The sequence below is a fragment of the Chionomys nivalis genome, chromosome 8, assembly GCF_950005125.1.
Source record: "Chionomys nivalis chromosome 8, mChiNiv1.1, whole genome shotgun sequence".
In the NCBI taxonomy this organism is placed as follows: domain Eukaryota; kingdom Metazoa; phylum Chordata; class Mammalia; order Rodentia; family Cricetidae; genus Chionomys; species Chionomys nivalis.
In genome coordinates this window covers 93,076,405-93,148,088 of record NC_080093.1, presented here as the reverse complement: position 1 = coordinate 93,148,088, position 71,684 = coordinate 93,076,405, and the positions used below count along the sequence as shown (strand labels likewise).

General features: G+C 42.7%; 5 protein-coding genes and 1 pseudogene across 5 annotated transcripts in view; 1 reads left to right on the top strand and 5 right to left on the bottom strand.

Moving 5' to 3' along the window:
* LOC130880509 (tripartite motif-containing protein 30A-like) overlaps positions 1-4,559 on the bottom strand; it is a 13,660-nt gene extending 9,101 nt beyond the window's left edge. Inside the window, exons 1-3 of the mRNA XM_057779574.1 lie at positions 4,134-4,559; positions 1,778-1,873; positions 948-1,178 (exon numbers count right to left, since the gene is read on the bottom strand). Coding sequence (XP_057635557.1) covers positions 948-1,178; positions 1,778-1,873; positions 4,134-4,553 — 747 coding nt within the window. The 5' untranslated portion in view covers positions 4,554-4,559. The remainder of the gene's footprint in view (positions 1-947; positions 1,179-1,777; positions 1,874-4,133) is intronic.
* A 25,006-nt stretch (positions 4,560-29,565) lies between these two features.
* Positions 29,566-34,465, top strand: LOC130880009 (olfactory receptor 52H1-like). The gene is made up of 2 exons (XM_057778819.1): positions 29,566-30,470; positions 34,438-34,465. Exons 1-2 carry the CDS (start codon positions 29,566-29,568, stop codon positions 34,463-34,465), a joined length of 933 nt encoding a protein of 310 aa, XP_057634802.1.
* Positions 34,466-38,213: 3,748 nt separating this feature from the next.
* LOC130879967 (ubiquilin-3-like) lies at positions 38,214-39,773 on the bottom strand. The gene has a single exon (XM_057778780.1). The coding sequence runs from the start codon at positions 39,771-39,773 to the stop codon at positions 38,214-38,216; it is 1,560 nt and encodes a 519-aa protein (XP_057634763.1).
* Positions 39,774-48,858: 9,085 nt separating this feature from the next.
* Ubqln3 (ubiquilin 3) lies at positions 48,859-50,883 on the bottom strand. The gene has a single exon (XM_057779567.1). It carries the CDS (start codon positions 50,881-50,883, stop codon positions 48,859-48,861), a length of 2,025 nt encoding a protein of 674 aa, XP_057635550.1.
* Positions 50,884-57,926: 7,043 nt separating this feature from the next.
* Ubqlnl (ubiquilin like) lies at positions 57,927-59,627 on the bottom strand. Its single transcript, XM_057780024.1, has one exon. It carries the CDS (start codon positions 59,625-59,627, stop codon positions 57,927-57,929), a length of 1,701 nt encoding a protein of 566 aa, XP_057636007.1.
* An 8,699-nt stretch (positions 59,628-68,326) lies between these two features.
* Positions 68,327-71,684, bottom strand: part of LOC130879145 (olfactomedin-4-like) — a 6,010-nt pseudogene continuing 2,652 nt past the window's right edge.

Genomic DNA, 71,684 nt, shown 5'->3' with positions numbered 1-71,684 from the left:
GTTTAACCTTTATCAAAGCCCTGGGTTCTGATAAATCGCTGTGAAAACATGGCTGAGTAATTACCATATAATGTTGTGGTTTGTAGCAAAAAAATAATCTCACAAAAGTAATGATTAGAATTTAGGTTATGAGAGGCTGGAGGCAGAGAAAAGTGAGCAGATTCTTTAGTCAAGTGATACAATTTTAGGCTTGTAGAGTGTGGTGTCTGTAGTTGGTATCTATGTGAACTGACTTAGTTTAGTCATATATACATAATTCCATCTAATACAGGTGATGAATGAGTGTCCTAATAATAATTAAACCAATGCAATGGAAACCAGTAAACTAAAGGAGGATGATAACTTCCTAGAACTATCAAGGTCTATAAGATTGGCAATTGAGGTGAAAGAACCAAATTCCTACAGAGATATTCATCACCAGACTATGACTTTGGTTTAAAGTATTTAAAAATATGATAGAGATAAAATGCAATACAAACTTTGCACGTGTACAGATAGAGAAGACGCCTTTCATCTCAGCAACTCAAAGACAGAGGAGAGAAACTCTCTGAAATCTTGGGTGGCAACTCCCCTCCCAATGGCCACACCACTGAATCAGAGGCAGTGGGGGTGAAACTCTCCAAACTAATATCAAATTTATGTGAAGTGACAAATGACTGTTGAATATGCTTCACACATGCTCACATTGCAGTAGGGTAGTAACTATCTCGATGTAACAGATCTTCTCTACATGGTTCTGCTAACTGTACTTTATTTGATAAACTAAAACATGCAATTTCCCCTTGCTGTCCAGGCATGGAATGATTTCTCCAGCTTCTGAAACTGGTTTATGAAAGAGGTCAGGGAGAGCCATACTGTCCTCGGCAGGGAGATCACAGCAGCACAGAGGGAGAGAAATGGCTTCCAGGTCTCCTGACTCTCAGATGCTGGACCTCCTGCAGTCTTACCTGCAGCATCTCTATGGTTGAGCACTTCAACCCATTCTCCAGATCTGAGATGAGGTCACTCACTGACTCCCTCTGCTTCACCAGCTCATTTTCAGACTTTTCCAGTCTTTTGACAATGTCTTCCTCCTTTTGCATCAGCTTCTGCAGCTTATTCGTCTCCTCCGAATACAGGAATTCATGCATTTCTTTAAACTTCTTCTGGACCTTTTCTACATTCTTCTGTATTTTTTTCTTCAGGGATAAGAAAAGGGAGAGTTCTTAGACTGTCCTAATAGGACTGAGAGACAGAAATCCACTGTTCTAATGGGGAGTTCTCACAGGAACTGAGCTTGGGAAGGGAAGGCAGTCTTAGGGAAGCATCTGTCTCCTTTCTGTGTCTGTTCATGACATTCCAAAACAATGATCTTAGGTCACCTTTAACAAGGGCACCTGAGCCAAAGTGGGATGCCTTGGTATTGCTCAGTTTACACACAACTACTCCCAATACTCCTCATTCTACCTCTGAGAGAAGCTAACCCCAAGAATGGACCTGTGACTGCTCCCAAGCATCTTCCCAAAAGTCACAGTTCTATAAAGCACCACAGGAGAGAGTTTTAGGACTCGGTGCCATTCTCACCAGACCCCTATCCATGGTGTCAGCTCCTCACACAGTCAGGCTCAGGAGTGATGCACTCTCGGTGCAGCCCCAGCTCCAAGGGAACAGACAGAGAGGACTAATCAAGGCCTCTTGTCCCCATCAGCCTCCAGGGAATGAAGAGCCAGGGAACTTCTTGCCCAGGTCCCTCCCAGTCATCAAGCTAACTCCCTTAGGAGGTAGGGTCCCCACTTGCCTTCCAGAAAGTTCTCTCCTTTTGAAGGTCATCTTCCCACTGGTCACATCTTTCCTCATTAGCCATCTGCATCTCCAGGGCAGACTGGAGCATCACCTGAGGGAGAGGAATTGTAGCAGAGTCAAGGTGTGTGCTTAGTAGGACAGCTGTTCCTAGCCAAAAGCCAAGAAATCCTTCTGGAGAGACAGGAGGTCTAAGACTGTCCTCTCTTTAATATCTTGTGCCATGATTTATGCACATAAAGTATGTGATCTTCATCTTCAGCTCAATCCATTCTTGTATTTACACACACAGCCCCATACAGACAGACACAGAAATCTCTCTCAGTCAGTCATCCTACCAAGTACACACATCTTACTTTGATTCTGGCATCAGAAAACTGGCCTAATTTTGTTAGCTTTCCTGGTCTTTCACATAAATATACACATACACACATTCCCTGCAATTGACACCTATATATTCCTTTTCTTTTTTTTTTTTTTTTTTTTTTTTTTGAACCTACATCTTACTATGGAGCCCAGGTTGGCTTGGAAATTCTGTCTACACCTGTATAACCTCAAACTCATCAGTTGCCAGAGTCCTGGCATTGAAGCATGCCCCACCACACTGTCCATGTGTATTTTCTTTTGTCATTTTTTTCCTTTTTTTATTGTATTTTTTCTTATGTTGTCACAGGCTGCCCTATGTTGGGCTGCCATATGTTGTGAGCCACATTTTTTAGGTGACTTTTGCCGGGTTCCTAGCCATAATCAGTTCCTACGTTCCTGCGTTTGAGCATGAGGATTAGAAATGTTAGATAGAAGGAACAGACATAAGAAAGAACCACACAGACACAGGATAATAATAGGAGGGTAACTCAGCCTCCTGCATACTGAGTTAGGAGTTCTGAGTTCTCTGAGTTTCCCCCTGTTTAATTTTCCATACATATTTGTGCCCCATACAACACTGGGGAGAAGGCAAAAGACTGCTTTAACATGATAAAAATGACAACTAGAACAGTTGTTTGCATCAATACTTTGAGTAATCAAGTCATTAATTACAAGGAAAGCATTCTGTTGTTTAGGCAGTGAACCTACCCTATCCAAAGTATAATGAAGGCAGCCTCTCCCTAGGTCAATCCTCCTAACTCAAAGGGGAGCAGAAGCATGCTTGAATTCTCTGTCCTTTGGTCAGGGTGGAGAGCATCTCCCTATATGGGCCATCTTAATGTCCAAAACACCAAGTGACCACACCCTAGGTCAGGGTGTGTAGCCACAGCTGTCAACAACTTTGAATAAGCTCAAACTCTCTGACCTTCAGATGAGGTGAAATAGACTCACATTTTTGGGCCTCCACGTTTTTCTTCATTGAAAATAGATTTTTTTTATGCAATACATTGTGATTACAGATTCTCTGGCACCTAATCCTCCCACTTCCTCTCAACCTCCTCTCCCATTCAGATCCACACCCTTTATGTCTCCTGTTACAAAACAAAGAGGCATCTGTTTCTCTGCCTCTAGAGATTAACCTAAACATAGCAAAGGCTTTGCTGAAACATTTCACTTAAAGCCAGACTCAAGGCTTTACTTTACATATCAGTACAGCCCAAACTTATCATTATGAGAGAAAGAACCCTCAAATGTGGGTATAGTTCATTTTGTGTGGTCATCTGTCTCCTACTGGCATGGGACATTTCCTTAAGAATGGTTTATTTCCTCAGTGAGACTCCCTTGGAGAAAAGTAAGTTTACAAGTAGTTATCAACTGGAGATTGCTTCTGGGCTAGGGATGGGTCATGTGCCCACTTATTCCAGCTCTAGAATCCCATATGGTGCAGACCTTTGCAGGCTCTGTGCATGCTGCAACAGTCTCCATGAGTTTACATGTGTGCTCACAAACAATCAACAGAAAACAAAGTCCCTCTGTGCATCTCACAATGGAATTCTTTTCTCTCTTCCCAGATGTTTCAACGGCCACACTCACATTATCTTCACTGCTGCACATCATTCACTAACTAGCCCTGTGGTTGGAAGTCACTGGACTGGATTTTAGGTAGTATGAATGAATCTGACATAAACAACGTAAGAAGATAAATATTAAATGAATTAGTAGTTCTGCTCTTAGTGTTTCTTGGTCATCAACTCAACTTTACAGGGACAGTTTCAAATATATTTTTCTATCTTAGTGTTTGTAGTCCAGGCAGATTCTCATGCACGTAAGTTAGAATAAACCATCATGTCCTTTTAGGTAGGAAAGAATGGAATGATGTACCAACCCCAGAGTCTATGATGTCCAGGTAATTGACCTGACACACCAAGTGGAGATTTCCCATCTGTTACTGTCTCCTGCTCCGTGTCCCACACCCTTCCACTTCCTACCTTGTATTTAGTAGCCACCTGTTCAATGAGAACTGTTTGGTGACCACAGTACTCCGGAGATCTCTCACAAAGCCAGCAGATGGCCACCATGTCCTTCTCACAGAAGAGCTGGAGTTTCTCTCCATGTTGTGCACAGACATTCACCTTCTGCTCCTCCCCTGAGCTTGTCTTGAGCCCTGTTAGCCTCTCCACTATGTTGGCCACATGCCAACTAGGCCTCAGATTCCCAAACAGGTAACTATCTCGGCACACAGGGCAGATGCTCTCTCCTTCTTTGCCTTTGTTGGACTCATAGTTCAGAGTGATGCAAGCTCGGCAGAAGCTGTGACCACAATCTGCACTCACAGGCTCCACCATGAGGTCCAGACAGATAGGACAGGTCACCTCCTCCTTGACTATCCCCAGGACTGATGAGGCCATTGTTGCTGTGATGCTGAGTCTGCTGTTTGTAATCCTGACACTTCTGCTCAGGTACCTGAGTGACTGGGATGATGAGAAGGGGGACAAGTGAGAAAGGGAAAATCAGCACTGAACCATAAACAGATCAATGAATCCCCTCCATGATAAGGGAAAAGAGCAAAGGAGAGATATATGGAGAGAAGTTCAGAGACATGGCAAAGAAGCATGCTGTCATTCTTTCAAGTCCTCTGCTATAATTCATCCCAAATGACAAATTTTAGATGCAGGATTTTTATTCCCTTTTACTGAAGACCAGGAAAAATGTGGTTCCTTCCATCAGCCTCATGTAACCGACCTTCTGTCCTTCCCTTTCTTTCCCAGGACGATATCACATCTTCAGTGATATAAGCATCAAACTACTCACTTCTCCCCCACTGTACTTCCACCTTCAACAGCACCAGGCAGTGTGACCCTCTGATCCTCTGCTAACCAGTCTTTTACTAGAAGCCTGGTGCTGACCTGGAGTGTACACAGTCCCATCTCCTGATAACACATAAGCAATGATTTCTCTTATTGCCATTTAATAAATGACAACATTTGTGTTTGTAAACATGGTTAAGGCAAGCCCTGTACTAGATGTATAGTGATAGCCACTTACAAGGCTCATTTGTCTGTAATACATTGAAAGGGGATGAATAGCACCCCTTTAGTGTCTTCTTTCAGAGGTCTTTGCCCCACCCCATAGATTCAGTAAAGAAAAAAGGTGGCATCCAAGACAGAATTGATATCCAGGACATTGGATGTGTGGAATTATTTCTCCAAGCCCCGCAGATTCTGAGGAATGCTGTGTCTGTAAATGTTGAGAATTTATCCTGTGTGTTTTTCCTCAAATACAGTGGCTTCCCCTTAAGCAACTGTTGTCCTAATTAGCAACTGTAACTCAGCAGCTACCAACAGTTCAAAGGGCACAAGGGCACAGGCTGTAGAAATTCTGTTCCCTCACAGGCTCTCTCAAGGCCACTAAAGGTAAACTTCAACTAGATCTCTATCCTCTATCACCTCAGGATTCAAAGGTTGAAGTGAAATTCTGTTCATTCAGAGAGGCTGAATAATCAATAGCTAGTCCTTTCTCCTTGCTTGCTGCTCACAAAAGCAGTGTGTCCTTCTGCTCCACCCACACTTAAGAGTCCTTTCTTCAGGAGGTCCCTTCCTACCACTTCCTGTCAGCTAGTTGCTGACTCAACCTCTTGTCCTCAGGTTAATTTTATTCAATAAGACAAATGTAACATGTTTTTCCATTGTTAACAAAAGCAATAGGAAAAAGAAATCCAACTCACTTTAAAGTAGTATTTCCCAACATTCGTGTTCTAGAAATTTAACAAAGACATTCATCGAAGACTCCATATATGAAGGCCAGCTGGATGCTGAGTTCAAAATCGCATGAAAAATTATACTTCAAAGTAAACTAATTTTACCTGATAACATGTAATATTAGTTCAGTAGGCAAAGCCAATGGGCAACCCACAGCTCATCAGCAAATGAAAGATAAGAAAAACTCTTCCCATTCTTTGCATGAGACAATTTGAAAATGCACACCATTGTTTCAGGAATAAAAATTCTACAAATGTTTAAGTATAGGCATAAACTTCCTTATTTTAAAGCCATATTTAAAAAGTCTACTGCTAATCTCATAGCATATTTAGGACAATGGAAAGAAAGTCTTTTTTTTTAAGTTATGGCAGAAAAACATGGTGTTTATTGTTGTCATTTCTAGTAAACACAGCAGGACAGGAGACATATTAGCACCACAAGACTGGAACAGAAATAAACAGAAGGTGTTCAGAGTTGATTTTTTTTTTTTTTTTGGTTTTACAAAACAGGGTTCATTTCAGGAACTTACTTTGTACAGCAAGTTGGCCTTGAACTCATAGAGCTCCACCTCTCTCTGCCTCCTTAGTGTTTGAATTAGAGGCTTCTGCCACCACCACCCAGTCATGTTTGTTTTCCCGATGAAAGAAAAGACAGTGAGCTCAGTAAACATGCAAGATGTGATAGCCAGTAGAGAAAAGTCACAAAGGGTGAGGAACCCAAAGAGAAATTAAGAGCTGGGTCTCTAAACCTGGCTTCTTGGCAGGCGATGCCAGAGGATGGCAATCTCAAGGCTCTACAGCTCAGTAATGGTGCACTTGCAGCACAGTAAAAGGGCTGGAGGAATGGTTCAGTGATTGAGCACCACCTGTTGTCACACAGACCCCTGTGCTCCAGGTCCAGTGTAATAAATCTGACAGAGAGAGAGAGAGAGGAGAGAGAGACCTGCTTGCCTTTTCAGAAGAATAGCAGGATGAAAATGGGAAAGGGTGGAGCTTGTCTCTTAAAGGGACCTGCATATGGACTACATAACAACATAACAGCCATAGTACCCTGGGCTGGCCAAGGTACTGCCTGAGTGCGTCCTGCCAGGTGACTGGGGACAGCATAATACCTGAATCCTAACACGCAGACCTCACATGACTGCTCAATGCTACCTGTAACTCCAGTTCCAGTAGATCTTAACACTCTCTTCTTGCCTCTGACGGTGCTGCATCCAAATGCTACAGAGGTATACATACAGGCAAAACGCCCACAGATATAAAATGAAAATAAATGAGTCAATAAATTTAATAAAAGAAAGACAGAGAACAATTATATTTATGAAACCATTAAAACGAAGAAAAAATGAATGATTAGGAAAAATAATTGCTGCAAGATGAAGTTGCTCTTTGGTGTACAAGTAGATTCAATAATCTACCTTTTAATCCTATTTCTATATCCCCCCTTATTTCTTTTCAGAGTAGATTCAATAATTCTCTCCATATCCCTTAATCTCTATACCCCATTGATAATATCTTCCCTCTGCATCAATATTCCTGATGATTAGGAGAATGCTTAAAGGTAATATATCCAAAATGCAATCAAGTTTTGGATCCAAATAATTCACATGTGCATCCTATAATTTCTCTTTCACAAAAGTCAATTCTCTCTGTTTCAACTGATAATTTTCTTGGTCTGTTTTTAAATCCTTTTCATGTCTAAGGTTTTGAAGAAATTTCTCAGATAATTTTTTTGTTCCAATAGTGGGCCTTAGATGGGAAATATCTCCTGCAAATCTTTGTAAGTCATTAAGAGTCAGCAATCGATATCTCTAAATTTGCACCTTTTGGGGTCTAATTTTCTGTAGACCTATTCTATACCTTAAGTAATTAATAGACTCCTCTTTGTATTTTTCTCAGGAATAATTTATAACCCCCAGCCATGCAATTTTTTTTTACCTCTTCAAATACTCTTCTAAAATATCTACATTCCAGTTAACTAGTAAAATATCATCCATATAATGGTAAACTATAGATTGAGGAAATTGTTTAAGTATAATTTTGAATGACTGACATGCAAAATATTGGCACAAAGTAAGGCTGTTTATATACCCTGTGGTAAAACTTTCCATTGATATTTTTTTACCAGGCTGAGAATTTTTATAAGTAGAACCATGAAGGAAAATTTTTCTCTGTCTTTTTCTTGTGAAGGTATAATGAAGAAAAAAATCTTTTAAATCAATAACTATAAGATACCATTTTTTAGGTAATAGAGAAAGCAAATGAATGCCAGACTGTAGGGAGTCCATTGGCTGAATCACCTTATTAACAACCCTGAGATCTGTTACCATTCTCCATTTTCCAAATTTCTTTTTAATAGCAAATGTACCTTACCTACTCAACTTCCCAGCTGAAAAGTGTCTGAGCTCCTGTCTTCTCCTGCTTTATCTCTTCTTCTCTCAACCAAGCCATATCACTTCCTATCTGTCTGTACAAACCTCCAAACCTCTATGGTTAGCTAATGGCTAGGTTTGCCTTCTGATCTTCAGGCAAGCTCTATTTGAAAATAAGATATTATAAGTTTTCTTTCCTTTAGATCCAATTATATTAGGTCTCCCAACAGGTCTCGGACTTTGGATCTTCCTACATCAGCAATCTTTGTAGCTGGAATTAGTAGTACAGGCTGAATTTTATTTAGGCATGGCAGACATGAACCAAGGAAAAGGCAGACAAATGTAATCACTTTTAAGTAACATTAACAATTCTCTACAGACTTGAGGCTGTTTCACAGTACAAGTAAATGTATAAGAGGCTAAAGAAAGATTGGGACTTCTAATCACAGAGACAGAAGACAAGGAAACAAATTCATAGAATCGTGTGTAAATACACTATTACACAGAAGGTCTTAAATTCTGTTTTAAAACACCATTCTGATTTTACTTCTTCAGTGGGGGACAGGAGTGTCTGTCTTGCAACAGGGAATTCTCGGTGCAGCCCAAAATTAACCATTAAAAAGGATGAGAGTAAACTCCATCTAGAGTAATACCTGGACGTCTCTGAACCTTGAAATTGGTCCTCCTCAAAGCCAGGCTTCCTTCTGGCTCCTCATCCCTAGAGCACTCAGCAGGAAGCCAGCAGCCATCCTTCCCCTTTCCCTTCTCAGTTTCAAATTAAACTCACCAGAGCAAAGACAATGTTTCTTCTCAATTCTTCCAAACTCTGTCCTCTAAAATTGCTCTCACACCTTTAGACACCAACCAAGAGATCCTGAATCTGTAGAGAGGAGCGGATGGAGGTCAGAGTAAATGTCTTGAGGATTCATTCACTAAGTCTGATCTCTGGTAAGCCAGTAGAAAAATGATAGTTAAGACTTTGAGGGATGGATCTGAGAAAGAGAAACTATGAAACTATCAACCAATGGGGTGCCACCACACAGTAATGGTACTGTGACTGTGCTGCTTACTCTATACAACTAGAGTGAATCAGTACAGGTCAGCCCTGCCCACCAGGAACTTGGGACTTTTTCCAGTGCTCCAGGGACTTGTTATGTCACCGTTTCAAACTCGTGTCACAATCACCCTAAAAAATCCTAACCCTCAAAAATCTTATTCTAATGGGAAAGAAAGAATTCCCCTGGGATGCTCTTGCACCTGAGTTCCTGATTGCGTTTTACTTTGTGGGGGCAGGTGTGTCCCAAATAGAAGGAAATACTAGGTGAGGGACACAGAATTGCAATGTTCCTCTGGGATTGGACTTAGGCATTTACAGGATGAGAAAAGGAAGGAACATGCCATTCAGGGAAGCTGCCACACAGTCAGAAAAGATATCTCACCCAGCAGGGACAGGACCAGTAGTTTTCACATGCAGAGCCCAGGAGAAACACTTCATAATGCTTGCAGCAGTCAAACTAGCAAGCTGCTGAGGGCTCTCCAGCTGCCCAGGGGTGTCCCACAGATTATGTATTCTGTTGCTGACCAGATGAAGTTCTCTTCGCAGTGCTGATCTGATTGACTCATTGCCTCCCTTCCAGGAATCCCTCAAGAGAATATCTCAGGAGGTCTCTATTTGAGTTAGGATTTCTATTACAGACCTCTGATGTTGCCTCAGTGTCCCCTGATTTAGAAGCTGAAAATGTGTAGAGCTGGAAATGTGGTTGAGTTGGCACTGTGTGTGCCTAGCATCGGTGGAGCTCTGTGGCTGATCCTCAGTACTGTATAAAAGTAGTTGTGCTGGCATATGCAAGTAGTTTGCTCCGTTACCTTTTTACTGCTGTGCGTCTTAGTATCAATTTCTACTGCTGGGAAGATACACCATGACCACATGAACCCTTATAAATCAAAACATGTAATTATGGCAGAGTTACAGTCCAGAGTCTTAGTTCATTATCTTCCTGGCAAGAGGCCTGGCAGCACACAGATACTGTGGAAGCTCCTTCTTCTCCTTCAGCCACTGGGGCGTGGTCTCTCCTAAGATCAAAAGAGGACAACAGAAACCAAGGAACAAACCACTCAGCAAAGACAAGACCATATATCAGCACCTAGAATTGCAATTATCCCAGACCCAGATACCTGGACACCAGCATAGGAACACAGTCTATCTCCACTAGCTCCCAACAACCTTATTGCAGTAGGCCCTTAGAAATACAATATAGCTGAAGCACAAAGTCTTCAAATTGCTGTAATGAATATGATCAAGAACCTTGCTTGCACATGCACACTAAAGCATCTGTGTACATAAAATAAAAAATGAAATCAAGAGACAAAATTTTATAAAATACAGAAGCCTCCACTTACCAAACTAACAATTTCTGTAGGGTTTTAATGGCTTTTTGCAATTTATTTTATTTTTAGACTGTGTATGTCTTGGGGTTGCAGTCATTGGAACTGGAGTTACAGGCAGTTGTGAGCTGCCATGTGTGCACTGGGAATTGAGCCCTTGTTCTCTCAAAAAGCAGCCAGTGCTCTTAACTACTGAACCATTTCTCTAGCTCCTTGATTTCTTTTTAGTGAGCTAAATAATGCACCAAAACTTACCTGAGGGTCACATTTCCAGGAACAATTTTTTAGAGTATTTGTGGTATCTCTACTCTTTCCTATCATGTAAACTTTAACACAGACTGATGTGCACTGCAATACCTGGAGACTCTGCAGGGATGGCTCAGGGACTCCCTAACAGTGATGCCTGCGTAGGCTGGCCAATAGCTGGGAAGCTACTTCTTAGTTGTAGAGGAAGTGCTTTCAATGGTAGGCTATTGCACACAGTGTTAGCCATCATACAGTTTTTAATACATTGAGGCAGAATCCTTCTGTTCCTAGTTTCTTCAAGCCTCCCCTCCCCCGAAAAAGGAGCTAACAATTTTTGAAAGGCCTTTTCTATATCAGTGGAGGCTCACATTATTTCTGTTTTCTGTTTATTTATGTACTACATTACATTTATTGATTTGTGTATGTTGAGTCTCTGAAATGAAACCAATAGGATCACATTGTACAATACTCTTAATTTGATTTCTTTTTTAATTAATTTTTATTGACCTCTACATTTTTCTCTGCTCCCCTCCCTGTCTCTCCCTTCCTCTTCAACCCTCTCCCAAGGTCTGCATGCTCCCAATTTACTCAGGAGATCTCGTCTTTTTCTACTTTTCATGTAGATTATATCTATTTATGTCTCTCTTAGGGTCCTCATTGTTGTCTAGGTTCTCTGGGATTGTGATTTGTAGGCTGGTTTTCTTTGCTTTATGTTTCTGAAGTTATTTAGCTTTGTGAGAACAGAATAATCTAGAATTTTGAGGTTCTAATGTGATATTCAGAAAATGTAAGAATACCAGGAAAGTTGTTCATTGGTTGCTACAAAGAAAGTAAATTTGAAAGTATATTTGAGAATAAAATAAAAAATCATGGCTTTGAAAAAAATATAAATAGATAAAAACCACTTATGAGTGAATATATGTGATAATTAGCTTTCTGTGTCTGGGTTACCTCACTCAAAATGATGTTTTCTAGCTCCATTCATTTTCCTGCAAAATTCAAGATTTTTTTTTCTACTGTGTAGTACTTTGTTGTGTAAAGGTACCACGTTTTCCTTATCCATTCTTTGGTCGAGGGGCATATAGGTTGTTTCCAGGTTCTGGCTATGACAAACAATGCTGCTATGAATATAGCTGAGCACATGTCCTTGTGATATGATTGAGCATCCTTTATATATTCCCAAAAGTAGTATTACTGGGTCTTGAGGAAAGTTGTTTCCTAATTTTCTGAGAAATTGCCACACTGACATTCAAACAGACTGTACCAGCTTTCACTCCCACTGGCAATGCAAAAGTGTTTCCTTTACCCACAACTTCTCCAACATAAGCTGTCATCAGTGTTTTTGATCTTTGCCATTCTTACAGGTGTAAGATGGAATTTCAGAGTTGCTTTGATTTGCATTTCTCTCATGACAAAGGATGTTAAGCATTTCCTTAAGTGTCTTTCAGCCATTTTAGATTCCTATGTTGAGAATTCTCTGTTTAGGTCTGTACTCCATTTTTTTTATTGGATTATGTGTTCTTCTGATCACCAATTACTTGAGTTCTTTATATATTTTGGAGATAAGCCCTCTGTCTGATATGGAGTTACTGAAGATCTTTTCCCATTCTGTAGGCTGTCATTTTATCTTGTTGACTGTGTCCTTTGCTTTACAGAAGCTTTTCAATTTCAGGAAGTCCCATTTATTAATTGTTTCTCTCAGTGTCTATGCTGCTGGGTTTTATTTAGGAAGTGGTTTCCTGTGCCAGTGTGTTCAAGTGTACTTCCCACTTTCTCTTCTATAAGGTTCAGTGTGGCTGGCTTTATCTGAGGTCTTTGATCCATTTGGACTTGAGTTTTGTGCATGGTGATAGATATGGGTCTATTTTCATTCTTCTACATGTTGATATCCTGTTATGCCAGAACCACTTTTTAAATATGCTTTCTTTTTTCCACTTGTTATTTTTTGCTTCTTTGTCAAAAATCAGGTGTTCAAAAGTGTATGGATTAATATCCAGGTCTTCCTGTGTGTTCTTATGCCAACATCAGTCTGTTTTCAGTACTATAGGTCTGTAGCAGAGTTTGAAGTCAGAGACTTGATGCCTCTAGGAGTTCTTTTATTTTATGGGATTGTTTAGGCTATCCTGGGTTTTTTGCTTTTCCATATAAAGTTGAGTACCATTCTTTCAAGGTCTGTGAAGAATTTTGCTGGGATTTTGATGGGCATTGCATTGAATATGGAGATTGTTTTTGAAAAGATTACTATTGTTACTATGTTAATTCTACCTACCCAAGAGCATGGGAGATCTTTCCACTTTCTGGGGTCTTCTTCAATTTTTTTCTTCAAAGATTTAAAGATCTTGTCATACAAGTCTTCCACTTGTTTGGTTAGAATTACTCCGAGATATTTTATGCTATTTGTGGCTATTTTGAAGGGTGATTTTTCTCTGATTTCTTTCTCAGCTCTTTTATTATCTGTGTATAAGAGGGCTACTGATTTTTTTGAGGTAATCTTGTATCCTGCTATATTACTGAAAGTGATTATGAGTTGAAGAAGTTCCTTGGTAGAATTTTTGGGGTCACTTATGTAAACTATAATTTCAACAGCAAATTGTGAGAGTTTGACTTCTTCTTTTCCAATTTGTATCACCTTGATCTCCTTTTGTTGTCTTATTGCTCTGGCTATGACCTCAAGAACTTTATTGAATAGATATGGAGAGAGTGGACAACCCTTTCTTGTTCCTGATTTCAGTGGGATCACTGGGAGTTTCTCTCCATTTAGTTTGATGTTGTCTGTTGGCTTGCTGTATATTGCCTTTATTAAGTTTTGATATGTTCCTTATATCCTTGCTCTCTCCAAGACCTTTATCATGAAGGGATGTTGTATTTTGTCAAAAGCTTTTTCAGCATCTAATGAGATAATCATATGATTTTTATTTTTCAGTTTCTTTATATGGTGGGTTATGTTGACAGATTTTCGTATATTGAACCATCCCTGCATCTCTGGTATGAAGCAAGCGTGATCATGATGGATGATGGTTCTGATATGTTCTTGAATTCTATTTGCCAGTATTTTATTTAGTATTCTTGCATCAATGCTCGTGAGTGAGATTGGTCTGTAATTCTCTTTCTTAGTAATTTGTTTCAGGGTAATTGTAAACTCATAAACAGAGTTTGGCAATGTTCCTTCTGTTTCTATTGTGTGGAATAATTTGAGGAGTATTGGTATTATTTCTTCTTTGAAAATCTTGTAGCATTCTGAGCTGAAACCATCTGGTCCTGGATTTTTTTGGTTAGGAGACTTTTGATAACTGTTCCTATTTCTTCAGCAGTTATAGGTCTGTTTAATTTGCTTATCTGGCCTTGATTTAATTTTGGTAAGTGATATTTATCCAGAAAGTTGTCCATTTCCTTTAAGTTTTCCAATTTTGAGGAGTACAGGTTTTCAAAATACGACCTGTGATTTTCTGTATTTCCTCTGTGTCTGTTGTTATGTCCCCTTTTCATTTCTGATTTTGTGAATTTGGATATTCTCTCTCTGCCATTTGGTTAGTTTGTATAAAGGTTTGTCTATTTTGTTGATTTTCTCAAAGAACCAAGTCTTTTTCTCATTTATTCTTAGTACTGTTTTCTTTGTTTCTATTTTGCTGATTTCAGCTCTCAATTTGACTATTTCCTGCCGTCTACTTCTCTTTGGTGAGTTTCCTTCTTTTTGTTCTAAAGTTTTCAAACGTTCTGTTAATTCACTAGTGTGGGATTTTTCCAGCTTCTTTATGTAGGCATTTAGGGCTATGGAATTTCCTCTTAACACTGCTTTCATTGTGTCCTATATATTTGGGTATGTTGTATGGTCATTTTCATTGAATATTAGGAAGTCTTTAATTTCTCCCTTTATTTCTTCCTTGACCCGTTGATGATTCAGGTGAGCATTGTTTAATTTCCATGTGTTTGTGGGCTTTCTGGAGTTAGTATTGCTGTTGACTTCTAGTTTTAAACCATGGTGATCTGATAAGATACATGAGGTTACTCCAATTCTTTTGTGTTTGTTGAGGTTTGTTTTGTTATCGAGTATGTCGTCAATTTTTGAGAAGGTTCCATGAGGTCCTGAGAAGAAGGTATATTCTTTTCTGTTTGAATGGAATATTCTATAGATGTCTATTAAGTCCATTTGAGTCATAACATCTGTTAGTTCTCTTATTTCACTGTTTATTTTTTGTCTGACTGGCCAGTTCAGTGGTGAGAGTGGAGTGTTGACGTCTCCCACTATTAATGTGTGGGGTTTAATGTATGATTTAAGCTTTAGAAGTGTTTCTTTTACATATGAGGGTGCCCTCGTATTTGGGGCTTAGATGTTCAGCATTGAAATTTCCTCTTGATGGATTTTTCCTGTGACTAATATGAAATATCCTTCTTTGTCTCTTTTGATTGATTTTAGTTTGAAGTCTATTTTGTTAGATATTAGGATAGCTACACCTGCTTGTTTCTTATGTCCATTTGATTGAATATTTTTTTCCAACACTGAGATGATGTCTGTCTTTGAGGTGGAGGTGTATTTCTTGTATGCAGAGGAAGGATGGATTCTGTTTTTGTATACAATCTGTTAGCCTGTGACTTTTTATAGGTGAGTTGAGTCCATTTATATTAAGGGATATTAATGACCAGTGATTGCTATCCCTTGTTAATTTACTTGTCATTGTCAGTGATGTTAATTTGTGTGTTTTTCCCTTCTTTGGGATTTGCTGCTATAAGTCCATCAATTGTCTGTGTTTTTTTGATGTAGCCAACTTCCTTGGGTTTTCTTTCTAGTATTTTGTATGGGGCTGGATTTGTGGCTAAGTATTGGTTAAATCTGGTTTTGTCATGGAATATTTTTTTGTCCTTCTATGGTGATTGAAAGCTTTGCTGGGTATAGTGGTCTGGGCTGGCATCTGTGTTCTCTTAATGTCTACATAATGTTTGACCATGACCTTCTGGCTTTCATTGTCTCCAATGAAATGTCAGGTCTAATTCTGATAGGTCTGCCTTTATATGTTACTTGGCCTTTTCCCTTTTCAGCTCTAAATATTCTTTCTTTACTGTGTTTGTTTAGTATTTTGATTATTATATAGTGAGGGTACTTTTTTGGGGGTCTAGTCTATTTGGTGTTCTGTTCTGTAAACTTCTTGTATCTTCACAGCCGTATCTTTCTTTAGATTGGGAAAGTTTTCTTCTATGATTTTGTTAAATATACTTTCTGTGCTTTTGAGTTGAACTTCTCCTTCTTCTATACCTATTATTCTTAGGTTTGGCCTTTTCATGGGGTCTCATATTTCCTGGATATTTTGGGTTAAGCATTTGTTATATTTAATGTTTTTTTTTAACTGATGAGTCTATTTCCTCTATTGTATCTTTAGCGCTTGAGATTCTCTGTTTCATCTCTTGTATTCTGCTGTTTATGTTTGTGGTTCCTGATCATTTTCTCATGATTTCTGTTTCTATAATTCCTTCGGCTTATGTTTTCTTTATTGTCTCTAATTCAGTTTTCAAGCATTGAATAATTTCTTTTATATGTTTGATTGCTCTTTCTCAGTTTTCTTTAAGGGTTTTGCTAATGTCTTCCAATTTTTTGTTTATTTTTTCCTCCATTTCTTTGAGGGAATTTTTCATTTCCTCTTTAAGAGTTTCAGACATTCTCCTGAAGTTATTTTTTAGGTCATTTTCTTCTGCTTCATCTATATTTGGTTGTTCAAGTCTTGCTGTTGTAGCTTTTACTGGTGTCATGTTGCTCTTCGTGGTGTTGAGTGTGTTCTTACCTTTTCTAGTCACCTTTTTCTGTAATCGGTGTGGTTGGGGCTGTCTGTGATTCTGGTGATTAATCTTCTAGGTGCCAATGAATCCAAAGCTCAGATGGTCGTTCCTTGTGGAATAGTCAGTGCCATAGTTCTAGTTACTCCATTGATTACTCCGTGTTCCTAAAGATAACTAAGCACTCCTTTGCTTTGCTCTGCTCCCTTAAATGTAGCTGTCTCAGGACTACTTTGGCCTAGGTTGCTGGCTTTGCCCTGTTTCTGTAAATCCTGGTCTGGATCCCCTCCTTCAGAAGTCCCTGGCTTGGGGTTGATCCTGTAAAGGACTCTGGTTCCGGTCTACCCCCTCAGAGTTCCCAGGCTCGGGTATGCCTAGATCCACAGAGGACCTGGCTCAGGCTTACTCCCTCAGAGGTCCTAGACTCAAACTCAGACCCACAGAGGTTTCTGGTTCCTGCCTACTCTCTTTGATGTCCCAGACCAATTTTCTGACTCACAGAGGTCCTGGCTTAGGCCTATTCCCTCTGAGGCCCTAGACTCATGTCTGGCCCCACAGAGATCTCTGGTTCCTGCCTACTCCCTTGGAGGTCCCAGATTCACACCCAGACTGGCAGAGGTCCTGGCTCAGGCCTAGCTCCTCAGAGGTCCTAGACTTATTCCCAGACCCACAGGGGTTCTGGCTTATGTCTACTCCCTTGAAGGTCCCAGATCCACATCCGGACCCTCAGCAATCTCTGACTCTGGCTCACTCACTCAGCAGTTGCTCCCCGTACCTGTTCCTGTCTCAGGTCTGCTCTGGCCCAGGTGGCTGACTCAGTCCCGGTCCACCAATGTCCCTGGACTGGATCTGCACCCACTCTCATGGAGCTTGCTTTCTCAGACCCATTCTGGCCTAGGTAGCTGGTTCAGTCTTAATTTGTTTTCTAATATAACTTCTTGGTTATTCGCTAGTGTCTTTAGACATTTGATCCAACTCATGTCTACACCCCTTTGCTACACTGTTTTGATCATTTCTAGGAAGAGTGGTGTCAGAATGCAGGAACATTTGAACATTTAGATCTTACAACGGAAAGAGTCCTATAGCACTGTTCTCTGGACAGAGTGACAGCATACAGAATGGGAGTGTTTATCAACTACATATAGGATAGAGTGCTATTATACATATATATAAAGAACTAAAAAAGGGCTGGAAAGTTGGCTCAGAGGTCAAGAGCACTGACTATTCTTCCAAAGGTCCTGAGTTCAATTCCCAGTAACCACATAGTGGCTCACAGCCATCTGTAATGAGATCTGGTTCCCTCTTCTGGCATGCAAGTATACATGGAAGGAATGTTGTATAAATTATAAATAAATAAATAAATCTTAAAAAAAAAGAACTAAAAAAACTGGACATCAATAAAATAACTAAAAAATGGATTACAGATCTAAACAGCATTCAATAGAAGAAACTCAAATGGCTGAGAAACATTTGAAAATATCCATAACCATCAGGGAAATGCAAATCAAAACTTTGAAACTGCATCTTAAACCCATCAGAATGACCAAGATCAATATAACAAATGACAGTTCATTCTGGTGAGGATGTGGAGTAAGGGAAAAAGTCATTCATTGGTGGTGGGAGTACAAACTTATACAGCCATTATGACTGTAGAAATGAGGTGGAAGGGGTGAAATGGAATAGATAGTTAAGGTTGCACAAGAGAGGAAAGAATAGGAGGATAAAACAGGAAAGGGGAGGGGAGAGGGAGATGTTCAGGAACAACTAAAATTAAGGTCATTTGAGGGGGTCATTCGGAAACTTAATACAGTAGAAGCTTCCTAAATTATATACATATACACATATATGCATATACTAAATGCAATTGTCAAATAGCAAGGGAGACAGAGCTCCATCTAGACATCACTTGTTACCAAATGAAGATTCCAATACTGGGAATGGGTTACATCTAATGGAATTATGGGACAAAAAGGTCCCATGAGTAGCCCCAACAAACACAGGCTATTGTCAAACTGTAGGTTGTTCACAAACCTGCAGCAAGGCCACACTGCTGTAAGGACAGCTACAAAATTTATGGAACATGGAGCAGTTGAGCTGGTGCCTACATAGAGCCTTCATCCCAGGGGCTAGTATTCTTGGTACCAGAGGACAAAGGTAAACACCAACCCAGATACAAAACCTTGAATCTACAGTGGACACCCTCCTGCAAGGTAAGCTAGTGCCATGTGGCATAAAGCTTGTGGGAGTAGCCAATTGATACCTGATTTGATTTAAGGTCCACTATATATGATGAAACAAATACCTGGCATTGCTTTGGTGACCAAAAAACAGGACCTGGGTGAAAATCAAATCCTACTGTTCTACTAAAGAAATGTAGTAATAAATTACTTCTAAGGACATTCTGCTATACCAGTGGTTCTCAACCCATGGGTCACAACCCTTTTGGGGACAAATGATCCTTTCACTTAGTTCAGCTAAGACCATCAGAAAACACAGATACTTTCAGTATGATTCATAACAGTAGCAAAACTACAGTCATGAAAATCATTGGTTGGAGTCACCAAAATATGAGGAACTAATTTAAAGGGTTGCAGCATTAAGAACATTGAAGATGACTATGCTATATATTACATCATACATAGCACTTTGTTCAGCCATCATCAGAGAAGCTTCCTCCTGCACCAGATGAGAACAAATGCAGAGATCCACAATCAGACAATAGACAGAGTCACAAATCTTGCAACGCTCAGCCCTAAATGGGATCTCTCCCTCAAATCCCTCCAAGCAGTGCTCAGATATTGTGGGAGCTGCAGGATGCATTCCTGTCACCTAGCTCCTGGCCACCTGGCTAGCTTATGCCCTGAAATAATAACACACAAACTGTATTCTTTTAAACACTGCTTGGCCCATTATATCTAGCCTCTTCTCGGCTAACTCTCGCACCTGGACTAACCCATTTCTAACAATGTGTGTAGCATCCCAAGGTGCGCTTACCGGGAAGATTCTAGCCTACGTCCATCCTGGGTCGGAGCTTCATCGCATCTGCCCCAGAGAGAGCAGCTGCATTGGCATCTGGCTCTGAGAGGAGCTGCCCTGCATCTGAGCTCACTTCCTCTTCCTCCCAGCATTCTGTTCTGTTTACTCCACCCACCTATGTTCTAACTTATGAGGGCAAGCAATTTCTTTATTAATTAACCAATGGCCTTCCTCCATCATTTCCCCTTTTTCTGTTTAAACAAAAAAAGGAAGGTTTCAACTTTAACATAGCAAAATTACATATAACAAAACAGTTATCAAGCAAGAATTAGTTACAATATTTACATCTACTTTATATTTATCATAACAAAGGAAAACTATAAGTATAACTATCTATCTATTCTTCAACTCCATCAAAGACTCCAGAAGGATATAATATTACCTAAGTAAATGAGAAGTAAGCAACTTACAAAACTCTAGAAATCACAGAGACATCTCGCTGCCTGGACAGTCACCCAAAGTTCCTCTGTACCGTTGGGGCATCCATCTTCGGCCTAAAGGCCCGTGGTATACAGAGACATTTCCATGAAGCAGGAAATTTCAAAGGCAGTTCAGTCACTATCTGCTGTATCCTGCAGAATGCCTCACAAACTCTTTCATGAATCAGGAACCCCGAAAGATCATCTCACCTTTAGGCAAGTTCAGCAGTCCTCTCTCTGCGAGTTCTTTGTGTCCAGTTTATGCAACATTCCAGGCAAGAGCAGTTTCTTGCCCAAATGGCTATCAAACTCCATAAGGTGCCTCTTCAATGCCCATCTTCTTCTTGAAGTAGATTGGTGCTGCCAGGAGAAGAGTGTCTCATTGTCATGAAAAGTCCTAAGTTATTAAAACATTAAATAGCATATTTCATAGTCTTTGAAAGATATGAAGAATGTCTATCTAAAATATATCTATGTACATCTAGAAAATCTAACATGACTACAAACTTGACTATTATAGATAACTATTCATTAACAACTTATATACATAACATTTTTACATGAGCTACACAATCACAATACCTTAATCAATATCAGAAATACATACACATATAACACAATTGACCTTAAATTTAAATCACTAAAGCAAAATGCATATCAATGCAAATTATTCATACCTATATCATATCCCCCTCTAAATGTAAAAGAACATTTATAAACAATATTTGGGAATATGGACATAGTTATTTCTCTCCAAACTGCTTCCTGCTGAATGGGGGTGCTGTTAATCAGATATTTCAGGGTATAACCTGTGTGCTAGGTTCATCTCAGTCGTCAATTGAGTGAAGTAATTTTTTGAAGGTGTTCACAGCAACCCTTCAGGAGGGCATGGTCTATCATACCATATTGGGATGGAAGCAATCTGCAGGGTGTCATCATCTGTGAAAACAAAAGAAGAATCTCTTTTCCAAAGTATCATATCCTTAGATCCAAATTCTGAAGTCAAGGTATTTTCAAAGTATCTATGTTGGATTAGTTCAGTAGCATTTATAAACAAATATCTTTTAGCAGCTGTTGCTCCTTCCTCAGCATTCAAACAATTCAAACAGATCATAATAGCATACAGTATCAAAATTCTCTGTGTATTTTCCATCTTTGTGTGCTTTATTTTAACCTCTATTTTGTTTATTTTTACTTTTATATTTTGCTTTTTGAGACAGGTTCTCTGTATCTTTGACCTGGAATAACTCTGTAGACCAGGCTGTCCTTGACCTCTCAGAGATCCACCTGTCTCTACCTCCCAGGCATTAGGATTAAAGGTGTATGCTACTACACCTTGAACTCACAGAGATCTGTTTGTCTCTGCCTTTTAGGCACTTGGATTAAAGGTGTGTGCTACTACACCTTGAAGTCACAGAGGTCAATCTCCCTCTGCCTCCCAAGTGTTGGGATTAAAGGTGTGTACGACCACACCCAACTACTCTCTTTCTTCCTTTTTTTTTACTTTTAAGTACTTTAACTTTTAGCTTGCATATATTTTTAACACACTGTAAATCATTTAAACATTTTCTTTGACTTTGAATCTTTCTTTTACTGTATATCTCTCTTTTTGTGACCACACGAGCCTTGAAATTACTGAGCAATATGGGTAGGTTTAAAGCTGTGGCTTTGATGGCTGGATCCAGCCCATTCCTTAGCTTTCCAGCCTCATGGCTGAGGTACCGGCTATAGCCATGTTTATCACCACAACTCTGTGGCATTTCAAGGTCCCTGCCAGCAAGTAAGCTGCAGCATTCTGCTCATAGACCACACTCAGTCAGACCAGACCATCTGCCTGAAAGAGTCAGAGTTTGCCCTGGCAGGACAGCCCAGAAAGCCAGCATTTTCCTGCTACTGCTAAAAACAAACAAGCATGCAGTCAGCTTTTCATCAACACTGTTCAAGTGTTCATGGCAGGACCTCTTAAATGAGCTGCAAGGTTTCATAGCTGAAGCTGAGTCAGGAAGCCTCTCTTAGATGAGAGTGCTTGCTTGCCTCTGGCAAGCAGAGCAGAACCGAGAAATTGCTGCTACCAAGAAGCCATGCTGTACTCTATTCTTTCCCAAGCTTTCTCAGTCTTTCTGTGGATATAGTTGTACACACATTGGGGGGCATTCTGTTGTGGTGGGAGCTGCGGGATGCATTCCTGTCACCCAGCTCCCGGCCGTCCAGCTAGCTCAGTCAGTAGAGCATGAGACTCTTAATCTCAGGGTCGTGGGTTCGAGCCCCATGTTGGGAGCCATTCTGTTGTGGGAGCTGCGGGATGCATTCCTGTCACCCAGCTCCTGGCCACCTGGCTAGCTTATGCCCCGAAATAATAACACACAAACTGTATTCTTTTAAACACTGCTTGGCTCATTATATCTAGCCTCTTCTCGGCTAACTCTCGCACCTGGACTAACCCATTTCTAACAATGTGTGTAGCACCCCAAGGTGCGCTTACCGGGAAGATTCTAGCCTACGTCCATCCTGGGTCGGAGCTTCATCGCATCTGCCCCAGAGAGAGCAGCTGCATTGGCATCTGGCTCTGAGAGGAGCTGCCCTGCATCTGAGCTCACTTCCTCTTCCTCCCAGCATTCTGTTCTGTTTACTCCACCCACCTATGTTCTAACCTATGAGGGCCAAGCAGTTTCTTTATTTTTTAACCAATGACCTTCCTCCATCGCTCAGAACCCTGCAGAAGAGGTGGTAGGAAGAGTGAGAGTCAGAGGGGATGGAGGACACCTAGGAAACAAGGCCTTCTAAATGCAGCAGGACCGACACCCACCTGAACTCATAGAGACTGTGGCAGTGTGCACAGGCCAGCACAGATCCTCACCATATGGGGCCTTAGAACTGAAAGGAGAAGTGGACACAGCCCCATCCACAATCCAGAAGCTATATTCAATTAATAATCACTAGCAAATAAAAAATTAGTTTTCTCCAAGGCACTCTCACTATTGAAACAAATTACTCTTCAAAGTAGAGTGCCTGCCCCACAGTAAATGGACAACAAAATAAACTCAAGAGCACCTTTGGAGGTCTTTGTCTCATAGCATTGTATCATGGCATTTTTTCCAACCTTACAGGTCCTTTGTGTGTATATTGTGGTTCTCAGTTTCTCAGTTTTGTTTTTATGGGATTCTTGTGGATTTGAACAGATATGTTTCTGTGTATATATATGTTTCTTGTGTTAAACCTTCACAACTGAATTTAGGTTTCAGTTCTCTTAAAAAAAGAGCCTTCACAATGCTCTCAGGGTCATTGCCCTCTTGTACAGGTGCTGGACCGGTACAAGACCCCACATATGCTGGAATATTAATAAACACTCTATGCTCTTACTTACTAATTCTGTCTATGGTCTTCCTTCAGCATTTCCTCGGACCCTGCAGTGCTTTTCCTTTGTCCTCTTCCTTCTGTTTGTTTTCTTTGTCCTATTCTAATTAGTTTCTTTTAGCTTTTCCTTACCTTAATATTATTCCTTATTGTTGGTTTTCTAACAAGAAACAGAAAGAAGCTGGATGGGAGGGGAGGTGGAGAACAGGGAGGAGTTAAAAAGAATCCTATAATATAAATTCAATTTTGTAAGGCTTCTCTTAACTAACTTATCACTTTTATTTCTCATTCATCCATTACATAATATGATTTGTTCTATTTTATTGTTCCATTTGTGAATTGTTTCATTTTATTGTTGATTAGCCTTCCTTTGTATGACTGTATGCAATGAGCTTATTGATAGTTTTTATGATAGATCGTGTCTTGGCTTTTTAGATTTTATCAAATAAAGATGTGTTATGGATATACATGTACATGTCTTCTTGTAGATATATCTGTTATTTTTCTTGTGAATTTGCCTGAAGGTTGAATTTCTTTGTTATAGGATATATTAGGTATATATAATTATAAATTACCATATAATGTTTTCCACATGTGTGTATAATGTATTTTTAATGTGTCCACCCTCCTCATTTCCCTTCCTTATCCCTGCCTGCTTCCTGTTGATTTCCTTTCTCTTCCCTCCTAATCTGCTTCCATTCTCACAGGTGAGGGGTTATTAGACTTCTCACAGGAGCCTCACCAGGAGCTTCAGCACTGGAGAAAGCTCTCACTTCCCCAGCAATCAACAGGTCACTGTCTATAAGTCCTCAGGATGGGTGGGGCCTTGGGAACTTCTCCCACCTCTGTGGCTGAATGTTGACAGGCTCAGGTCTGGTGTAGGTAGTCACCCAGTGTGCTAAAAATTCATGAAGGCTGGAACATAGAACAGAACAGAGCAGAACAAAGAGTTCATGAGTGTCGTTGCCCTGTCGTGCTCTGAAGGCAACACTGCTCCACAATCCACCTCTTCCTCCAGTCTGACATACTTTCTGCTTCCCATTGTCGTGTTTCCTGTCATCACATTCTCAGAAAGACTAGAATTTTAAGTCATTGCAGTATTGCATCTTAGAGGGGTGTGTAGCTTTTTAATTGTGGGCTTTTATTTATGCATGATTGAATTTGTAATGAAGGACTTTTGACATGTACAAACTGGCAATTTTATATATTTATTTCATCAAATGTTCAAGATGTTTCTCATTTTTCATTAGGATGTCTTAACTAATTTATATTATTGAATTGAGGCATTATTTATAGATTTTGCACATACATCCTTCATGAGATACTTATATAAAGGAAACATTTCTCTCTATTTTTCATTAGTCTATCACTTTCAATGTCTGAACTTCAAACAAAATTTATATAAAGCCAATTTAATATGCTCCAAAATAGGGCGACTACATTATTTTATACAAATTTCACAAATGCAATCACAAGGTTTGTTAAAGGAGTGAAAGGCAGAAAAAGAAAGTCAAAGGACAATTTGATCATGATATAAAGTCAGAAGCAACTTATAAAGAGCCCCAGTTCCAGTATGCCTTCGCTAAATACTGCTCCTTAGACAAGAGGGAGAAAATACATCCATGAAATTTCAACAATACTGTTTTCAGAACAAGATTGGTGTAATGACGACACCAGGTGATATGCCCACATGAACAGGGACATGCAACAATAATGAAGAGATCATGATCTTAGAAGTGAGAGGGGACTTGGGAGGAGTCAAAGGGGAGAGGGAGGGACAAGAGCAATGAAGTTACGAACAAAAGTTAAAAATTACCCTATCAAGAAGTGAGAGAAGTAATGTTACTGACTTTGAAAAAGCAAGAGAATTCTCTTTTACGGTTTTCCAAAAGAAGTCCAGCTTTTACAACATTTTACCCTTTAATGTTGCAGGTCTGTACTTTAGAATAGCAAAGGCGTATGGTGCATTTCTGTTGTTTTATAACATGGAGTATTCTATGGTTTATTTATTTAATTTTATTTTATATGTACATGATTAGCAGGTATGTGTGTGCATCACATACATTCAGTGCTGGCAGAGACCAGAAGAAGACATCAGAACCCCTTGACCTGGAGTTTAGGTGGTTGTGAGCCCCCATGTGGGTGGGTGCTGGGAACTGAACTCAGGTCCTCTGAAACAGCATCACCCCTCCGGCCCTGTCTTTAAAAAAAAAATAGTGACTATAGATTATTTACATAATCTTTATATAATAAAGGATGTTTTCATTTTTAAGCAAATATGGGGATAATAATCCATTATTGGGAAAATTAAGAAATCCCACTAGTGAAGAAATACATTTTTAATATTTATAATATAAATATTCAATATAAAATTATCAAATATTTCCATATTAGTATGATTCTATGCAATCAATGTATGAATTGCATTCATGTATATTTGAAAGTTGAGAAACTGTCAGTGAAAAGTGATGGAAAAGGCTAAGAAAAATTTGGAGACTGAGTTGTAAAGTTTATTCATCAGTATCAAGAATCTAGAACATGCTAATATTATTTACATGGACTTGGTGTAAGTTTATATAAACTGACCAAAGGGCACTAAAGCTATAAGAACACTCTGAGACATCTAAGATTTCTGTCTCAACCGACTGCATAATTTGACTCTAGATGAAGCTCCCAGGGACACAATGTCTAAAGGCTATTAAAACACACAAGATGCGCTCCTCCCCAAGGGAAATGACACAAGTCCTGCCCCTTGTGTGAAAATGGGAATGGAGGGTTTACTCCACGCCAGTGACCTCCTGGGAATTTGAGAGCATAAATGGTTTCGTTTACCTCTCACTCGAGTCTTTCCCTTCTGAAAGTGTGATCACTTTCTTCTGAGTTCTTTCCAGCACTCCTGTGAACTGAAAAGAGACTCCACTCTGGTGAGTTGACAACTGTTAGTGGTTTAGTGAGGAAGAATGCCACATCACATGGCTTCTAGCTCTCTCAGTGTCTGAGGGACTGTGCTCTGAAGACCTGTCTGTGGGAGAAGGGACCTTTCTGAGGCCAGTGATTCTCTCTAAAAAATTTTAAAGACACATTTATTTATCTGTGTGTATGGATGTGTGCATGCATGTATGTACGCCTGTGTTTGCACACATGCAAATGTGCACACACGCATACACATACGCACATACATATACATGCATTTGTGCCATGGTACACATTTGGAGGTCAAAGGACAACTTTTGAGAGTAAGTCTCTTCCTTCATTGTGTGGGTTCTAGGGAACCAAGGCAGATCAAAAGGCTTGGCATCAAGTGCCGTTACCTGCTGAGCCGTCTTCCTGGCCCCACACCAATTTACTTTATGATAAGGCAGTGGGCACTTAATAGGAAGCTACTGATTTCAAGTTAGAACAGCTAGTGTACTCAGAAAAACTCCCAATATCTCAGCAGGGGTCTTTTGGCAAGAGAACTGAGTTTACAGTATGTTCTGACTAAACCAAGATCCCTTGGTACTGATGCTTTGACCCTTCACAGTTTCAGTGATGAGTTGTTTCTCTCCCTCTTTGATGTATTCCCCATGACTCTTCCTTGTGACTGGGGTGGAAGGAACAGCAAATCTATGCTCTGATAGGCTGAACTTAAACTTCCTAAATTACTGACTTTGTGGGGCTTCCAGAGTTTACTTGTTTATCAGTCAAAGGAGATCATGTGGCCATCATTTAAGGGAGAACATTCTGGAGTGTCTGCTGTTGCAAATTGTTCAAAAAAGTTCTGTGCTCTTGGCAGTTTATTCTGCCCGGCCATGGACTGGGACTTAGAAAACCCATTCACAGGGCCTGTGTTTGTCAATGTCCACCTGCATTTCTTCAGGAGGTCTCAATGTGAACACCTTGGCTGCTCAAGGCAAGTGCCAATGACAAACTGTGAAAAAGTAGCTCACTACGGAAAGCACTGACTGGGGACCTAGAAGAGACATGACAAAGCCTAGGAGGCCCTAGGTTTCCTTTTCTTGGGCAGAAGACTACAGATCCACACCAGGTCTTAGTGCAGAACTGTTATGAATTTCTGCCAAGTCACTTCCCTGCCCTTGGAATGGCTTTGGAACTTTACTCTGGCTAATTGCTTAGGTCTTGGATAAGTGCCAGCTCTCTGTGACCTTTGCCTTTGTATGACTCAGAAGCTGTAGATCCTCGACGGTGGGGAACTTCCTGGTATCGATGGCCCAATTATCATTCACTTCTACCTGAAAGAGAAACTGTCTGAAACAGATGGCAGAAACTGAGTTAGGATTCACAGGGCGTTTTCCTAAATGTGGGCTCTGTTTAGTGCAAAGCTACTTCTCACAGGTAGATACCAGCAGACCAGAAAGGAAAACTGTGAGGCAGAACTTCTCTATGATTCTTTACTTTTGCCCTAGGAGATGAGGCTCAGCAGACACTTTGCCTAGATAAACTCCTCTGTCAGACTTTTTGGTTATGGAGGCTTCCTCCACACCGGCAGTGGAAGTGTCTCTTCTGCTAACCAGAGAGAAGCGACATCACTTAAGGCTTAGCACATAGGCCCTCCGGGCCTAAAGTTTAGGACTTGTCCAAAAGAATCCTTTGGGTTCATTACTTTCTCCTAAAGGTGGGTTAATAGTGCTTCCCTCTTCCCATGTGTCTTCTGAATGATGCCCACTCTTGTATTTGCATCCTCAAAACCCATAAACTAAATCCAACCACATTTCAGTCACTGAAGTGGGAGCTCCCACAGCACCCAGCATGAGAACCTGCTCTTTCATTCATTCTTTTTTATTTTTTTAAATATTATATTTCGTAACAAATCCAAATCCAATTCCCTTCCCTCCTCCTGCCTCCTCCACCTTCTTTCCTCTCAGCTCCCATCCCATACCCCATCCACTGCTCAGAGAGGGTAAGGTTCCCATGGGGAGCCAATGAAGTCTAGCACATTACTTTGAGGCCCTCCCTGCTATATCTAGGCTGAGCATGGGTTCCAGAGAGAATGGGTTCCAAAAAGCCAGAACAAGCAGTAGGAATAAATCCTCCTCTCACCGCCAGTGACCCCACAGTCTGCCCCAGCCATACAACTGTCATCTGCATTCAGAGGACCTAGTTTGGTCCTATGCTGGTTCTCTCGCTCTCAGGCCAGGCAAACAGTTGTCAGTGGGTGTCCCCACCATGGTCTTGGTCTCTTTGCTTGTATTCTCACCTCCCTCTCTTCGACTAGACTTTGGGAGCTCAGTCCAATGCTCTGCTGTGTTTCTCTGCATCTGCTTCCTTCAGTCATAGTCATCCATTCTTCTTTCATGAGCTTCCTCTTTGAGCACGCAAACCCATCATTGTATTTTACAAATGTCTTGTCTGAAGCACAGGATCTACCCTGGAGAAGGCAGTTGTCTTCTTTCTTCACAGATCATCTCCATCCAGTACAGCATTAAAAAAGAAACTTAAGATTTATTTTAAATTCTCTCTCTCTCTCTCTCTCTCTCTCTCTCTCTCTGTGTGTGTGTGTGTGTGTGTGTGTGTGTGTGTGTGTGTGAAAGTGTTTTGTAGACATGAGTGCAGGTGCCTGTGGAGGCCAGAAGAAGTCAGATGCCCTGGAGCTGGAGTTACAGGTGATTGTGCTCTGTGCTACGAGGGAGTGAGCACAGAATTCTCAGTGCTACTCTGGAGAGCGGTACTCTATCGTCACCTCTGAGCCATTTCTCTACTCCCAGTATCACATTTTAATGTACATATTTTTATCTTTTCCCTATCTTTCCTCACTCCATTCCATTTCCCCCTCACATGTGCAACTCCCCCTTTTAAAATTGGCCCATTTTAAAGAGTCTTAATCACATGCAATTTCTGACTCACATGGTGACCTTTTAATAATGTTTACTAATCGATATGAACACATTCTGAATGAAGTGAAGCCATTGGCAAAAAGAACGGGCAATGAGTACATAGTCTACAGGCATTTCTTCATCTTGATAATAGGAAGTGCTTCCATGAGGAATGCTGATCTGTCACCAGCATTCTGCACTGGAGTGGGACTGTTCCCTTTCATAAATGATTCTGAAAGAATCTCTCTCTTCAGGCAGCAGGTCCCACAGAGGCCATGAACAACCTAAGCTGTTACAACCCAACCTCCTTCATCCTTGTTGGGATACCTGGGTTGGAAAAGTTCCACATCTGGATCGGGATTCCCTTCTGTGTTATCTATGCTGTGGCCATTGTAGGCAACTGCATCCTCCTCTACCTGATTGCCGTGGAGCAGAGCCTCCATGAGCCCATGTTTATACTCCTGTCCATGCTGGCCAGCACAGACCTCATCTTGTCGACTACCATAGTACCCAAACTGCTGGGGAACCTCTGGTTTGGCTCCCAAGAGATTACCTTCTCTGGTTGTCTCACTCAGATGTTTTTTCTGCACTTCAGCTTTGTAGTAGACTCTGCTATCCTGTTAGCCATGGCATTTGATCGCTATGTGGCTATCTGCTTGCCCTTGAGGTACAACACCATCCTGACTCGACAGGTCATTGTCAAGATCATGGTGAGCATCATTGTGAGGAGCTTCTTAGTCATCCTGCCAGATGTTTTCCTGCTGAAGCGGTTACCATTTTGCAAGACACGTGTTATCCCTCACACATATTGTGAGCATATAGGCGTAGCCAGGCTTTCCTCTGCAGACATCTCTATCAACATCTGGTACGGGTTTTCTGTTCCCCTCATGACTGTCATCTCCGATGTCATCCTGATTGCTGTATCCTACATCTTCATCCTCAAGGCAGTTTTCTTGCTCTCCTCCCAGGGTGCCCGCCAAAAGGCCCTGAGCACATGCGGGTCCCATGTCTGTGTCATCCTCATGTTCTACACACCTGCCTTCTTCTCCATCCTTGCTCACCGTTTTGGGCACAGTGTCCCTCGTAACGTTCTCATCTTATTCGCCAACCTCTATGTGGCCATCCCTCCTGCTCTAAATCCAGTTGTTTATGGAGTGAAGACCAAGAATATCAAGGATAAATTCCTTCTTCTCTTCTCTTTGGGAAAGACACAATGAGTGAGCTCTGTAAACTAAAGTTGGCGACATTGGTCTGGTGAAAATTTTATCTCCTATTTATTTGGAATGTGATTGATCATTCTATTCATGTACAAAGAACAGGTGAAGAGGAGAGAAAAGAGGCCTACCAGTCTGTGGAAAAATCAAGGCCTCTTTTGCTTTAGCTCATACACTTTGATGGATGAAATTGATGATCTCTGAGTTAACTGAGCAACACCACATCTGAGGTTTGCATTTATTACTAGATGTTTGGAGGGCTGGCATTCCCTAACACCCTTGTGTTCCACAGCTTCTGAATGAGGGCGGTATTCTGTGCTTTTCCTTGTCAAGTACTTATCCATTCTAATCCTTTCTGCTATGATTACTAAATTTCTTTTGCTTATACTTCTTTAGACCATTGTTCTTTGTGGTTTTTTTTACTTGTTTTAAAAAAATGAATAAAAAAGACAAACATCTCTCTTTAATTCCTTTTCACCCTGCTTTTGGTAGATTAAATAGAGTTGTTCCTTTTTTCTTTCTAATTTTCTTAATTTCATGTTAGAAGAAAAATCAATTTTTTGGTGAATTTCTGTTGTTTTTAATAGTACTATATTTAATTTTGGAAGAGTAATGTTAGTTAATTTAGTATACATATGTGAAGAAAGCATTGTAAAGATTACAGAATATATTAATAGACATTATATGTATACAGAGGTTTCTGTAATTCTGAGCTCTGAACAGTACATATAACAATCTTATGAATTCACACACACACACTAGATTATAAATCCTTCAAAATTAATTTCCTCAAAACTGATTTAGAAACTCTGAATCAGCCTTTATGCAAGTACTACATTCTAAGCCACCAGAGCTCCAGAACCTTGCTTTATAAAGAGTACATCCCACCCATTTTCCTTTATGGTAAATAGTACCACCAAAACTTGGATGTTAAAGCAGAAAGTACTTGCATGTATTCTCTTCCCTTACACTGCCATGTAGCAAAAATAACCCAACATTTGAACTGAACATTTGAGTTTCAATTGCTCACAAATCATTCTGATGGAGGTGTGATTGTGCATGTATGTGTGTATGTGTGTGCGTGTGCACGTGCGTGTATATGAGTGTATGAGTATGTATATTTGTGTGTGTGGTTTCACCCTTGTTCTGGCATCAAGCTTGACTGTGCTCCAACCTATTATCTGTCTCTCCACAAGTATTTCAGTCTTTCTGGAAGAAGCTGCAACCTTGCTCTGTAATTGGCTCTGTCCACAAAGAGCAGAGGGAGCATTTTACAATTTACAGTGTGTGTCACATTTTACAACTCACCATGTGTGCCTCTTTTCACTTTGCTGAACTCTATGGTCCCATGTCCTAGGATCACATACACACGTTCTTCCTCATTTCCTAGGATCACACACACATGTTCTTCTTGTGCTAGGATCACACACACATGTTCTTCCTCATGTCCTAACTCCAAGCCTTGTGTCTTACTTGCATGGATTCGTGTTTAATTTATTTTCAGTTCATCTGCACTTCCATGGCTCTCGGAGCAAGCCTCTCTAGATGTTCTGCTTCTGTGTTATCATACTCTGTGGTCTGTTATTTTGTATGAAACAGGACTTAACATGGTGTTCTGTGTAGCATGGACATGGCTCTCTGCTAGTCATACTTTGGGCTTTGAGTGAGTTTATTAAGCATATAACAGCCAAAGCAAAAAGTCAAAGGATAGGTGGACACACAGATAGGTAACATAACATCATCAAATCAAATGCCTAGAACATCCAGTAGAAATTCACTGAGGGAGCCCACCTGAACCAGTCAGCTAATGTTTCAGATAGAGTGCTCTTTCAGGCAAGGCTTCGAAAGAAAAGGACAAACAACAGCAAGAGGTAACATCCCCAAATCTGGGGTTTGCAAACATCCTGCAGAAACTGACATCATGATATTTACAAGCAAATGGGTGGAAAGAGAAAAAGAATCATCCTGAATGAGGTAGCTCAGACTCAGAAAGACAAACATGGTATGTATTCACTCATAACTGGATTCTTCTTGTAAAGCAAAGGATGACCAGACTATGATCCACAACTCCAGAGAAGCTAGGTAACAAGGAGGACCCTAAAAGGGACACATGGATCATCATGGGAAGGGGAAATAGAGATCTCCTGGGTAATCGGGGGCAGGGGTCACAGTAGAGGGAAGAGGATAGGGGATGAGAACATGAGGGTATGGGGTGGTCAGTTTGGGGGAGTGAGGAAGAGGGAGATCAATGAAAGAGATATCTTGATAGAGGGAGCTATTATGGAGTTAGTAAGAAACATATCACTAGAGAAATCCCCAGGAGTCCACAAGAATGACCCCAGCTAAGACTCCTAGCTGCTACAGCCAGCGCAGCCTGGATAGCCAAGACTGGCGGGGGGGGGGGGGGGGGGTGCCAGGATTGAGACATGGAGGCTTCTTTTCAGGTGGAAGAACAGCAGCCTTTATTTTGCCCAGCAACCTTTTATACCTCTATTCCTTCTGTGGAGACCCACCGGCCAGAAGGAACACGAACATCCTTGTCAACTACAGACTACAAGGAAGTTTCGCTGTCAGTCAGGGGGAGTGAGGGCAGCTGGATCATAACCCCTAGCAATAGTAGAGAGGGTGCCTGTAATCCCCTATAATCAGATTGGATAATAAATACCCTGTCATTATAGAGCCTTGATCCAGAAGTTGACAGAAGCAGATGCAGAAATACACAGCCAACCGTGCACCAGGCTGAGCTCCAGGAGTCCAGTCAAAGAGAGGGAGGAGGGATTGTGTGAGCAAGGGAGAGGGGTCTAAGACCACGATGGGGAAATCTATAGAAACAGCTGAACCAAGGTCATGAGAACTCATGACCTCTAGAACATCAGTTGTGGAGCCTGCATGAGACTCTGCTGGACCCTCTGCATGTGGGTAGTAACAGTTTTGTGGCTTGGTCTGGTTGGGGGGCCCTTTATGTGAGACCAGGATCTGTCCCTGGTGCATGAGCTGGCTTTTTAGAGCCCATGCCCTGTGGTGGAATGTCTTGCTCAGCCTTGATGCAGAGGGGAGAAGCTTGGTCCTGCCTCAGCCTAATGTGCCAGGCTTTGCTGAATCCCCATGGGAGGCCCTACCCTTTCAGAAGGGTGGATAGGGGGTGAGCTGGGGAGAGTGGGAGGAGGGGTTGGAGGGGGAACTGTGCTTGGTATGTAAGATAAGAAAATAAATAAAATTTTAAAAAAAGACCCAGCAAAAGTGGGAGAAAGATTAGAGAAGGCAATAGTGAAGGTGAGTATGGTCACAGTATTCTATGTGTGTATGCAGTTGTCAAAGATAGATGATGCTTAAAAATGTGACAGCTAAAATCATAGAGAAGTGTGTCAAGAAAGAAAGGGCTCTATTATTCCTTACAGAAAAAAAATCATTCAAATATGATTCGAAAATGTGGGGTAGTAGCTCTGTGGTCCTGACAAGAGTGACCCCAAACCTTGGTGTGAAACTTGAAAAGACTTAATTATATGGTAGTAGGTCTGAGAAAGCAAGAAGCTAGTGCCATCAAAGACAGAAGTCATATGCTCCCTATAGGTGTGGGCTGAAAAATAGGAAGGAGCTAGGAGAAGTGGGCACAGACATTTTTCCCTGTTCTGTTAGTTGATTCTGTTTCAGATTGAAAAGTAGTGTGTATATATATATATATATATATATATATATATATATATATATATTTCTAGAAATAACTCACTAGAAAAAAAAGAGAAAGTCTCATGGAGCAGGAGGAGAAGACTGTACCTGAAAGGCAAGAGATAGAGGAACCCAGTGTTTTAGAACAGACAGAAAACACTGTCTCAAAAGCACATTCACATGCACACTGACAGAGAAACTCAGGTGTGTTTTGGTATCAGCCTTTTCATTGAAATGAGAAGTAAATTCTTCAAACAAACCATAAACAGAAAAGAAGGTGATGTTGCAAAAATAAATGATGTGAGGCCATTCCAGGGAATGAGGTGAAGATTGGAAAATGAATACAGAGATCAGTTGTCTACTGGATTTGTCTTTTAGGAGGCTTTATTGACGTTAGTGGGTTGGCTTCTGTGACAAAAAAGAGCAAATCCAGACAGGAGGTAAAAAGTGTAAAGAAATATTTCTAAAAGTCAAATGTGCAAAAGAAAAAAGGATGGCCCACAGCAAAGGAAGCAAAAATAATGAGGGCTTTGTGTATTGTGATTAGAGAGTTCTTGGAGACATGCATAAAAAGAGAAATAATGTTGTTCCTGAATACCTGTTTAGTCAATACTACATGTGAAAAATATACATGTCAGCTTTGAGAAATATTTGCTAATTCCCATAGATGACAGTGCCGTCATCTTACACGTGATAAAACAGAAAGTGTGGATCATTGCAATAACTGATACTCACTACAGTCAGTAGACAGACACTATTGAATAAGGGTGTGTTAATCTGTACCTCTACTGCATGATGATAGGAATGTATATGCTTGTCTACTACAACTTGCCCTCTAGAAAATAATTTCTTGTAGGCCAGTTTAATATCTTCCACATCTCATGTCACTTCAGTATATGATTATTCCATTTATTTCAGTGAGCATTTTTACAGTGTATAACCATATGGACTGATGTATTTAAACATGTTCAGTATCCTAGTTCACTAGGATTCCCTAATGGCATTTCATTTGTATTTTAATTAATAAAGCTTGCCTGAAGAGCAGAAAGTAAAACAGTCACCCTGGTCAGCCTTAGAGACCAGGCAGTGTGACACACACCTTTAATCCCAGTAGCCACACTAGTTTGCCATAGAAACCAGGCAGTAGTGGTGTTCGTCTTCAATGTCAGCACTAGAAAGGAGTATAAAATGGGAGGGGACAGTCTCAGGCAGTCTCATTATGAGGATTTTCGAAGCCAGGATCACCATTTTTGGACCGAGGTAGAGGTAAGAGCCAGTGGCTGGCTGTGTTGCTTTTCTGGCCTTCAGGTTTTTGTGAACTGTCTACAGGACTCCACTCACCCATTCTGGCCTTCAGGTTTTTGTCTACAGGACTCCACTCACCCATTCTGGCCTTCAGGTTTTTGTGAACTGTCTACAGGACTCCACTCACCCATTCTGCCCAGTATCCTCCCTCATTTCTTAGGAAATACACAAGATTTTCTTCAGCACAGGAACTAACTCCTTTCCTCACTCTAGATTTTCAGCAGTTCTTTACTTCCCCTTGTCTTGCTAGAGAAAGATCCTAGGAGGAAAGGTCTCACAGTGGCTAATACCTTATGGGATCTCATTTCAGTCTCTACTCTGAGCTGGTACCCTGTGGATATAGTTCAGATATTTCCCCTTCATGATGGAAATACAAGCCTTGATGACCAAAGCCAAGCTTTCACTCACTCACCGATAGCAACAGGGATTTCTCAGCCTTACCAACAAATTCTACTCAAACCTCTGGGTGCTGCTCCCTTTTCAACCTGAAGACAGAATGCACTAAATCTTGTGGTGAGGGATGACATCATGAGAATACCAGTAGCTGCTACCCACCAAAGTATAACAAGACCCAGAACCCAGTAAGGCCACTAGTAATAATTCAGTGATGATTTCCACCCCAATCCGGAGTCTAGCCACGGGGCATTTGTGATGATGTGAGGTGGTTTAAATAGTTCCCTTCCTCCATCCTCCACATCAGGTACTCACTCTCCACTCCTTCTTGGGTTCAAACTCATCTCGGAGTATCAGACCAATGCCTTGATGGTATGTATAGCTATTACATCCAACCTGCAGCCAAAAATAGCTATGAATGTGCCCCGGCAAAAAAAATGGTAATTTACTTAAACTATTATAGGGTTTTGTAGTGGGAGGTGTATAACTTAATTGCACAGCTCTGAAGCAATATCATTTTGCAGTATAAAAAACTTGAACTTGCATGCTAGGAAAACAGTTAAGTATATACTAGGTTCATTTCTGGTAAACCATGACCTAGAGATATTCAGTCCTCTTCCACAATATTTGGCTGTCTAGGCTCATGAGCATCACATAACAAGTTACAGCACCTGCCTCCAAGTTAACCGCCCTTCTCAGCCTTAATGAGTCCTGAGACTCAGACACACATTAGCTCAGGCTTAACTGACTCCTATGGCCCATCTGAATTTTCTGTCCTTCATACTTACTAAAGCAATTTTCCAACTATGACCTCCCCTCCCCTCCATCCTTCTGTTCATGTACATGGCTGGTCTTAAACTGTTGATACTCTGGGGGACACTGCATCTTTCTACTCTGTGAGTCCTGTCCCTGATAACCCGGATATTACAGGAGCGATATCTGGGTATAAGTGTGAAATCATGGGCTAGTTCTATTAAGACATAGGGCAGAAACGTAGGATTCAGAGTGGGAATGAGCCAGGGGAATGATACCGAACTGTATTGGGAAGTTCTGAGCAATAGACGCCCCTAGGACAGCCAAAGAGAAGGTGAGCAGGCTGGAGGAAATGCAGAAAGCACAACTGTTAGAAACCTAGAAGTCATAAATACAAAAGAGTCAGAACTTTACTTATAAAAAGGGCCAAAACCTCTGAGAGATAAACTTTAAAAGAACTGATATAACATACTCCAGGGAGCAAATGAAATAGTTGAAGTATATTCGTCAAAGAAACAAGACTCTATAGGTCAAATTCTAGAAATAAAATTTGAAAAAGAATTCAGAGTTTTGTAAAGGCTTCTGTATCTTATTGGGCTAACTCCCTAACAACAGATGGTCATAAAATTTTGCCCCTGGGAGGGAGACACATCATAATTCAGAGACAAAAACTGTACAAATAGACCAGTACCTGATAGGGCAACAGAAGTAAGCATTTTGGAGGAGACAACCCTGTGCTTCTGATGAAGGCAGGTGTCAAGTGAAGAACTTTAGCTTAGAGGGAAGTTAAAAAGCAGAAGAACTCTAGACAGACAAACATGCAGACAAAGATATGTGTGGTTTCAAGAGGTCGTAAGAAAAGTCAGGACTTCTTGGGAGAGTAGCAGCCAGAATTTTGACTCTGGAAGTAGCCAATAGAGGTGATGGCAACGCTGGCAGGACACGTGAATGTGGGTGAATATGAGTAAAAATATCAAAAATTTCAGGATTTCTCTATTTTTAGTGTATTGCATGGGGGTGGGGGGAGCATGCATGTGGGCGTGTAGAGACTACCATCAGGTATCTTCCACCTTATGTTTGGAGACTGAGCATGGAGATCACTGACTGACTAGGCTTGGCTGTCTGTGAGGTCCAGACATCCTCCCATCCCACTGCCTAGTGCTAGGGTTGCGGATACACCACTGAACCAGGCTTTTACATGGGTGCTAGGGATCTGAACTCAAGTCTTCATGCATGCACAGGAAGCTCTTTACCCATGAGCCATTGAGCCGTCTCCCAGCCCTGTGTTATGTTTGAAACACGAAAAGATCCTCAGGTTATTGACACGAGAGTAAGTAAAGCCTATCTCCAGAGCATTATCCAAGTCTCTCCCCAAATAAGATGATGTTGCCCACACAGCCTCGAACCTACAACACACAGGTGCTCCAAGCAATCTTCTTTAATGAAGAACAGGCTAGGGCAGTGAGAGAAGGGCTGCCCGAATGTGCTCATAACCCAAGGAGGAGGAATTTCTAAAATAAGTGCCTTCCCTCCCCTTCCCCCTTTTCCTCTCTTTCCACAGAATGGCGCAGGGTGATCATCTCCTGGAGAGACTAGGCCTGTGGAGCCCCAAGAAGCCTCTCAATGGCGGCGTGGATATCTCCATCAGTGGCGATAAGGGCCTGCAGGTTTGCATCACGGTTAGCGAAACCCAAGGCCTTCAGCTGCTCCAGTTCTTGCTGGTAGCGACCTTCAGTGAGGAGGGCCGAGGACAGCACAGTGTGGTTAGGCTGCGAACAGGCATTGGCCAAGGAATGGAAGAGCTGAAGAAAGGCCAAGGAGGGTTGTGTGGTATCTTCTCTATGGGCTTGTCTTCTACCCCTAGTTTCTGGGGCTCCTCTAACCCCACGTGGTTTAGCTGAGTCCCATAAGAACGGTCCCAGCTCAGGCACCTCCCTTGACAGTATCTGCAGGCCTTGTTCTATCTGTAGCAATGCCTGCAGCGCTCGCGGATTGGTAAGAATGGGGAGAAGCGGCATATGTTGTAGTAGTGGGCTGCCAGTTGCCAGCTGGTGTAGCAGTACTGGATTCTGCTGCAGGACGTTCAAGGCTCGGCACAAAACAGAGATTGAGAGTCTCGACTGATTGGTTAGCGGGGCCTTCTCCACTGGCTGCTGGCTCTCTTGGAAGGGGAGATCCGAGTATAGCTGTAAATCTAGTGTACCAGGTCGGCACCCTGAACTGACCTGACTTGAGACGATGCCCTTGACCTGAGTAACTCCTCCTGTACTGACCTCTTGTGCCAAGGGCCTGGCCGAAGTGGAGGTGGCTGGGATGGTGGCGGTGGGGTCAGAACTGCTGTGAGTGCTGGCGGCTTCTCCTCTGCACAGCTCTGAGCCCGAAATGAGGCCTTTAGAGGCCACCAATAAGGCCAGAGTGGCAAGCATAATCTGCTGGATCTCAGAGCAGCCAGGACGCATAGCATTGTCACCTCCAGGCACTGCTTTTGGAGCCTCCAGCCTCTGTTTGTGTTCCTGCAGGACTTCCTGTTGGCGGGCAGGCTTCAGAAAGGTTTCCGGAAACCTGAGAGCTGGATCGCGTTTCTGTACCGTCTTTGAGGATTCAGGAACATGCAGGCTATTGACTTGTTTCTCATTTGTCAGTCCTTGAATCAGAGGTTCTTCCAAGAATTGCTCCACCGACTCTGGTGCCATCGTCAGCAGCTGGACAAGCTGACTGAAGAAATCAGCTAGGTCAGGTGAGGTTCGGGCCAGCCGGCTTAGCCTGGCTAGGACCCCAGCACTATCAGAGGCAGACGGTTCTGAACGGTGGGTAAAGTGGCCTGTGGGGCCTGCCAGAGTTCCCGTACACGCTGACCCTTTCAGACGAGTCCTCACTACCACGTGGACTGTCGAGTCATCAAGGATGCCACGCTGGCTCAGTATGTCTTGATCCCGGAGAATCTTCCCAGAGAAGATGAGCACCAGTCGGTCAGAGTCACAGTGAAGGAATTTGGAGATTTGCTTCTTAAAGCGGTGGACGTTGCTATTTTCTGCCAGCAAAAATTCCTGGCAGTCCTGTGGGGTCTTGACAAACACTCTGATGATACGCGAGGATGGCTCCCTACCTGACACCAGCTGACTGTCCCCTGCTTCTTCCCTAGCCCGTGCCATATTTCCTTAGGAAGAGGATGCAGGGTTACCTGAGGGCACAGTGGAGCATACACCTTCGAAAGCTTTGATGTAGCACTGAGCACACCTGGGTGCAGGGACCAGTAGGTGTCCGGTGATGTCCTTTCACCTACGTCCTGCAGATGCCACCTCCCAGTGTAGCCCTACAGCCACCTGGCTCCCATACAGGGGGCAGCTGCTCCTCTCTTTGGCAATCTTTAGGGGATATGCTGTCAGTGATGAGGTCACAGTTGAAAGGCAGACCTGAATGGGGGCAGGGCAGAAGTCTGCACCACCGGCCTGAGGCTGGGTTTTCCTCATGGTCAGACTGAAACTTAAATGGGGGAAAACATGTCACCATCTAGAAACATGTTTAACACATGTTTCCTCTTCAAATCCCGAGCTTGACAAGTGGCAATGGTTGAGTTGGAAAGCAATGTCTACATGTTAGCTTAGACAGCACCCATTCTGTCCACTAAATTACTGTACGCTCATCGTGGTCCAGCTGAGGCCTGAAGTCCCAGTTTCTATCTGAACAGAATGAAGGTGTGTGATTAATATGTATAGGTAGTTCACAGTTTCAGTGGGATACTTGTATCCCAAGGCCCTTGGGTAATCTCTCTACATGGTTCTAAAGATAATATTTCCCAAAGTCCTAATAGATGGCAGAGCTGCTTCAGAAAATAAACTGATGGGGAGAGGGGTGGCACTGGGGAGATTGCTACATGGTTAAGAGGAATTGTTGCCTTTCCAGAGGACCCTAGCTCAGCTCCCGGCACCCACTTCATATAGCTCCCAATGTCCAGAAACTCCAGCCCTCTTCTGGTTTCTGAAGGCACCTATACACATAGCAGACATACACCAGCAAGTAGTGGAAGGAAATACAATTTTTAAAAGGAAGTCTCAGCTCAAAAGTTGTTGGTTGGGGTAGAAGAAACCACAGCAGCAGTTGAAATCTAGATCTAAACAGGATTTAATTACTGTAAGACCAAGCTAAACAAGATTTAATTATGTAAGACTGTATGAAAGGGGGCATATTTCAGCTAAGTTTGGACCACAGCAGACAGGTAAAGCCTGAGGGAAAATGTAATCTCTCCAATCTCTCCAGCAGTATTTGCTGATATGAAGATAGATTGGGCTGCGTTGTTTTTATCATTAACATTAACAATCATCATCAACCACACACACACACACACACACAAACACATACACCTTTTTTTTGGTTCTAAGATTTCCAGTGACCACAAAACTCAGCAACAAAAGAATTTGGCTGCCTAGAATGCCACCTCTAGGGGAGCTGAAAAAAGGGCAAAATGACCATATAGGTCACTATGCACCTGAATTACCTCTCAGGTGCGCTTAAGCTTTGATAGTCTTGAACCAGGATCTCCAGTAGCAACAATAGCAAATCCTGATGTCTTCATTATAAGATGTATCATCCTGATAAGAGAGTTTCAGAGCCTGAAAGAACTCTTCGGCCCTATGGCTGGCTGACAGCTCACCTTTCTAGACAGTGTGCAGCCTGTGGACTAACATCTAGCATACAACTGTTGCTGCAAAAGCAATTCTTTTCAGATTCTCTTTGCACTGACCTCACCGTGGGAGAGGGTGAGGGAGGAAATGGGATGGGGAAAGCAGTGCAGCTACATTTTAATAATAAATACGAACAATTTCTATTCCAATGGCATTGTTGTTGGAATACCGCATTCTCTGCGGCACTTTTGCAGACATCTGGTGTGCTAGAGTGTGGAGAAGTACCTAAAATTGTGATTTCTTGGATTCTTAGAGACCTTTCCATTCCCTCATGAAGACCTGAGCTGGGAGCTGCAGCACCCACGTAGAAAGACAGGTATTATGCTGTACTACTGTAACTCAAGCACTGGGAAGGGTGTGGATATCAGTGTACACATGGCTCCTGGGTTCTCGGTGTAGCTGGAACATCACCCTCCATTTTAGATAAGAGACACTGTCTCCAAAAACTAACATGGAACTTGTCTCGATTCAATATCAATCTCTATTCTTTATATGCACATGCATGAGCAAGTGTGTGTTCGGGCACATGTGTATACACCTCAGAGGATCAGGGAGAACACCAGAAATCTAGGAGTTATATAGCCAGAGTTGTTGGTTTTTGTTTTTTATTTTATGTATACATATATGTAGCATATGTGTGCAATTAGATACCTGCAGAGCCCAAAAGATTGTGAGGTTGTGTTGTATTTCTCTGGAGGAGGAGTTACGGGTGTTTTTGAACTATCTAGTGTGGTTCTGGGAACTGGACTTTGGTCTGCAAGAACGGCAAGTGCTCTTAACCACTGAGTCATCTTCCAGCCCCCAATAACTACAATTTTGTTAAAAACATGTGGAAAGACCATAATTGTGGTACTAGTTCCAGTGTCTAAAAAGTGGAATCTCTTCCTTTATATTCTTAATTTTTCTATCCACATATCTACAGTTTACATATACAAATCCTTACTAGAATAGCGGTGACTTCTAACTCTTACTTCACTTGCCCGACAATCAGCAGGCCGTCTGTCTGAAAGGAGGATTCATTGTGTAACCAGTAACAACAGTGCTGTTGTCCCTCAGTGCCCACTCAGAATGTGCAGTAGAAAAAGTATCCTCTTAAAATCACAGCCATCAAAATGTTTAAGCCACTCCAGAGCGGAGGGACTTATGGGAAGGAACTATGTCATGAAACGAAGAGAGAAAGCCTGAGTAAAATCGCAGCATTCCCTTCTCCCGAAGCAAAGGTGTCTCCTGTGAGTTCCTCAGTTCTCTGATAATCTGTGACTATCTTGAAAAGCCGATCAAAACCCCAGTTGCCTTCTCTGAAACTTGAATTCAGAACAGTGCTTAGAAAAATGAAGTCAGTGGCATCTTTTGATGAAGGACAGTCTGAGCATACACCTTTGTTCATCATTTCCTGACGTCAAAACAATCAACTATGAATGGGAAAAGTAAGAGCACAGGTACGTAAATGCGGGCGCACACATGGGTAAATGGTGATACGAGGCTTTGACTCCATGGACATATTTGCAGGAGTCAGAGATTCAAAACTCCCAACAAAATGCTAAAGATCACGCTCTGCTCACATGTTGGGAATTAAGGATTAAAGCAGAAATGAATTTCTCCTGGGCGCAGTGATTAACAGCAGGGAGCCTAGAAGTAGCCTGTTCATTTTATTTTTAAAAAATATTTATTTAAATTTGTGTATACAGTGTTCTGCCTCCATGTGTGTCTGCAGGCTAGAAGAGGGCACCAGATCTCATTGTAGATGGTTGTGCACCACCATATGGTTGCTGGGAATTGAATTCAGAACCTCTGGAAGAGCAGCCAGTGCTCTTAACCTCTGAGCCATCTCTCCAGCCTCCTAGCTTGTCCATTTTAAACCCTGACTCTATCCATGTGTTTTCCCTCCATGTATGCTTCAGCCTTCCTCATTGCTAAGTCAAAATTAACAGCACGGCTATGGAGAAAGGGGAAATCAGTCTTCTCCAGGGACAGGAACCCCTCAGAGGTCCCCAATCCCAATCGGTCAGGCTTAACTAAACACACGAATACGGGCAACAACAAGAACTGAACAGGCTGTATTTATGTATACATTGCGTGTGTGCCTGTGTGTGCCCGGTTGTGTTGTTAGAATAAAGAAGCTATGGTGTTGAAAGAGAGTGAGGGGACACAGGAGAAACTGGAGAGCTGAGCGGGGGGGGGGGGGGCATACAGTCTCTTGTATGAAATTTTAAAAACATAAAATCAGCATTAAAAAGAGAAAACAATTCTGTGCAGACGGCTGTGTGGTATCTAGCACAGTTATTTCCAGCACTCGGAGGTTGAGGCAGGAGTGTGAAACCAGCCTGGCCTATGTAGTGAGACCCTGCCTCAAAAGAAAATCAGGAAACTTCTCTTTGCACCTGCATCCTTCCAGAGACACGCTGTGCACCGCCATCAGAAGTGGCACTTTTTGCTAGATGTCAGGCTTTCTCTGTTTATATTCCATCTTCGGATCGCAGTCAGCACTGATGGTGTGCTCTGGTCAGCAGGCCCCGTGGCTCTGATTCTTAAAATTGTCCTCTAGCACAGGTAATGTTTTAGTTTTAAATATTTTGAGAATTGCCTGAGTACTGCCTTTACACCTTTTCCACCCCTCCTTATGCCCCATCACTCCTCTGTGTCTCCCCACTCCCTGTAGGTGGACGTATGTGAATCCACAAGAACCCGAATAAAAGAATATCAAAGATTTATTAGGGAATACTCACGAATAACAACAAGGTAGAGAGCTGCCAAGGTCTCCTGTTCTGTGGGGGGAGTGGAACCAGCAGTCCGATCTCTGAGCACCACATGCAGCCGAGTGCCTGCCCCTTTCTTTTAAAGGAGTTATGAGTAGAAGCTTCGCCTCTATTGGGCAATATAACCCAATGCCATGGACTGGGCAAATATCCACTACACTTTCCTCTCAACTTTATGACCTCTTCTTACTAATTACATATTTTATGAATAGAAATATGCATGTGTTTGTGTGCATGTGCATGGTGTGTGCGTGTGTGAATACAACCTGCTGAGTCCCTTTTGTGCTATTCATATGTACATATGTTTAGTAGGACTGGCCTCTTGTGGTTGTATAACATACTGGGGCCTGTTCAGACTATTCTCCCTCTCTCGGCATCCATTAGTAGCCAGCAGTTCTTCACCTAGGGGTATGGTCTTGTGAAATTTCCTACATCCTGATTGGGAAGTCAAGTGGTGTCGTCATTATGCAGGTTTGATTGCTAAGATTTCACAGGGGCAGCTGTCTGTTATACAGAAGATACTCTCATAGCAGATGTTCTGGCCCTCTGGCTCTTAAAATCTTCTTACTAAAGTGATGCTCAACTCCCTGTCTGGGATCAAGCAGCTCCAGATTTAACCACTGTTTGTTGTTTGGTTCGGTTTATAGTAAATCTCTTGATAAAGGAAAGGGCATCATGCAGAAAGAGTCAGCTACCAGACCCGGACTATAGAATATATGAATGACTGCAGAGTCTGCCCTTTTCTTCTCTACCCATATGACACTACACCCCATCTTGTCTAGATGTTTCATCTTGAACCACTGCTAGTAATAAGACTCAAGACAGTGACAGTGGATGGGAAATCCCAGCAGTCATGCACTTTCAGTAATGTCTGAAACTGTAAAAGTCTTCTCTCACTCAAATTCCAGAGACCTTGTCTCCCTCAGCCCTGCTCCTGTGGTAACTACTACTTGATTTGTATTGCCTGGTCTCCCAAGAATTTCCTCATTCCTTTGCCCTTCTGCTCACTTGTATTCTAAGGCTCCATCAATTAACCATTTGTTGTGTTTCATATACAAGACGGCACCTTAGTGGCTGGTGGAAGGCAGCAGCCTCCTCTGCCCCAGGATGGTCCATTTCCTGGGTGCACCACCATGGTGTTGGGAAAGACCAGTCTCTGATGAAGCTACAGCAAGGATTGCAAGCACCCAGTCTACTCTGGAGGGATCTCAAGAGCTGATTCGATAATGAGTTATTGCAACAATTATAGATAATAGTGTGGTGGTTCTTCCAAACTTTAATAGATGGATCATATGACTCAGTAATACTGCTTCTGAATATATATCTAATGGAAATGAACTCAGTATAGGAAAGAACACTGTTATTTGAAATAAAGTAAACAGAAATCCAAGGGCGCTGTGTTCTCTCTCATGAAGCTTAAGTCAATCAGAGGCATGAGCCAGTTGGTAGAGTGCTTTCCCAGCATGTGTGAGGCCTTGGGTTTGGTCTCCAGATGATTTGAAAGTAAAGTAGAAAGCACACTGGAAACAAGGGAAACAGGAAATTGGACTTGATGCATGTGTGTTCCATTCAGGCTGGAACTGTTTCACTGAACCCTGTTAGTGCACACAGTTAACACATGTTAACAGAAATATCATATGAACAGGCGATGACAAGAAAACCATTCACAGCCAGGCATGGTGGCACACACCATAGGTCCCAGCACTTGGAAAGCAAAGGCAGGTGAATCTCTGAGTTTGAGTCCAGGTTGTTCTAAAGAGTGAGTTCTAGGTCAACCAGGGCTATACAGAGAAATTGTCTCAGAAAAAAAAAAAGAAAGGAAGGAAGGAGGGACAGAAGGAGGGAGGGAGAGAAGGAGAAAGAAAGGAAAGAAGAAAGGAGAGGAAAAAAGAAAGGAAGAAGGAAGGAAGCAATCTGCTAAACATTTTCCTAGACAAGACTTTAAAACTCATCCCAACTGCTCTTTGCCATTCCGAGGAGCCTTCAGAATTTCTTTCACCCAGATAAACTAATTAAGTTTGATTTTTGTGCAGGTGTGTAGATCTGTGCACATGCAAGATGGATGGCTGTGTAGTCCAGAGGACGGCATCAAGCCACCTAGAATTGGTATTTCAAGTGGTTGTGAGCAACACACCCTAGCAAGGATTCTGGGAATCAAAGTTGGATTCCTCTGCAAAAGCAGTATGCATTCTTAACCACTGAGCTATCTCTCCAACGCAAAAAAAAAAAAAATTGTATGAAGATTATTTTCCTCTTGGCCTTCCAAAGATGGAAAACGTGCTGTATCTTACATCTTCTGCAGTTAAACACACCCTGAAGAACACCCCTTCTGAGTTGCAGGAAATGATGTAGTTATGATTGCCTCTTGATGTTTTTAGTGCTGCAATAAGAAGCTTTTTTTTTTTTGGACAAGAGTTATCTCAATAATAGAAAAGAGGCAGGGAAAATCATAGCCCACACAGCTGTATGCCCCACCTGGAGATTGAAATCTAAGTCTTCAGAAAAAGTTGTTTCTAGAAGCCTTTAAACCTAGCACTCAAGAAGCAGAGGCAGGCGGATCTCCGTGAGTTTGAGGCCAGCCTGGTCTACACAGCGTGAGTTCCAGGACAGGCTCCACAACTACATAGAGAAACCCTCTCCTGAAAACCAGAAAGAAAAAATGTTGCTCTCATCTTTACACTACATGCCAGTAGCTAGTCTAACTCTTCTGATATTTGGACAGTTATGAAAAGGAAGGGGAAAGGGAGGCTGAATTGCTGGATTCAAAAGGATGTTGTACAGAGTCTTTGACGTTTAAATACATCCACTGAAGACCTCTTTCCTTCCCGGGATGCACATGAGTGTTTTTGTTTGCATTCCTACTCTGTGTGAAAACTTTGACTTAATGTACCTACCATAGTTTGCATAGACACATGGGCATCTGTGCATAGGGTACGTCCATGTGGAAATACACACTTGTGCCTTTCTTCCAGTATATATCATGCACACATTCCTGTGTATGAGTACTGAAAATCAGGGCTCTCTTGGTTCACTTATGGATTGTGACATGTTTACCCTAGAAATGCACAGGTAATAAAAACAATACTCTTGCCTGAGGTCTGCGTCCTAAGTCCCTCTAACTACAGTGTTTGTGCATAACATCCCTTCTGCAGGGGTAGACTTCCTTCCTCTTCAAGGCTTTATTTAGCTGCTTCACTCTGAACACTCAACTTTCATCACTGGGTGACGTCCAGGTCTCCCAGACTAGACTATCAATAAGCCTGCTCATGCTGTTTCAGAGATCCTCACCTGCTTTCTTTTGTGTGTGCAGCATGTATGGTGTGTGTGTGTGTGTGTGTGTACACACGTGCATGTATGGTGCATCACTCATGTGAAGACCAGAGGGCAACCAAAGCATCAGTTCCTATCCATCACCTTGCTTCAGGTAGTCTCTGTTGATATTTTCAACTGTGTGCACCAGGCTAGCAGGCCACGGGCATCGGAAGAGTCTCCTGTCTCTCTGTCACAGCTGTAGGAGCACTGGGATGACAGACACTAATGGTGCAAGCCTGGCTTTTGCATGATTTCTGAGGATTGGAAGTCACATTTGACTGTGCTTTTACACAATGAGCTATCGCTCCAGACTCATCAATTTTTCTTACCTTATCATACATTCATATAACCACAAATAAAATATACTTGTTTGAGCAATTGCTGCCAGTATATCATAAACCAATGAGGGAAGAGTTGTCTCTATTTTACTCATATTGAGTTCCTAACACCTAGCTAGATACTAAGTGCATCATATTTGAGCTAGAAAATGTAGGAATTCAACTCTCCTGGCAGTTTAGAGTGCTACTGCTCTTGCCGAGGATCTGGTTCAGTTCCCAGAAGCCACATCAGGTGGTTCACAACGGCCTCTAAATCCAGTTGCGTGGGTCTGGTGCCTTCTTTTGGCCTCTACAAGCACAAGGACACACATCATACACATATCTTCACACAAAACACACATAATAAATAAATCTTCAAAAAGAAAAGAAGTAGGAATGCAAAGAGGAGGAAGAGAAGAGAAAAAGGAAGAGAAAGGAGGAGGAGGAGAAGAAATGATACTCTAACTCTACCTATATGGAATAATATAAACTCAGTGAAACTGCAGAATCTGAATTGTAATTTAGCCAGCATCCTTGCTTCTGTAGCTCTTATCCACTCAGAGATTAATGTTCCGTCTGTGAGATAGCCTTTGGGGACAAGAAATACAAGAAATTGTATCCTCTCTCTAGCCAGACAGGTAATAAGGCATAACCATAAAACAGAAGACGTGGTAGTAGCTCCTACAGTACACAAAATCTGAAAAACTTCCAGGATAGCAGGAAATCCTTTGGCCTCCCACTTCAAAGGGGAGCAGCAACATTCCTTCCCATCCCCCAGCCTTCAACTCCCCTAGCTACCTTTTAGCTTCCTAAGCACCCCAGAAAAACAACCCTTTACTGCCTGTTTTCCCCCATGTCCTCCCCCTTTCTCAGAGCCCACAAGAATTAGACTCAGGCAATAACTGGCACTAGAGATTGGATGTAATTGCATCTCAAGATAGGTATACACAGAGCTCAGTCGAGGGCCCCAGGTAGGAGAGTGGCAGGCACAGTTGGGTCACACATCCCCACCCTATTTCTGGCTTTTCGTCTTCTTCATTGTCTCCACAGTAAAGAACATCATAGTAATTTGGTTTATAGTGCAGCTGTATTCAAGAATAGGAGAACTACGGTAATAAGACATGGGGGAAAGGCACAAAGGAAAAGATATGGTCCAAATAACTAGAGCTCCTAAGACTTCCTCAGCTTCTCCACAGCAGCATCTACATCGCCCCCTGTAGCAATGAGGGCCTGAAGATTGGCTTCAAGGTTCAGAAAGCCCATAGCCCGTAATTGCTCCAGTTGCACCCGGAAGTGAGCCTCTAGCTGTAGTTGCTGAGGATTGGTACTAGCTAAGGCTTGCAACACCTGGAGGAAGGAAGTAGAATGGAAGCCTACCTCTGCAGAACCCTGCACTTGGGAAACCTGAGGGGTTGGGGCTGGGTGGGGATCCTCAGACAGAAGAGCACCTTCTCTAGATTCTGTACCTCCTATTACTCCACTCAGCCCTGCTAGGCAGGGCATGAACCAAAGGAGGAGGCGAGGTGCTTCGGTAGCCAGGATCTGCAAACCCTGCTCTATCTGTAGCAAGGCTTGCATGACACGGGGATTTGCCATGGCTGCCTGAAGATGCAACAGTATTGGTAGCTGTTGGTGTATCTCATTCTGTATTCGAGGGACTTGATTTGTGCCAGCTGACCTCGGAGGTCTTGGGTAACCTGTTGGAGGCAGCCAAGGAGATTCTGGGCCTCCAGCCGTGGCTGCCACAAGGGAAGATAGTGTAGGAACAAAAGGGGACTTGTTGGCAGAATCTCCTATCTGAGAGGTAAGATGGGGCAAGCTAGTGCTCTGGCCGGGAGATTCCTTCCCTGCATCATGTAGGCTTCCACCTTGTCCAGTACTATTCTCCGGTAAGTGTCTCAAGAAAGCTGGGCAGGAGGACTTTCCCTTGACTGTTACTGACTCTTTGGGGAGAGGCTGGCCTGACCCAGGTTTGTGGGATGAGGGTAAAGTCGGAGGAACTCTGTTTCCTGATAGTGGTGCTTCCTGGCTTGGGCTCTGAGCGGGCACAGTACCCTGCAGATAGGGTCCCAGAGACTGGGAGGTCTCGTGTAACTGCTGGAGATAATCAAAGAGTCCTATGTTACCCAGAAAGCTTGGAAGTCTATTTCTACTCTCAGATGCATCCTGGTCCCCAGGCTGTCTTCCTTGTCTGCCATATGTAGAAGTCCAAGGGTTAGGAAGAGGGTCACAATTCTCTGTCCTTGATGGTTGGCAGCTGGTGGTGGTGGTACTAGTGGTAGTAGTAGTAGCAAAAGGATTGCCACCAAACTGCTCCTGCACTGCATTAAGCATGGGATCCATAATATCTGTATACATAGTACGGAGCACATTATATCCACCAGGGATGCTCTCCAGGTTACTGAGTGCACGGTCCTGGCTACGCATCATCTCCTGCATCATGGAAGGGTTACGTAGAAACTCCATCGTCTGCCGCATGATCTCAGGGTTGTTAAGAATATGACCAATCTCGGGGTTCTGCTGGATCAGCTGCTGCATGTGAGGATTGTCAAGAACCAGCTGGCGCACTAGACCTGTGTTGGACAGCAGACCCTGGATGAAGGGGTCATCAACGAGTTGAGCCACAAGTTCAGGCACTGAGATGTGCTGCCATATGAGTGAGCCTGGCTGGTCAGAGAAGCTACCTGAGGTCAGACCCAGCCCACTGAGGCCTGTGAGGACACCCAAGCTAAAAGAAGGAGACCCATCTACAGGGTAAACAGAACTTGACTGAGGGAGTACTCCAGGATTGGGGCCTGGAGTAGATGCTGGTGGAGCCGGGCACTCAGTGCCTGTGGTCCGGCGCTGCATCTTGATGACCAAGTGAACTGTGAGGCCATCTCGCACTCCACACTGTGCCAGTGAGTCAGGGTCCTTGAGAATTTTTCCCGCGAAGATTAAGACCAGCTGATTTGGATGTGCCTTAAAGCGGGGTGATATCTCTTCCTTCAGCTGCCGGATGGTGCACGTGTCTACAACTGAGAAATCCTCCTTGTCCTTGGGTGTCTTCACTGTCACCCTGATGAGGTGGGACTCCTGGGCTGGTGCTGGGCTGCCCTGTGGTAAAGCCTCTCCACTTTTGGCCATGGTGGGCAGCAGGAGGCTCAGGTCTGTTGGGGACACAGCTGAGGGGACGGGGTGGGAAATGGAGATCATCTTTTCAGCAAGGGTGAAAGAAAAAAAGGAGTATCAAGAGGGCCTTGGGTCTTAGGGCAGTGGAAGGTGTAGTGTCCGCATGAAAAGGACCGTGAGGTCAATTGGAGAGGGATGCTTTGGGCAAATTATAGAATTAAGATGTGTTAGTCAGGGCAAAACCACACAGGGCATAGGGAAATGCTCTTCAGGTGATGAGTAAGGGCATGATGGGGAGTAAAGGCCTGATTGGGGAATACACACCATTCTGCTGTGGCCCCGTCCTTCCTCTTAGGCAGGGCTCCAAACTGCCCTCATCTTGATGCACAGACACCCTGTAGACCTTCTGAGCTGGAACCCATTCCATCAGGTCACCTCTGTGACCTCAGCACTAGCATCACAGCCTCGCACCATGGAAACTGGAGACTCCAAGGTGATAAGAGTCCCTGGGAACCCCATTCTCCCCACTTTTTTATCTTACCTTTATCCTAAGTTTTTTATTTTTTAATTGATTTTTATTGAGCTTTACATTTTTCTCTCCTCCCCTCCCTGCCTCTCCCCTCCCCCCTTCAACCGTCCCCCAAGGTCCCCATGCTCCCAATTTACTCAGGAGATCTTGTCTTTTTCTACTTCCCCTGTAGGTTAGATCTATGTCTCTCTTAGTGTCCTCATTTGTTGTCTAGGTTCTCTGGGATTGTGGTTTGTAGGCTGATTTTCTTGGTTTTATGTTTAAAAACCACTTATGAGTAAGTATATGTGATAATTGTCTTTCTGTGTCTGGGTTACTTCACTCAAAATAATGTTTTCTATCTCCATCCATTTTCTTGCAAAATTCAAGATGTCGTTATTTTTTCTGCTGTGTAGTACTCCATTGTGTAAATATAAGACATTTCCCTTACCATTCTTCAGTTGAGGGGCATTTATGTTGTTTCCAGGTTCTGGCTATGACAAACAAAGCTGCTATGAACATAACTGAGCACATGTCCTTGTGGCACAATTAAGAATCTTTTGGATATATGCCCAAAAATGGTATTACTGGGTCTTGAGGAAAGTTGTTTCCTAATTTTCTGAGAAATCGCCACACTGACATCCAAAGGAGCTGTACCAGCTTGCACTCCCACCAGCAATGCAAAAGTGTTCCTTTTCCCCCACAACCTCTCCAGCATAAGCTGCTATCAGTGTTTTTGATCTTGGGCACTCTTATAGGTATAAGATGGAATCTCAGAGTTGTTTTGATTTGCATTTTTCTGGTAACTAAGGATGTTGAACATTTATGTAAGTGTCTTTCAGCCATTTTAGATTCCTCTGTTGAGAGTTCTCTGTTTAGGTCTGTACTCCTTTTTTTTTATTGGATTGTGTGTTCTTTTGATGACCAATTTTGTGAGTTCTTTGTATAGTTTGGAGATCAGATATCTGTCTGATGTGGGGTTAGTGAAGATCTTTTCCCATTCTGTAGGCTGTCAGTTTGTCTTGTTGACCATGTCCTTTGCTTTACAGAAGCTTTTCAGTTGCAGGAGGTCCCATTTATTGTTTTTTTCAGTGTCTGTCTTGCTGGGGTTATATTTAGGAAGTTGTTCCCTGTGTCAATGCATTCAAGAGTACTTTCCACTTTCTCTTCTATAAGGTTCAGTGTGACTAGCTTTGATCCATTTGGACTTGAGTTTTGTGCATGGTGATAGATATGGTTCTATTTTCATTCTTCTACGTGCTGATATCCAGTTATGCCAGCACCATTTGTTAAATATGCCTTCTTTTTTCCATTTTTTTTTTTGCATCTTTGTCAAAAATGAGGTATTTGAAGATGTGTGGATTGATATCCGGGTCTTCTATTCAGTTCCATTGGTCCTCTTGTCTGTTCTTATGCCAATACCGGGCCGTTTTCAGTACTTTAGCTCTGTAGTACAGTTTGAAGGCAGGGATTGTGATGCCTCCAGAAGTTCTTTTATTGGACAGGAATGTTTTGGTTATCCTTGGTTTTTTGCTTTTCCAAATGAAGTTGAGTACCGTTCTTTCAAGGTCTTTGAAGAATTTTGCTGGGATTATGATGGGCATTGCGTCGAATCTGTAGATTGATTTTGGTTATCCTAATTATTTATTAATATGCGGACCCTGACTGATAATTCCTTTTTAGGTCAACAACCATCTTCCATACAACACTACACTATACATGGCAGATGAAGACTCAGCGTGGAATTGGAGCCTCTATAAAAAGTTCCATAGGGATATATAGTGTCCCCTACTGAAAATTGAATTCAGTAACCCATACTTGAAGATTCTTTTCTGAAATTTTCAGTTCCTTTTCCTCTATATTCAATATTAACCAGAATATATATTTGTATATTTTCAAAGTATTCATTTGTTGATAGAAATAGTATGGAGTGAGAGAGGAGTTGAAAATGACTGAAAGTTTTTTGGTTCTATAATTTTTTGTACAGAGGAATGATCATATAGAGACACTACGCAAGGGAAATTATATGGAATTCAGATTAATATAGTAATGGATATTTGAGATATTTACTTTTATCTAGCAAATACGTAGAGTGTGGCAAAGTAGTTAAATATTGCAAGGCTTGGGTGCATCTGTGTTTAGATGACTTGAAATATGGGCTGGTTAAAACTATTCAATATATAAAAAAGCATAGTAAGATGAAAAGATACTAAAGGTTGTGATTGTACACAGATTAGTTAGTATATAAAAAGGGAGATATAGATATAGACATAGACATAGACATAGATATAGACATAGATATATTAGTGGCTCGTACAACAAAAATCTGGACAATTATAATGCAGATCAGAAGGAACAGACAAAACTAGGTGGCAGGCGAGAGTGACAACTGACACCACAGAAGTGAGAAATGAGCCCAACGGATTCAAAGCGCTAAGGACTGACTACGAATTTTTTATCTTTTGTTTATTCTTTGACAAGTTCAAAGGTAATAACAATATACATTGATCATATCTACCCATAATTCCCCCACCCATTGCCCCTAGACACCCTTCTGTTCTCTCTTTTGTTGTTTTGTTTCCTGTAACCCAGTAAGTCCAGCTAGCATGAACTGCTGATATATTAACTGATCTTCTTGGCCTGAGTTTGGGCACTTCTTGTGTAGATAACTGAGCGCAATGTCCATGTCATGGTCAGAAGACAGCATTGCCATCGCTCCTCCCCATCCTCTGCACCGCTCTTCCATGATGTTTCCTGAGCCTTGGAAGGGTTGACATAGAGAGCCTGTCTGTGGCTAAGAACTCAGGTTGACTGCTGGATTTCATAAAAAGCGAGCAGAGGTCAACTGTAGAACAGTGGTGGGGGAACAGCAATCCTGATTTGAGGGTGTTTAAGAACAAATGCATCAGAAAGCAAGTAGATCACATAGGAGTGGGACAAACAAGAGAGGTTGTTGAGCTTAAAGGCGTCTGAGTGCTGCTGTGCTTTGTCTTCTGAAGACTAGCCTCTGAGGACTTTGTTTTGATGAAAACAGTTCAAAGAGGAGGAGAAAACTGGTACAAGAGGGGAAAAAGCAATCCCAAAAGCCTGAATCCTGAGTAGACAGAGTTAGCAAGTGTCCATCCAAATGGATGGCTTGGCTTGTGAATGCAGACTGCTTATTCATCATACCAGAATGGAGGCTGAGTGTGTAAAATGAGGTGACGAGATGATTGTCACTGGACAGCAAATGCTCACGAATGTCTCTTTGGGGCTCTTCTGACTTTTGGTCATAATAGGCAAAACATTCTTTAATACTAAGACTGAAAAAGATGATATATTGAAAGTTTCTAAAAGTTGGAAAGGTATGACACCTTCATCACAAAGGCTGAGAAATGACCAGGTCTGTTGTTCTGATGAGAGCAGTAACATCCATACCCCTGGGAAACTTGTTAAAAAATAAGTCTGAGCCCCATTCTAGATAGACTAAATCAAAACTTTTAGAATGTAGTTAGAAAACTGTGTTTTAAAACACTGCCCCTAGAGGATTCTGATGGGGATTCTCACTTCGTTGCCTATAATGTATGTGGTTAGGATGACTCATGAGATTAACTGAGGCCTTGAGTAATATATGTAAATAAGGCCAATGAACCTGGCTGGGTGCTTTCTTTGCCTGCACCAACTGGGCAGAATTGGGTATAACTATGATGATTTTACTAGAGAATTGTTTCATTGATGGGTCCAAAAGTCATCTTGAAACTACAGAATTTGGGTCAAGAAGCATCCAGAGGTGCAGGAATGATAGGCATTGATAACAAATGCAGGAGCTATTGTGGTGCAGAAGGAGGACTTCAGTGGACAACTTCTATTCCAGACAACAGCCAAGGGAACCCTTGAAAGAGAGTCGTGTGGATGGGAGTTTTGTTCTGACCTGGCTATGTGTTCCAAATTGTAAGATGGAGATGTTTGGGGAAATGGTGATGTTTTTGAGGACACTGAGTGTAAACAGAGATCAGTTCAGTATGTCAGAACGTAGAAGGATGAAAAACAGGAAGATGATATCACACCAAGCATGGTTGGTACATAATTGTCTTTCCAGCACTTGGGGAGACAGAGGCCAGAGGATCACAAGCTCTAAGCTAGCCTGGGCTACATAAAAAGGCTCATTTCTATCGATCATCTGTCTGTCTGTCAACATATCTATCATCTACCTACATCTATTTATATCTACCTATAATCTACTTATCTACCATGTGCTTTTTGTATAAAGTGAGACTAATCAGATATAGCTGTAATTTCTTCCTTGAATAGTTTTGATGAGTTTTAGTGATTGCTATGATCTGCTGGCCTGGTCTGTCACCTGTGTACCCTGTCCCTTTAAGAGATAAGACCCGCCCTCTTCCAACCCTTCCCCTCAGCCTGTACTCCTCCAGCCTGCACACACTCTCTCTTTTCATCTCTCTCCCAAAGAAATAAATTCTGTGATCTCTCCCTCTCCCCTCTTTCTCCCTCTCTCTGTGCTTCTCTCTCTTCTTCCCACTTCTCCCCTTCCCCCTTCCTTTTCCCTTTCATAATCCACTAAATAAACTATACCTACTTTTTCTGCATGATGTCTCTCTGTCTCTCACCCGCCACTCATGGGACTGGCTGAGGTCTTCACATGCCACCTCCCACCCTCCTGGGACCCACAGAGACCTCGGGTGATGGGAACCGGCTGCCCCACCCCTCCAGGAAGAGCACCACTTCATTTAAACCATTACAGTGATGAAGCAGGGTCTGGAAAGGTTTCCTGGAAGTACTGGAACTTTGCAGTCCTGCTCCCTTTACAGTTGCTGATGAGAAATTCTAAGACAGCTCTGGGATACAAGAGAGTCTGTCTCAAAAACAAAAACAAAACAGCAAAAAGGAAGAATCTTTGTTTTGTCTATTTATTCAATGCCTGAAACCATATCAACTTATTATAGCATGAATGAACTGCTTGATAATTAAACCTTAATTGGCTGTGTATCCTTCCAGGCAGGGATACTTTCGTCAAGGTGGGGCTTGATGGAATGTATGATATCATGCAGTGGTGGACAGTGTCCTGTGAAGGGCCAGGTGGGAATGACAGGAATCTGCAGTGAAGCTGGCGGGTAACTAGCTGTACTTCTGACTGACAATGGGAGACTAAGGCTTGTTATCACGGAAGTAATAATCAGTAAGAAGCCCCAATTATAAATGCCAATATCTCATTTGTATCTACCTGTATCTATCAGGATCAACCATTCTTTTTCTTTCAAGCTAAATTCAGTTTTAAGAAACATGACCAAAAATCAATCTTCATGACTAAATATCTGGGCCTATGTGATGTTTCCCTTTATTTCACAAGTCTCTTCACTGCATTTGGTCTATTCTCATCCTACTATGCATTTGTGTATATCTACTGTATGCACATCCTAGGTTACATGTGTTTGTGCCTGGACACTGGATCATTTTATAAGCAACTGTGAGTATCTATCAAGACAACCCCTACAATGTATTGTGTATCTGTAGGTAAAACAAAGATATCAAGCACATTTTGCTGATTTGCTGGGGGGGCAAGCTAAACATAATAATGTTCACAAGTTGTAGAATGAATTCTAGTTTGATTTAATAAATAAAACCCAGAGAAAGATGTTAGGGGGCAAAGTCTGAAGGATCAGAGGAGCAGTGTGGCCAGCCACTAAAGAGACTTTTTACCTCTACCAATGCTCAGATCAAAAGGGCAATCCTGTTCTCAGACTATCTCTCTGACTGCAACCTCAGACTGCATCTGAGCTCCTTTCTCTTTACATCTTAAATTCCTCTCTCCACTCAACCATATCCCTTCCTGTCTCAACATCCCTAGTGCTAGTTTAAAGGCATGGGACTCCCAAATACTGGGACTAAAGATGTGAGCCATCACCCCCTGGCTGCTAGTGGCTTAGCTCTACACTCTGATTTTTAGGCAAACTTTATTTGTTAAAACACAAACATCACTACAACAAGTAATCCCAGCATTCAGGCAGCAGAGGCAGAAGGATTGTCACAGGTTGAAGGCCGGCTTGTCTATATAGACCCTGTTTAAAAACAACAAAACAAGGCAAGCCTCAAATGAAGGTAAGTAGGTGTAGCCATTTTATTGACAGATCTTCCAGCCATGACCAGTGATCTAATATTCAGTTGAGCAAGCATTGATCGGTTTTTCCTGTTCCGGTACTTCTCCCAGTTGGAAGCATAGGAAAGGTAGAAGAGGCAGATGAGGAAGTCAAATGGGTCCACAGGCAGGTAGGAAGCAGATGGGAAGACATGATGGTTAGGATTCCTGTGATCTCTTGAGCATGAGTCCACACACAGGTAGGAAGCAGATGAGAAGACATGATGGTTCAGATTCCTGTTATCTCTTGAGCTTGGGTCTACACGCAGGTAGGAAGCAGATGGGAAGACATGATGGTTTGGATTCCTGTGATCTCTTGAGCATGGGTCCACACACAGGTAGGAAGCAGATGGGAAGACATGATGGTTAGGATTCCTGTGATCTCTTGAGCTTGTGACCAGCAGTGTTTCTGTCACCATCAGTAGAAATGAGTGCTTGCAGATTGGCATTGTCATTCACAAATCCCAGGGCCTGGAGATGCTCCATCTACTTGCGGAAATGAACCTCGGGGGATTGTAAGGAATGGGAAGGGTCTGCAGATGGGGGCTGTGATTTCTGCAGCACTGTTCTAGATTGGGGGCCACATTCAGGCTCAGTCATGTCTGACACATTCAGGGTCCAAGGCACTGGATCAGGGTAGCTACAGCTGGAAGGAGGAAGCCAACCTAGACCCCAAAGGTAAGGCTCAATGCATGGCAAAAGAATAGGAGCCTCTGTAGCCAATAGCTGTAGACCATGCTCAATCTGTAGTATTGCTTGTGATGTTTTAGGGTTGGCTAGGGCTAAAAGCAAGTCCGAAAGCTGTGATGACTGCAAGGATGTGGGAGTTTGTTGTCTCCACTGTTCACTCTGCTGGGGCATATTCATGAGCAGCAGCATCTTAGCAGCCATGTATGGGTAGTTCCTAAGCAATTGGATCATTCCTCCTGTGAGCTGAGAGCTGGTCTGCTCACCTGACTGCTGGAGATTTCCCTCTAACCCCTGATCAGAGCTACCCACAGGGATGGCCATATCCTTATCAATTTCCTGAAGCTCCTGGGCGACGGCTGTGCTGGGTAAGGTTGGAATCCCAGATGGCTGGTGAATAGCACAGACATGGCTTTGGCCCTCAGTGGTAACTGAGGCTGGATTTTTCCTGGAAGCATCATGAGCACTGCTTAGAGTAGCATTTGTTGGGGTGATTGATGATAATCCACAAGAATTAGCATAAATCTCTTGGGCAGGAGGACAGACAAATTGTTCCTCAGATGGCAGAGGAAATGGGGAAGGAGTCTGAACTTGCTCTAGTACTTGACCAGCCAGAAGGTTTGTAAAAGAGTTGCCCCCCAAAAGATCGTGCATCCCATTGAGCATTTGGTCATTGAAATCATAGCTCTGGCCCAAGGCATCGTTCCCATTTGAAATTGTCTCTAAGCCCAGGTAGGGCTGTGGGTTCGGTAGATGCTCAAGGTTCTGTGCTGGCTGATTGATCTGCATTATCTCTTGGATAACAGCAAGGTGCCTGGCCAACTCCAGAGTGTGGCATAAGATCTCAGAATTGTCGAGGAGGTGGGAGACTTCTGGGTTCTGCTGCAAAAGTTCTTGCATATCTGGATGTTCTGAGATCAGTTGACGCATGAAATCAATATTGGACAACATCCTCTGAACACAAAGATTCTCCAGCATCTGTGCAATATGCTCTGGACTGTCCACTTCTGGGCTTTGAGTACCCACCTTGGGTGCATCAGACCCCATGAGGAGGGATGATTCCTCTTTGGTTTGACCCATGCCTGCAGACTGGCACACCCTACTGCTATTTCCTTTGGTGCTTCTGTCTTGATGGCAGGGATTGTTCGTTGACAGGTTCCGGAAAGAATGAGCCAGTGATCTGGAGCCATTCTTGGACTTGATGACCACGTGAATGGTTTGAGCATCTTTGATGCCCCTCTGACTCAGTATGTCATGGTCTTTGAGAAGGCGGCCCATGAAAACCAGTACCAGTTGGTCCATTTGGCATTTGAAGTGAGCAGACAGCTTCTCTTTGAATTGCCTGACTGAGGTGTCACCAGCTACTGTAAAGCTGTTCAGGTGTCCCGGTGTCTTCACAATCACTCGAATGACACTTGGAGAGATATTCCCATCTGCAGGCACACTTGCAGGACATCTGCTCTGGGGCATCCTAGGTGTTCGAGAGATAATATGAGGCATAGACCTTCGTGGGGAGGCAGATGGGAAGCAGCCAGAAGCAGGGGCAGAGAGAGGTGAGGACAGGCAATTGTACTGCTGGCCTTCAGTGCACGGGTTGTGTTCTAAGATCATAGGTTAGTTTTGCTTGGCGCCCCCAAGAAAATGAAGGGGCTGAGTCCAGTATTATTCGGTGTCGTGCCCTCACCCCAGTTCTCCAGATGTGGCCCAGCTGAGGCCTGGCTTGGCTACTGACTCATACTTGGCACAGAGTGGACTAAGTGGTGATGACCCTTCACAGCTGTCCCATCCCAAGGGCATGACCTGTTAAGAAAAGAAATATTGTGATGTCAGCTTAAGCCTCACAATATGTCCTGATGAAGTAGGGACATATATTTGAGAAAGTGAGGATGTTGCACTCCATAATAAAATTAATTGGAACAGTTTTTCAAGAATGGAGATAAAATTACTTACTAGATTATAGTAGTAGAAGTAGTAGTTAAACAGATATAGAATATGTGTTTTTTATATGTCTGTGTTTAGGTCCCTCTTTGGAATAATTAGGGTTAAAGTATAAAGTATTGGATTTGTTGAAACACTTAAAGAATTAAACTCATTCCAGAGAGCAAGAATGAAATCTGCATTGATGTGAGATTCCCCTCTGTATGTTGTGAATATGTTTTTATTACCATTAGCTAATAAGGAAGCTGTTTTGGCCTATGGTTTAACAGAGCAAAGCCAGGAGGGAATCTGAAGAGAGATAAAGACAGTAGGTGCAGTCAGAGATATGCCCTGTAACAACTGCAGGAGACAGAAGCCACAGATTCTTACCTGTAGGTCACGTTCTCGTGGTGATACACAGATGAATAGAAGTGGGTTAATTCAACATGTAAGACTTAATTAATAAGAAGCCTAAGCTAATAGGTTAAAAACTGTTGTAATAAATATAAATTCTGTGTGATTTTTTGGGTCTGGGCAGCCAAGAACAAAGAAGTAGTTTCCATTCACACTGCATCACAGAAAGGGCCTCTTAGGTTTGCTCTTGATCAGGACACAGTGAATGTTAAAAAGGAAAAGGAGAGGAGAATCAATGAAAAACAAGCTCTTAATCCCAGCTCTCTGAAAGCAGAGCCAGGTAGAGCTCTATGATGAGCCTGGTCTACATAGTGAACTCCAGTCCAGCCAGGGCCACATAGTGAGACCTTGTCTCAAAAAATAAATTAATTAAATAAAATATTACTGTTTTTACTTTTTCTTGATTCTTTGTAGATTTCACATCATGCATCCTGATCCCACTCATCTCCCTGTCCCCTCACTCCTGGCTTCTGCCCTTGCAACCTTGCCCCCAAACAAAATTTAATAGGAAAAAACAAAAGAATTTTTTTTAAAAAACCTCAGCATGAAATCTGTAATGTGGCTCACTGAGTCACACAGTAGACCCTTTAGTTGATACATCTTTAATTGTTTAGATTTTTTGGGCAGGAGTAAGTGGGTTTTTTCTGGTTTTTTTTTTTTTTTTTTTTTTTTTTTTTAACAAAACCAGCTATGTGTAATAGCTCTGACTGTCCTGGAATTAGCTCTGTAGAACAGGCTGGCATTGACCTCATGGAGATTCGCCTGCCTCTGCCTCCAGAATGCTGGGATTAAAGGCGTGCACCACCACCACTCAGCCCATACATCTTTGTTTGTAAGTGTTCATTCCAATGAGTCTTTGGTCTGGTTCAAGGCCTCTAGCTTCTGCTACACCATCAACACTGGGTCCCTCAGTGGGACCCCTCTAAAATATCCTGTTTTTGCCTTGTGTCATGGAGATCCCATAGCTTTGGATCTGCAGGCCCAGCCCCTTCACACAACATTCCAGCAGTTCATAGAGGAGGTGGGTTTGGAGTGGGCTAACTCATAGTCCTGGTTCTGGGCCTGGGCGGTAGCTGGGTTGACCAGCTGCCAACATTCCTTCATTGTTACCATCCTGGTTGTAAATGATCTGTCTGGTCGCTTTAAGAGACAAGCCTTGCCCACTCCCCACCCCCCACTCCTCCCCACCTCCAACGCCTCTCCCCTGTCAGCTGAGGCAGGCAGATCTTCCTTCCTGCTTGCAGCCGGAGTCTCTTCCTTTTCCATCTCCCTCTCAAAGAGGCTGCTCCTGGGGCTGGAGAGATGGCTCAGCGGTTAAGAGCATTGCCTGCTCTGCCAAAGGTCCTGAGTTCAATTCCCAGCAACCACATGGTAGCTCACAGCCATCTGTAATGAGGTCTGGCCCCCTCTTCTGGCCTTCAGGCATAAACACAGACAGAATATTCTATACATAATAAATAAATAAATAAATAAATAAATAAATAAATAAATAAATAGATAAATAAATAAATAAAACCATAAAAAAGAGGCAGCTCCTGCTTCCATCTCTCACCTCTCTCTCTCTATCTCTCTCTCTCTCTCTCTCTTCCTCTCTGCTCTTCTCCCCTTCCCCTCTATAACCCACTAAATAAATATCCAACCTCAGTCTGCATGGTGTTCCTATATTGTTGCTGTCTCTCTCCCGCTGCCCCGCGTAGCTCCCTGCCAGGGACCAGCGGCCTTTAGAGAACTGGAGTGTGCCCATGTGTCTGTCTCTCCTCCATGGCCTGCTGCAGCCACTCAGGGAACTGCACAATCCCTGCCTGTGACTGGCTGCTTTTGGGATCCACTATTCACTGCCTGCCACCACATGGCCTGCTGCCACCACTCAGGGTCCTGCAGGGTTTCTGCCGCTGCAGCCACGGGGGATCCTGCAACATTTTCTAATTAATCCATTACACTGGTAAGCTCATCAGCCAAGTGTAACAGATAGCAAGGAGCAGGATCAGTTTCCCTGCTCACACCCTCAGGTCCCTCTCACGCATACTCATACCACCAGGGTCAGCTCTACTGTTTTGCACAGGCAAGATGCAAGGCTTGCTCTCCAGATTGCCATACGTGGTAAGGGGCAGAGCCAACTTCTCCCTTCTCATGACTCCTAGGCCAGCTCTCTCCCCTGACACAGGTGGCAAGAGGTGGGGGGAGCATATTTCCTCTACCCTTGCCATCCCCGGCATACAAGGGAGAAGGCAGGGGCAGGTCACCTGCTCTCACACCCTCAGGCCTAGCTCATCTATCCCCCCCCCCACCAGCAGAATCAGCTCTAGTGTGTTGCTCAGGCAAGGTGCCATGCCCTCTCTTTTGTGTGCCGCAGCTGGTGAAGAGCAAGACCTGCCCTCCTTCCCACTCTGGTTGCCTCAAGGCCAGGTCACCCACCCACCACAGGTGGCAAGAGGGGAGGAGGGGACCCAGCTCTCTCTAGCACTTCACCTTATGGTAGGTGAAGGGTGGGGCCAGATCTCCCACAAGCCTTTGCAGCACCAGATCATTGGCACCTCCTACCAACTGGGTCAGCTCTACCGCACTACCCTAGCAAGGTGTAGGGCCTGCTCTCCTGAGTGCTGCAGGCAGTGAGGGGCAGGATCTGCTCTCCCACTCTCCGGACCCCGGGACCAGATTTTCCTGCTTGCTTAGGTGGTGAGGTGACCCGCCCAGCAGGTCCTAAGTTATTCCAGGGTCTGAAGAGGCACTATCTGAAAGACATGGGATAGAGAGAGAGACGGACACCAAGCAGTATTCTTTTTGTCAAGGCATCCCGTTTACTGAAGCAAGTTTTATGTCTTATATACTCCTCAGTGAGGAGCTCGGGCAGGAGGGAACTGAGGAAGGGGGAAGGGGGAAGGAAAGGAGGGGCTAGGTAGCTAGGCAACTAAGCAGGGCAGTTGCAAGGTCAGTGGCTAGAGCACCTGCTGTTATTGATAAGCAGCAAACAAAGAAGACACTCTGAGGTGCCACCAGAAGCTTGAATCTCCAAGGTCAACATACAATGTCTTAGTTAACTTTAAGTTTTTCTGTCTCAAGATTTCCACCTCACCCTGTGAGACGTGAGAAAGGAGAAGCCTGAAATGGCTCCTGACAGTGAGGGATGAGGAACAAGAGATAAGTGGAGTCTTTCTCCCTTACCCACGCCACAGACTGTGGGGCTAGCTCTCCAACTCTCAACCAGCTCACCTGTAAATATGCCAGTACGGAAATCTCTTCTGTACTTCCCTGAAGAGATGCGAGGCCTACTCTCTTGAGTGCTACAGTTGGTAAGGAGCAGAGTTAACTTTGTGCAGCCCTCTCCTCACTGCTCTCAGTGGTAACAGGAGCCATGGATGTCAACACAGACCATGACAGCGACACAGGCCCAGACGACACCATGGCCCTGGGTGGCAGTACAGACTACTCAGCTCCACATGGCCCTGGCAGAGGCTCAGCCCTCAGACACTAGCAGGGCCCTAGGTGGTGGCCCAGGCCCTGGATGTCAATGGGAGTGACCTTAGTGGCACTGTGGGCCATAGACATCAATACAGACCCCATCCGTGGGTGGACCGTGGACCGAGACATAGACCTTGGTAGCAGCCTGGGTCCTCACAGTCTGGCCTAACTGAAGATATTCATGGCCTGCTCACTGCCTTGTGACCCCAGGTGGGTGAGTGCCATTACAATGAGCAAGTGTGGGGTGGAGAAATGGGAGAGGGCCAGAATGGTTAGTGTGCTGTGGTAAGAGGCAGTTCTGAAGAAGCCAGGATGGCAGGGAATGGCTGATGTTGGACTACTTGCTACCAGGACCAGGGTGATGTCTGAGTCTGGGCTACTGCCTAGGGTTATGTCTGTGTTCTTAATCCTAACGTAGCTGATGTCTATGTTGATGTCTATGACCCATGTTGTCACCAAGGCCACAGGGATGCCCAGGGTCTGGGCCACCACACGTGGCCATGCTGCCCTTGGGCCATGTTAATCTGAGTGCCCATGCTGCCACCAGAGGAAACAATGACATCCAGACCTGATCTGCTGCCAGGGTCATGTCTGGGTTCATGGCCCTGCAGTGGCCAGCATCTGTGTTGATGTGCATGGTTTAGGTAACCATTGAAGGCCATGTGGATGATCCAGGGCTGTTCAAACACCTGAGTCCATGACAGGGTGCAAGGGCCATGCTGACACCAGGACCAGACTAATCTGAAAGGCCTGTGTCATCCAGGGTCATGGTGATATGTGGGCCATTTTAGGGCCATGTCTGAATCCGTGGCACTACCATAGCCAGGGCCTGGGTTGACAGCCATGGCTTCTGATACCACCAAAGGTCACAAAAATACTCAGGGTCTGGGCTATCCCCTGAGGTCAGATGGGGATCTGAGGGGCCTATTGCAGCTAGGGTCATACAGAGATGAGTGGCCTGCACTGCCACAAGGTACCATTCAGGCCCAGGTTGCTGATGAGAACCAAGTGTGGGTCCATAGTCCTATCTTAGCGGGATCTGCATTGATGTCTCAGAGTTGTAGCCAAAGCAATAAGCAACAAAAGGAGATCAGTGGGATACAAATTGGAAATGAAGAAATTTAATTTTTGCTATTTGCAGATGATATGATAGTACCCATTAGCGACCTCAAAAATTCTACCAGTAAACACCTAAAATTGATAAATACCTTCAGTAATGTGATGGGATACAAGACTAACTAAAAAAATAAAATCACCTTCCTATAAACAAATGATAAATGGGCTGAAAAAAATCAGAGAAATATCACCCTTCATAATAGTCATAAGTAATAAAGAATATTTTGGGGTAACTCTAACCAAACAGGGAAAGATCTGATGACAAGAACTTCATGTCTTTGAAGAACGAAATTGAAGAAGATATCAGAAAATGAAACTATCTCCCACAGTCTTGAATAGGTAGGATTAATATAGTAAAAATGTCCATCTTGCCAAAAGCAATCTACATATTCAATGCAGTCCCCATCATAATACTAACACAATTCTTCATAGACCTCAAACTATGATAAAAAAAAAAAACAGCTTGATAGTGGCATAAAAAGAAACATGTAGATCAATGGAATCAAATTGAGGACACTGACATTAATCCACACACCTGTGAACACCTGATTTTTGACAAAGAAGCAAAATTGTACAATGGAAAAATGAAAGCAGCTTCAACAAATGGTGGTGGCTTAACTGAATGTTAGCATGTAGAAGAATGCAAATAAGTTAATGTCTAGCACCATGCACAAAGCTCAAGACTAAGTGGATCAAAGACTTCAATGAAAGTTTAGTTACCTCATACAAGAGAAAGTGGAAAATAGCCTTGAATGCATTGGCACAGGAGACCACTTTCTTAATATAACACCAGTAACACAGACACTGAGAGAAAGAATTAATAAATGGGACCTCCTGAAACCAAGAAGTTTCTGTAAGGCAAAAGATATGGTAAATAAAATAACAGCATACAGAATGGGAAAAGATCTTCAACAACCCCATATCTTACAGAGGACTGATCTCCAAATATATAAAGAACTCAAGAAACTAGACATCAAAATACCAAATAACCCAATTTAAAAATGGGGCACAGAACTAAACAGAAAATTCTCAACAGAAGAAACTCAAATGGCCAAAAGACATTGAAGGAATTGCTCAACATCCTTAATCATTAGGGTAAGGCACATGAAAATGACTCTGAGATATCATCTTACACCTGTTCGATAGACTTAGATAAAAAACACTGATGACAGCTTAAGCTGGAGAGGATGTGGAGTAAGGGGAACACTCCTTCATTGCAGGTGGGGGTACAAACTTGTACAGTCACTTAGGAAATCAGTATTGCAGTTTTTCAGAAAATTGTGAAACATTCTACCTCAAGACTCAGGAATACCACTCTTGAGCATATATACCCAAAAGATACTCAATTATACCCCAAGAACACTTTCTCTAATATGTTCATAGAAGCATTAATCATAATAGCCAGAACCTAGAAACACCCTAGATGCCCGTCAGTTGAAAAATGGATAAAGAAAATGTGATACATTTACACAATGGAGTATTACTCATTTCCTAGGAAGAGGAAATAGGTAAGATCTCCTGGGTAACCTGGAGGGAAGAGGAGGGAGTGGGGGATGAGAATAAAAAAAAAAAAAACAGGATGGTCGAGTTGGGGGAGGGACCGAGAAGAAGAACAATGAAAGAGTTATCTTGATAAAGGGAGTCATTTGGGGGTTAAGGACAAACCGATTGCTAGGGAAATTCACAATAATCCACAAAGATGACCCCAGTTAAGACTTTTTGCAAAGAAATTGGTCATAAAAAAAAATAATCCAATTTAAAAAAAAATGGAGTACAGACCTAAAAAGAACCCTCAACAGAGGAATCTGAAATGGCTTAAAGACATTAAGAAAATGCTCAGCATCCTTAGCCATCAGAAAAATGCAAATCAAAACTATTCTGAGATTCCATCTTACACCTGTAAGAATTGCCAAAATCAAAAACAATGATGACAACTTATGCTGGAGAACTTGTGGGAGTAAATGGAACACTCCTACATTGCTGGTTGGACTGCAAGCTGGTACAGCCCCTTTGGATATCAGTGTGGTGATTTCTTAGAAAATTAGGAAACAACATTCTAAAATACCCAGCAATACCACTTTTGGGTATATATCCAAAGGATGCTCAATCATACCATAAGGACATGTGGTATGTTCATAGGAGCATTGTTTGTCATAGCCAGAACCTGGAAACAACTTAATACCCTTGGACCAAAGAATGAATAAGGAAAATGTGATACATTTACACAATGGAGTACTGCACAACAGAATAAAAAACAACATCTTGAACTTTTCAAGTAAATGGATGAATCTAGAAAACACCTTTTGAGTGAGGTAACCCAGACCCAGAAAGAGAATTATCACATGTACGCACTCATAGATGGTTTTTAAACATAAAGCAAAGAAAACCAGCCTACAAATCACAATCACAGAGAATCTGGACAACAATGAGGTCCCTAAAAGAGACATACATGGATCTAATCTACATGGGAAGTAGAAAAATACAAGATCGCCTGAATAAATTGGGAGCATAGGGACCTTAGAGGAGAGCTGAAGGAGAGGGAAGAGGCAGGGAAGGGAGCAAAGAAAAATGTAGACCTCAATAAAAATCAATTAAAAATGAATTATTAAAAGGAAGACTCCTTGCAAAAGTGGAGAGGTTGCCTAAACTGGCCTTCCCTGTAATCAGATTGATAACTATCCTAATTGTCATCATAGGACCTTCATCTAGTAACTGATGAAAAGATACGCAGAGATCCACAGCTAAACCCTAGGCCTAGCTCCTGGAGTCCAGTCAAAGAGAGGAAGGAGGGATAATATCAGCAAAGGGGTCAAGATCATGATGGGAAAAACCACAGAGACAGCTGACCTGAGCTAGTGGGAGCTCATGGAGTCTGAGTTGACAGCTGAGGAACCTGCATGGGACCAAACTAGGCCCTCTGAATGTGGGTGACAGTTGTGTGGCTTGATCTGTTTATGTGTCCCCTGGCAGTAAGATCAGAATTTATCCCTAATGCATGAACTGGCTTTTGGAGCCCATTCCCTATGGTGGGTTACCTTGTTCAGTCCTGATGCAGTGGGGGAGGGGCTTAGTGTTGCCTCAAATTGATCTGCCAGGATTTGTTGACTCTCCATAGGATCTCTGAGGAGTGGATGGGGTGTGTTGGGGAAGGGGAGACAGCTGTGGTAGTTATGTAAAATGAATAAAAATCTTTAAAAAAAAGAATCAGTGCTAGGGCTACTAAGAAGCCTGTCGGGGCCAGGCTAAAGTACATATGGGATGGACCCAGGCATATAAAGTTTGTCATCCAGGACTCACCTGCCATCAGCTCGCAGGAAAGACACCCAGAAAAGGGCAGAAACTGGGTAGGGTGCTGAGTCTCGGCCCCAGGCACCTACTTTGTATGATAAACCCCTCCAGTTGAGCTTCAGCACAATGGGTCTGCTCACTTTAGGCCTCCATGAGTGCAGGAACCTAAAGGGCAGAGCAAGCAAGATATGAGCTAGCTACAAAGCATATAACCCACAGAATGCAGAGGATGGAGTGTAACCAGTATATGTGTGCGTGAGAACATGCTCATGCAACTGCATGCATAATCATATAAATAGACTGATTTTGCATGGATAGAGATGAACACATGTTCCTGGCTATCAGATGGCTGCATATGTGGATATGTCCATGAGAAGATACCGGTCTTGGTATAATCAGGAAACTAAAGACTTATTCCTTATCAAGACCTTTACTGGCCTCCCAATCGTCCCTCAGGCTACTGTAGCAATCATGCATTTGTCCCAGTCAATGGAGAAACAAAATCTTGGGGAATTCAGTCTGTGAACTCACCCGGAGCCAGGGGTGGACCAGGGTATCTGGAAGACTGTTCCTGTTCTTCTCCCTCTCACACTCACTTAGTCGGGCCTCAAGGACGTCCACCTCCTCTTGGAGAGCACGGAAGCTTCGAAAGTCAGCGTCAGCCAGAAGCTTCAGGCTCAGACTGGCATTAGCAACCTGAGGGAATGAGATCCCAGAAATGTGGATCACAGGGTGTCCTCAAGCTCAACTCGCACTCTCCATTTTCTGAGTTCGGCGTCTTCTCCAGAAAGAAGAGGTTTGGGGAAGTGTCTATGATAGGTAACCAGTTAAGAAAGGGGACTGTGAGAGGAAGGGGGGAAGGGGGAGCATGTTAATCCATCTAAGCACCTGGTTCCCAAGTTGGTGGAGGAGCTCAAGGGCCCCGCTGACACCTGCCTTGGCCTGAAGCTGGGCTGCCAACTCCTGCGCACGTTCCAGTTCTAGGTGTAGCAGGTTGAAGGCTGGGTTGTCATATTGGGACCCAGTGACACCAGGATTCCTGGACTCCAGCATGTGACTCACTTCCAAAGTCTGACTGTCTTGGTCTTCAGTGGTAGGTGCATACTCCTCGGCCTGGGCATGAAGGACAGGTATATTGTTACTCAAAATGTCAAGGAGCCTGACTCTTCTTATCCATTTACATCCATTTTCTGTCTATCACTTTTTTTAACAGCAGTAATAACCCAACTTCCTACCTGAGGACACTCGGGTCCCTGTTTTTCTAAAGGGAAAAAATACTGCCTATACTATTCATAGAAGCTTTAGAGCCACCCACCCCTTAGGACTAGCAAAAAAGATAAACAATACCAGCTTCCAGTCTGGCCATATATCATGAAGCTTCCCCGGGAGTTCAGCAAGTAAGGTTTGCTAGACCATTAGCAACACTGGACTACAGATATAGTATTTCACCCCCTTGCCCTTATTATAGGCTCAGTGACAAGGTTTCCAGACCAACCCTTCCATGTGGCACCTCTAGTTCAGTTCATTATGGCAAATCTGTTCTCTGCTCCTCCACATTGATCATCCTGTGTTCAACCCTTTGATTAGACTATATGCTGTTGTAATATGAAGCAGCAGGGCTGCGTCCCTGGGACCTGGCTGCCCGCATGGCTTTACCCAAAATAATTACACGGAAACTGTATTCTTTTAATCACTGCCTGGCCCATTAGTTTCAGCCTCTTATTGGCTAGCTCTTACATATTGATCTAACCCATTTCTAATATTTTGTGTAGTACCACGAGCTGGCTTACCAGGAAAGATCTTAACCTGCGTCTGTCTGAAATGAAAAAATCATGGCGACTCATTGACTCGGCTTTTTTCTCCCAGCATTTTGTTCTGTCTATTCCACCCACCTAAGGGTTGGCCTATCAAATGGGCCTAGGCAGTTTCTTTATTAATTAACCAATGAAAGCAACAGATTATAAAGAAATCACTCCCACATCATTTCCCCTTTTTCTGTTTAAACAAAAAAGAAAGGCTTTAATTTTAATATAGTAAAATTACATATAACAAAACAGTAATCAAGCAAGAATTACAGTTACAATATTTACATCTATTTTTTTATCATAATAACGGAAAACTATAACTATAACTAACCATTCTTTAACTCCATCAAAGACTCCAGAAGGATGTAATACTAACTAAGTAAACAAGAAGTAAGTAACTTTTAAAATTTAGGAAATGACAGAGACATCTTGCTGCCTGTACCGTTGGGGCATCCATCTTTGGCCTTTAGGCCCATAGTATTCAGCAGACTTTTTCATGAAACAGGAAATTTTAAAGACAGTTTAGTCACTTTTTGCTGTGTTCTGCAGAATGTCTTGCAGATTCTTTTATGAATTAGGAACCCCTAAAGAACATCTCATCTTTAGGCAAGTTTAGCAGTCCTCTCTCTGTGGGATTTTTGTGTCGTTTATGTATCAGTCCAGGCAAGAGCAGTTTCTTGCCCAAATGTCTATCAAACTCCATAAGGAGCCTCTTCGATGCCCATCTTCCTCTTGAAGTAGATTGGTGCTGTCAGGAGCAGATGTGTCTCATTGTCATAAAAAGCCCTAAATTATTAAAACATTAAATGCCATATACCTGCAGTCTTTGAAAGATATGAAGAATGCCTATCTAGCTGAAATATATCTATGCACATCTAGAAAATTTAACTAACATGACTAAAAGCTTGACAATTATCGATGATTATCCATTAACAACCTATATACATTACATTTTTAAATGAACTATACAATCACAATACCTTAATCAAGATTAGAAATATGCATATACATATAACAAAATTGACCTTCAAATCCACACCAATGCAAATTATCCACGAGCTGGCTTACCAGAAAAGATCTTAACCTGCGTCTGTCTGAAATGAAAAAATCATGGCGACTCATTGACTCGGCTTTTTTCTCCCAGCATTTTGTTCTGTCTATTCCACCCACCTAAGGGTTGGCCTATCAAATGGGCCTAGACAGTTTCTTTATTAATGAACCAATAAAAACAACAAATTATAAAAAATTCACTCCCACATCAATATGCGTGTCTGTGTTTCCCCTATATTATTTTTCAATAGATTTACAACCACTATTTTATCAATACAAAAAGCTCCTATAAACATTAAGAGCCATGTTTTACTAAGGGAAACATTAAGAATAGTACCAAATCTCCCTTTCTTCCTTAGGTTTGATCTCAAATCCAGGGAATCATTGCCATGGAGTCCTGGCTAAACCTCCGGTAACTAACTTACTCGCAAAGGCTGGGAAAGATGGAGCTTGCGCCCCCCCTGTGCTGGGGCGGGGGCAAAATAGCCCGACGTTGGACGCCAAATGT

What these genes read in the sequence shown, in the direction of transcription:
- Ubqlnl (XM_057780024.1), bottom strand. Translation starts at nt 59,627, where the DNA reads ATGCCTCATATTATCTCTCGAACACCTAGGATGCCCCAGAGCAGATGT.
- LOC130880009 (XM_057778819.1), top strand. Translation starts at nt 29,566, where the DNA reads ATGAACAACCTAAGCTGTTACAACCCAACCTCCTTCATCCTTGTTGGG. An exon ending in ACCAAGAATATCAAGGATAA is followed by an intron (nt 30,471 to 34,437) that starts ATTCCTTCTTCT and finishes CAAACCATAAAC; the next exon opens with AGAAAAGAAGGTGATGTTGC.
- Ubqln3 (XM_057779567.1), bottom strand. Translation starts at nt 50,883, where the DNA reads ATGATCTCCATTTCCCACCCCGTCCCCTCAGCTGTGTCCCCAACAGAC.
- LOC130879967 (XM_057778780.1), bottom strand. Translation starts at nt 39,773, where the DNA reads ATGGCACGGGCTAGGGAAGAAGCAGGGGACAGTCAGCTGGTGTCAGGT.